This window comes from Nicotiana tabacum, chromosome 22 (assembly GCF_000715075.1).
Source record: "Nicotiana tabacum cultivar K326 chromosome 22, ASM71507v2, whole genome shotgun sequence".
In the NCBI taxonomy this organism is placed as follows: Eukaryota; Viridiplantae; Streptophyta; class Magnoliopsida; order Solanales; family Solanaceae; genus Nicotiana; species Nicotiana tabacum.
Genome location: NC_134101.1, coordinates 195,851,474 through 195,912,421, shown reverse-complemented (window position 1 = coordinate 195,912,421; position 60,948 = coordinate 195,851,474). Strand labels below are relative to the sequence as shown.

At 38.9% G+C, this 60,948-nt stretch overlaps 2 protein-coding genes across 5 annotated transcripts; one reads left to right on the top strand and one right to left on the bottom strand.

The window, feature by feature from the left end:
• Positions 1–580: 580 nt before the first annotated feature.
• Positions 581–10,480, bottom strand: LOC107760414 (uncharacterized). Of its 4 annotated transcripts, none has more exons than XM_075245152.1 (4): positions 10,231–10,480; positions 9,874–9,956; positions 9,459–9,577; positions 581–849 (listed from the first exon to the last, which is right to left on the bottom strand). In XM_075245152.1, exons 1-4 carry the CDS (start codon positions 10,400–10,402, stop codon positions 744–746), a joined length of 480 nt encoding a protein of 159 aa, XP_075101253.1. In that variant the 5' UTR covers positions 10,403–10,480; the 3' UTR covers positions 581–743. The 4 variants fall into 4 exon arrangements, with proteins under 4 accessions (XP_075101253.1, XP_075101252.1, XP_075101254.1 ...); XM_075245151.1 differs by having other exon boundaries at positions 10,222–10,476; XM_075245153.1 differs by lacking the exon at positions 581–849 and adding an exon at positions 6,072–6,415 and having other exon boundaries at positions 10,222–10,477.
• Positions 10,481–30,563: 20,083 nt separating this feature from the next.
• LOC107760405 (uncharacterized) lies at positions 30,564–39,833 on the top strand. Its single transcript, XM_016578452.2, has 4 exons — positions 30,564–30,972; positions 38,000–38,103; positions 39,056–39,174; positions 39,620–39,833. The coding sequence occupies exons 1-4, from the start codon at positions 30,717–30,719 to the stop codon at positions 39,708–39,710; spliced, it is 570 nt and encodes a 189-aa protein (XP_016433938.1). The 5' UTR covers positions 30,564–30,716; the 3' UTR covers positions 39,711–39,833.
• The last annotated feature ends 21,115 nt before the right edge of the window (positions 39,834–60,948 follow it).

Below are 60,948 nucleotides of genomic sequence, written 5' to 3'. Positions count from 1 at the left end.
ATTGTATGTGGTACAAGTTTTTGCCTCTTACAACTCGAACGAAAACCGGGGAACCGAAGAGATGGAAAAACTAACAGACCGGTAGCGGTTGTCGAGAAAATGGAATGCAGCATATGCCTATGCATATAATGGTAACTTTCCGGTAAAAGTCTTTCTAAATTACTTCGTCGTGGGGGAGAGTGATCGCTTTTAAAATTCAGACAAACTCTAGTGAATTGCCGGAGATAAAAGCATCACACATCAAGTACATTAACTAAATTGATAATACTTTCGTTTATGAGATATTTAGTAGTAAACGATATGGCGCCTGGAGGTGTCAGTGGTTAGTGAAGCAACTTTCCCTCTATTCTTTAATATGCATAGCAGTTCTTCCACAGAGAGTCCAAAATGTTGTTAATATGGTCTGCAATCCGCTAACGAAAATTAAACCCTACGGACACGAATACGGAAAGAACTTGTGTACCAAATATACTGGTGTATGACAGCCTGAGAGTGGAGTTAATGTGTTGTACACCTCACTTCATTGTATTTTACGTCAAAAGACACTATCTATAATCATCAACAATCTAAAGGACAATAGGAACAAAAAAATGATTCTTTAAAAGCTTTTATGACATGAACTATCTACATATTCTACAACAGCCAGATCATATTCTACAACAGAGAGAAGGGGGAGAAAACGTTTCCTTTACTTTTACCTTATTGCACTATGCGCATCCTATACTTACAGCAACTTCTTATACTTAAACTTGAACAACTTCTTGAACCAAATTCTTAGTTGGCTTCACAATAAGCAAAGGGCATTTCGCATGGTGGGCACAGTAGTCGCTTACGCTTCCCAGAAACGCCCTGCAACATAGAAAAAATTTCTTTATCATGAGCTCTCGAAATGGATAGTTGGTTGTAAGAGAGTGAAATTTGTCAAAAGTTTTATTTTTCTTATTCTTTAACCAGAGGAAGTTTGCTTCTTGAATGTAATAACGACCCAAGTCGTTTTATGTAATATTTGTGTATTATGACCCTGTTCCCCTATTTTATGCTTGCCGTATGTTTTTTTTGATGTTTGATGACTTGCGGGGATGATTTGTTTAGTTTAGGGAAGGCTCATAGGTGAATTGGAACACTTTCTCTCATTTTGGAAGCTTAAGTCGTAAGAGTTGACCTAGGTTTGACTTTTGAGCAGACGACCTCATATTGGTGATTTGATGGTTTCAATAGGTTCATATAGTGATTTTAGATTTGGACATATGTTTGGATTCGAATTTGGAGGTTCCTAGAAGGTTTTGGCTCTATTTGCCGAAAGTTGACAATTTGAAGGATTGAAAGTTCATATGTTTGACCGGAAATTGACTTTGGTGTCATCAAATTTCGCCTATTGTTTCGGGACCTTGGATTGGTTCATTTAGTCGATTGGAACATGTGTGCAAAGTTCTATTGAAATCCGAAATGTTTAGGCATGGTTCGGATGAATTTGGCGAAGTTGGAATGTTTGAAAGTTAAAAGATGAATTTTTATCTTCGATTCTTGGATTTTTTGTTATTTGTAGTGTTTTGAGTTTTTGGATAAGTTTGAATTGGATATGGGGACATGTTGGTATGATTGGACGAGATCGCGAAAGGCCTCGCATGTGTCTCGTGCATAAGTATGCAGGTGCGAAGTCGGACGTGCGATGGATTTGCGCGCACATGCGCTTGGGCTTAATCCAGTGGGTGGCCGCATTTGAGAGGCGATTGCGCTGATGTGGTGTCGCAAAAGCAGAGTTGGTCGCGCACCTGCGATGGGGGAACTGGCTAGTGGAATGTGCACCTACAATGCCGTGGAAGCAGATGGTGAGTCGCGGGTGCGAGGGTAGGCTGACAGGAAACAGAGCCACAAATGCGACCTTACAGATGCAAGATTGCCTGTCACACTACATATTTTGGGAATTCGCTCATTTTTCATTATTTTGAGTTTTGGAGCACAGAAAGAGGCGATTTGAAGGAGATTTTTACTACTACTTTGAGGTTAATTTGTTTATATATCTTGATTCTCATAGATTTATAAACTTAAAACATGAAATTTTAAAAAGAAATTTGAAATTTTGTCTGCTCTTTAAAAGAATGTACTTTAGGGATATGAGGGTCAATTTGGAGTCAATTTTGGAATCTAATCATATATTTGGACTCGTGGGCGCAAGTTGAATTTTATTTGAGTTTTGGAGGATTTGATAAAGGATTGAAGCTTTGTTGTTTGGAAATGATTTCTACTGCATTATTTGACATTATTGAGTTACATTTGACTAGACTTGAGTCGTTTAGAGTTAAATTTGGACGGAAGGCGGCTGTTGATTGTGTAAAGCTCACCGGACGAAGATAAGTCTCTTGCCTATCCTTATATGGGGGAATTCTCCCCATAGGTGATCTATTTGCTACTTTAATGGATTTAGGAACTACGTATATGCGAGTTGACGAGCACATATGCCTAGCTAGGTTATGATCGTATCAAGTAGAGTTTGAATGCCTTGTTTGGATTGTGTAAATTACTTATCCATATTTTATTGAATCTATGACTATGTGATAACTCATAATTTTGACTTAAAAACATGCTTAAGGTTATAACTTATTGAATTTCGTGTAGAGAATTATTTTGCTATATTGAGCTTTATTATTAATATGTAGCTATACACTTGCCTTAATTGCTTCATGATTTGGTGGTTATATGACTTAATTTGCTCATGTTAAATAATAAAATTAAGACTTATGCTCGTTGAACTAGCTCATTGAGCCGTCGTGATAAATTGAATCACGTGATTAGCCATAGCCATATGAACTTTTAGCTGCATCCTTATTGTTATGTCCGATGCTCTTTTATTATCTTATTTCACACAAATATGCATGAGTTGGAGAGTTGATTATTGTAAAAAGTTAAAAAATTTGGCACTATGGACTATGAATGGATATTGATTTTGACTATTGATCATTGATTGTAAAATTGATCAACGCTTGGATATGGATCTGTTCCCTGGAAGTCCGGAGATTACTCATGTTACTTTGAGCTCTGTGAGCGTAGGCACCCGAATTTTTGGTGCTTGGTTTTAGACACGTGGCATGTATGAGGCACATGAATTTTGTGTTGTGACGTGTTGAGAAGGGATCTTGAGCATGATATGACTGATGTCGTAACTTTTATATAGCTATTGGTTGACGTACATCATGTTTCTGCGCGAGAATTGAAGTATTTTATATCTGTTTCGATCTCTTTATCTCCAAAGTATGTCTAATTCTACATATATGGTATTCCTAGTTTTTGTGCCTATTTGGTGATATCATGCTTTATTCCGTATCTTATTTATGTTTTCGCCTGATTATTATACTTTTAGTAAGTGTCTATGTCGACTGCTCAACTAATTCTTCGAGATTAGACTTGATACTTACTGAGTACTTTAATTTTGTGCTCCTACTATACTTCTGCACATTTTATGCAGGATCTGAGGCACGTATTAGAGGTACCCACTTGGCTGATAGGAGTTTAGTGTGGAGACTTCGCGGTGAGCTATTTTACTTGATCCGTTTGGTGTCCTCTTCCCCATATTTTCTCTCCTTATCTATGTACTCAGACAAATCTTGTTATTCGATTGACACCGTTTACTCTTATTAGATGTTCGTCGTGATGTGACACCAAACTTCGGGTGTTGTTAGACAGATATGACCTTGTCTCGACTTTTGTATTTATGATATTGAGCTTTGAGGCATACTCCGAATTGTTATTTATATCATGAATCTATTTAAGACTTAATAATTTGTTTATGTTATTATTGTTGTATATTAGCTTGCCTAGCAAGCAAGTAGGCACCATCACGACCTTTGGTTGGATTTTGGGTTGTGACATTGAATTTGGGATATCCAGCCAAAATCACTCAAGTATTTGTGTACTCTATGAAAAGGGTCGCAGTACCAATCGTGATCGAGAAAACAATTCTTATCATAATGGTAAGTACCAAAGGATACCTTTAACACCAGCAGTGAAGAAGGGCGAAAGCATAAAACGATGCAAACAAAAATTAAAAAATAGTATATAATATCGATATGAAGGAAAAGGACACTGATCACATACATTTTTGTACGTCAAAGCATGTGATTGAGGTTTATGAAGAATGTTAAAGAAATAATGGTAAGTACCAAAGGATACCTTTAACATCAGCAGTGAAGAAGGGCGAAAGCATAAAACGATGCAAACAAAAATTAAAAAATAGTATATATTTTCGATATGAAGGAAAAGGACACTGATCACATACATTTTTGTACGTCAAAGCATGTGATTGAGTTTTACGAAGAATGTTAAAGAAGAGAAAATAATGTTGAAACACTATTTCTGAAGATTATATTGACTTTATGCACTTAGTCGTAGTAGATTTCCTTGAACACTCTAAAAAGGAATAGATCATATATATGATGGATCTGTAGCTGGAAACTTAAATATATTGATGTTAATTTCTGTTATTTGTTCTAACTAATATGATCATGACTCCTGTAAATAAAGTACAAGTCATGTTTTATTTTGGTAATGACATTTACTATAATATTCACTTATCTATGTCGTTTCATTTTGAAGAATATATGGATCTTTCTCAAGTTTTGTTTAGTCAAACACGAAGACATTTATTTAATTGACAATGGAACAACACATGTTATATGAAAATGTCAGAAATACTTTTCTTATTTGCTAATAGGACAGACAAACGTCACTATAATTTCTGTAATGCAAATTTTATTGAAGATTCCAAAGAGCCAATATATTTCTGCCTTATAGAACCAAACTTATTATCAGCAGCGGTCCGATGAATTTTGTGGCCTAAAGTCAAACTTTATGATGGACCTTAACTTTTAAATTTTTTATTTATTTATTTAAGTCTATTTTTTTAGTTTTTTTTCGATACAAGGTTATTAATAGTTTTCTTATAATCAAAAACTCCTAATAAGTATTTCTCAATTGACAATATAGCTAATACATTAAGCCTTTCTTGTGACATTGTTGTTCTTAGGTAAGATTTTATCAATTTTAATTTTGAAAACTTCTTTCCGCTGAAGCAACAGTAACATTATTCCACAAGCAATTTAGGCATTTAGAAAAGAATTAAATTTTTTTATTTGATTAAGTGTATCAATTAAACTGTTATCTTCTAATTGTACTATTTTCCTTAATACTTTTAATTCAGGAAATAAATTCAAACCATCAATATCGAATTGATTATTGTGTTTTAAGGAACATTCAAGAATAATGCAATATTTTTTCAAATTTCCAACAACTAATGATCTTAGTTTTACTGCCAAATAGAAAACCAAAAATATTTTCATATGCTTGGAATTGTTCAAATCTATTTTGAAGTGAAAAATAACGTTGTCTATTATGCATAAAAGTAATCAACTCTAAAGGACTCTTTGAAAGTTTTTGAAATTTCATTATCAACATTCGCATCAAATTGTTACTTCCCATATATCATACGTTTCTTACGAAATTCGGATTTGATATTCATTTCAAGTGCAATTTTCTTGGTAGAAATCATAGCAGTTCCAAATCCTTCTTCTCTATATTTGTTAAAGAAAGAAATCAAACTTTTTCACTTTACAGAACTCTTTTAAAATTATACATAGTTTATTAGGTGTAACAAAAAATAGACCTCCATAAATATGGGGCATAAAGCGGTTGCTTTACTTGCTTTATGGATGGACCGCCCCTGCTTATTATAGACGGTGCATTATTCTTCTCTGTCTAAAAAAACTTATTAGATATTAAATATAACCGCCAAAATAGTTATCAAGTTTAGAGAATAAATGAAGTAAATGTTGAATATCGCTATATTACTAAGAATACCTTCGGTGAGAAATATGTTTCAGAAAAAGTCAATTTTGTCTTCTGACTTAAATTTTACATAAATTAGCACAATGAGGAATACTTTGTCATAACCTAGATATTAATCAATTTAAATACATTTGTACATTGAAATTAAAATGGACAACCATTAAAGAACTTGAAGATTCTTACAAGTTATTAATTTTATTGTGAGATGCATCTTTTAGACCAGATTAAAACTTCAGTGGAGGCAAAAAAAAAATTAGATAACATATTTTCATCTGTCAAAATCTTGTCGGGTAGAAACACTCGGTAATTATGTTGGTCGGAGGCAGCACCTACCATTTAAAATTACTCAAAGTTTAGGCAAGTCGACACGAGCACCACCATCATATAACATAAGAAAATTCAATGCATCTTCAAGATGATCTCATGTGTGCCATCATCGCAACTCACATATAGTTCGATCAGGAGCCCAATTTTTGAGTTATCCCATTAAGGGTATTCCCCTTGATAACGTTGGAGATTCTCATCTCAAACTTTTGATGATTATTTTCTATTAGTTGGAATAAAAGTTTTGCGGTCCCTGTTCATAGTAAAAAATACCTTATAGAGCCATTTATCAAACACTTTACAACTAATATTAAGGGCACTACTTATAATCATGCTATTTATATGCAGCAACACTTGTTGATTGCATACCAACAAATTATCATAAATGATTCTGACACAATTTATTTTTCGTCATAAACCAAATATTTTTCATCCATGAATTCTTGAATATGCTTTATATGCGCAAGAAATACCATCACAAAACATTAAGACGTGCTCCACATTGATTTTGTTTTTGAAATTTTATTTGCATTGCTTCATGATTTTGTCATTTTTCACTATCGGTGGTGAAAGGTATTCTTCGGCGCTTAATGACCATCTTGATAAGAATTTCTTCCTCGATCACAAATAGTACATACCACCCTTTTTCATGCTTAGATTAACGTAGTATCATCTCATTTACTTTAAGGAATGAAATAGAATCAGTAAATCAACTTTCATGATTTTCATAAATATTTCATTATGTAGTTTCGCCATGAATAATGTGAAATTAGTTTATAATATTTCCTGAATCTCAACTCTCGATATTGCCGTTGCATGCGCATTATCGAGACATGAAAAGTGGAGAATATTTTCTCCAACGTATCATATCAATGACATTTTGTCCATATAATTTCAATTCTGAAATAATTCTGAATATATTAGAATTATAGTCACTAATTGATATAAAATCTTGTTGGCTTAGATGGACCAATCACAACATATTTATGAAAGCATGACTATCTTCCCGGGGTCATATCTTTCTTTCAGGTATTCCACAATATAAGTGGTTCCTTCGGATCACAATAATATATCCTATTTTTAAACCTCCATCAAGGTGGGGACTAGGAATATCATTGCTTTGGCACATTTTTAATTTGATACATGATTTTTATCTTTGATGAGGTCTCCAAAACACATCTCATTAGGATGAATTTCAAAATATAATACCATGACAAATAACTTTTGCCTGAAATATCCAGAGTTACGCATTCAAATTTAGCCAGATTTGTCATGATGCACAAAGAAGAAAATTCATGTCTTAAATTTTTTCGAAGTATTTTGTGCAAGATGACATAGTGTCGTGTTCATAACGTGTTTAAAATAACATTATAAAGCAAGTAAAACAGAGAAAAGTATAAGGAAAGACTGATATATTATTTCACTTTAAACTTATGCACAAAATAAATTAAATTTAACTCCCTGTTTACACCACAACAAAAACTTATTTGTAAGCTACTTCAAACTTATTGCAAGCTACTTCACGAAGCTACTTGCAAGCCATTTGAAACTTCTTGCTTGCAAGAATTTATAAGATACTTCAGTAAGTTACTTACAAAATTCCTTGAAGCTATTTGTAAGCTTTTCCTAGAAGTTGCTAGCTACTTGCTGGTTTGTAAGTCTCTTTAGGAAAATGGAGTACTAAATGGATATCCACAACAGTAGTGAATTCTAAGTCTGTGGATGTTCAATTGATGAACACATTTTTGTGAACTTCAAAAATGTAAAGCAAATTATTCTAAACGTGTTTAGCAACAAAACCTTAGTGATAAAATCGAATTAGTGGCTTTACAGGAAAAGAAAATTATCCATACGAGTGAAAAGAATTTCGGTACAAAATTTATTTATTTATAGACTAAGACACATCATAATATTTCTCGGTGTACTACACGTTGGAAGCATTAGGTCTAAATGCCATCCCATCTAACAAGTAGTAGGAATTTACAAAACCCATATGCAGGTTTGTAGACGTATGAAAAGAGGTAAAAAAAAGACTTCTCAAGTCTGGTGTAAGAATACAGGACACAAGAAGTTCGAGGGTCAAATTAAAAATAACAAAAGTTGGGGGTAATTTTGAATATCTCCCGTGATGTTTGAAATATCTCCCATGATGTTTGAAACATCTCAAAGTTGTTTGAAATATCTCCCGTGATGTTTTCAAACATCTCCCGGAATGTTTGAAACATCCCTGGGATGTTTGAGACATCTCTCAGGATAGTTGAAACATCCATCGGGATAGTTTCAAACGTCCGGGAGATGTTTCAAACGTAACGGGAGATGTTTCAAATATCCATCGGCGTGGAGGAGAAATAAGACGTTTTTGTAAATAAGAAAACTTTGGGGTTTTAAAGTGTCCCTTCTATCCCATTCTTAACACTCTTGTCTTAAAAATTTATATAAGTTTTGAAGGGTCCTAAAAATTTTAATCCCCGAAAAACACTAAGCTATAAAATACAAAATATTTAACAACCCATTTAATCTTATTTAAAATAAAAGGCCTTATTCATTATAAACATTCGGGCTGGGTAAAAATTGACAACTTTTTGGCAGCCTCTACCTATCTCTTTTTCTCTTTTCACGTCTCTGTATGAGAGTGTCTTCATATATATACTTTTTCGGCTTCTCTTTAGCTTTTATCTCTTTGTATTCTACTTTTCTCTCTTCTCCTTTTGTTCTCTCCATTTGGATTCTATTTTTTGTGGGGTTCTTATTCTGTTAACTTTTTAAGGAAAATTTTCTCTTTCTTTTCTTTGGAGTGGTTGCTTTGGTACTTATCTACTACTGTCTTTGGACAATTGAAATGATACTTTCCTTCTATTTTGCTGGGTTTGACACAAACTCTGCTTCTCTTCTTCTGGAAAAAGCAGTGGTGGTAGGGTAAAGAGAAGGATTAATGGTGATGGAGGATAAAAGGTGGGTGTTTCCATGGGATTAATTAGAGTTTTTAGAATTGTTGTTGAGCTGAAGGTTTGCGTAAAAGAAATAGCTGCTGGCTTTCGAATCTACATTGAGTTGACATTGAAATTAATGATGTGATTAAAAGTTACTAACTGCTAAAATCCAATTGAAGTTTGAAAGTTCCGGACCGGGAACTCAATTGCTAAGATTCTGTTGTTCGGCTGAAAACGCGAGTATTTTGAGTTAATAAATACTTACGGCCAGGTAGCATTAATAAATATAAACCAACTAGCTAATTCTGTTTTGTTTTTCAACAAAAAAGCATTATCGGAAAATATATTAGGAAAGTTTGAAATCACCTTTTTATTTGGCCCAGTCCACGGCTACCAACTGCAAGAAGATCGATGTTCATTTTTTCTGTCGCTTCACACAGTATGTTCTTTGGATCACCTTCAAGAATTAGAGTTTCTGCTTTGATCTAAACATGAAACATAAATTTACTAAACAAAATGAGTCAAAATTGAGAAAAAGGAACAAAAGGGAACATTCCCTTAAATTGTGCATGCATGTCGACTTGTGGTAGCATAATATGTAGAGCACAATGTATCATCGAAATTGACGAACACTTTTCGCCTGAAATGTCAAATATATATATATACACACACTCTTTTTCACCCGTGTTTGTCAAATTTTATTGAATAAAACTTTTTCTAAATGAAAAAATGCCATAATAACTTATGAAAGTTTAAAGGATAGATTAGAGAAATAACCAACCATTTTGTCTTTGCACATTTCAGAGGCACGCGCCAGTATTCGTGCCGCCTCTTGCGCTTGCGCCCGAGTTGCTGATTCTATCACTATTGCCCAAACACAAAAATACATCAACAAGTTAGGAAGCCTAAAATCGTCGTTTTATTCATGGCATGAAGCAACTTGCAGTATGGCTCCAGCTTATCAAATACGTTCGGAAAAAAAACTATTTCACTTGAATTCATTTATTTTTCTTCAATCGACAAGCCTATGGTCGAAAATCAAAATATTATTTGTTAACGAGTCTGTCTCTTTGTTATTTTCTCGAAATGAAAATAGCCAACCGTTAGTTTGGAGAAAGGGAGTACAGACCATGAGTACCAGGATAGGCGTATTGAGGGAATGGCTCCATCACATGTACAAGACTGAGCTTTATACAAGGCTCCTTCACCTCCTCCGTTGTATGATATGGCTGCCTGAGGAGATAATCAAGGATCCATTTTAGAGCGTTGAAGCTCTCTTCACTATTGTCAATCGCCACTAGCACTCTCATCTTCTTCTTTTCTTATTTCTTAATTTTGGTTTGAGTGCATCAGTTTCTTTGGATATACAAGCCCGTTTGGACATAAGAATTTTTTATTCTTTTCCGATCTTTTTTTCTTTAAATTAGTTTGTCCATACAACTTTCAATTTTTATGAATTTTAAAATTGTTTGAAACTTTAAAATATTTTTAAAAATTATTTTTAAATTTTTTTACTTAGATCATTCGTAAAACTTCAAAAACAATTATATTTATATTTAAATACAATTTTATTTTTTAAATATTATTTTTATTTAATTTTTTTAATTTTTTTAGAATTTTATAATTCTTATGTCCAAACGCCCATATAGATTGACAACCTCTTGACGTTTCTGGTAAGCTATTTTGGAATTTACCTTTGGATTTTGCACTAGAGTGTTCTACGACTTCAAGGCAACGACTCCTGTTCACTCAGTTCGTTCCGAAAATATTACGCCGCCTTCCCTTCCGTTTATATGATTCAGGACCGATACTATTGTTGATAGTAAAGACGAAAATAAATTTTTATTTTATATCAGGTAACGTGATATATTTTTAAGCTTATAAATTTCATATTTTTTTAGAGGCTTGCATGTAGATATTTGATGGTAATTTAATATTCTTTTTATTTTAATTTATACGAATTTATTTCTTTTTTGGTCCGTACAAAAAGAATGATTCTTTTCTTTATTTGAAAATAATTTAATGATTCTTTTCCTTATTTGAAAATAATTTACCTTAATGCAATTATTTATAGCCACACAAAATATATGCACCTCATTTTATACCACAAATTCAAAAGTCTTCTCTCTTTTTATAAACTCTTTGACCAGTCAGAAACGGATGGAATAATATTTTTTATATTGCCATATATAAAACTTAATAAATTCAAATTTAATTTATGTATCAAGAGTCTTTTTTATTTATTAAATTATGCACCAATCAGTTACAGATTCGATTTGTAGAATCAGCTATTGATGTTTGTATGAGTGCGAGGTGTTTGCGTGAACACATGAATTAACCTACACTATATTTTTTGGAATGTAATTTTTTTTCGTATTCTACATGAACGCAAGATGATTTGTGGAGCAAGCTGCCCCTTTTGTTATGCATCAATCACTATTGCCACATAAAATAAAAAGGAAAAAATACTACTTTTCTTATAGCAACCTAAATTGTGTAATATTTGCAGACGTATTTTTCTTTCTTTTTTTTTTTTCATAGGACAAAGGGATTTCATTCCAAATGAAACAATGTAATAGTTAAATGTTTGGATTATTTTATGTATTGTTACTGAATTTTCCTCCTAAAAAATAAAAATATAAAATTATTTTTTCATATTAAAGTAATTACATTTTACCTCTATAACCGTTAAACTACAATAATTTTTGCACAAATTAATTTTTTTTAGAATCTATTATTATTATATATATATTTTTAGTGTATAAGCAGGCAGTTGATGGTCAACATGCCTGCTTGGGATATTAAGGGTAATTTAGTCATTGCAGTGAAAATGGAGCAATATAATTGGTCAAAAGGAATTCTATTGTAGTCCCTCACGAGGACAGCACGTCCTGGCCCCACCCAAACTTTCTGACCTCTGCTTTACACATTTGTCAAGGCAATTGCACCCCTTAACATACTAGGAGTACTATTATTTATGGGTCCCACTTGCTCATGCCCATTGTTTGCTACTTAGAGCATCGGCTCATCATTTTACAACCACGACTTTTGAATGGGAGAATTAGTGGGCGTTTGGACATAAGAAATGTAAAATTAAAAAAAAATCAATTTTTTTTTAAGTGAAAACGATATTTGAAAATTAGAATTGTATTTGGACATAAATATATTTTGAGTTGCTTTTGAAGTTTCGTGAGTGATATGAGCGAAAATTTTAAAAAATGATTTTTTGAAATTTTTCAAATTTTCGAAAATTTTTAAAATTCAACTTTAAGTGAAAATTAAAAAATTTATGGTCAAACACTGATTTCGAAAAAAAGTGAAAAAAATTCATTTTTTTTATGTCGAGACGGGCTCTTAATTCCTCGACATTAAATTAGATGATTACATTAAATTAATTTTGTTTGTCATGCTCAGGTGATTCAATGAATAAAATATAAGATATTAATTATAAATAAGTGGTAGTTATGTATTCAAATATATCTATTATAATAACAAATAAATAAAGAGCTCAATAAAAACAAAAACTTTGAATATAAAAAAATAAAATAAAAAATTCCCAATATTCCAATACTAAAGAAAGATAATAATTGTATTAAGAGAAAATAAGGAAATCCCAACGACAGCAATGTTAAACATGTTCTTCTTTAAATATCTCATTTAGCTAATGTTTATAGGATTTATGGTCAAAATTTATGTATCAAGTAGATTTAATTTTTAAAGGTAAAATTGGTCATTTCGAAAGCTAATTTGAATTCAAGTTTAGAATTTTTTCTTGACAATACAATAAATTAAAAATGACAAATTACATAATAAGGAGTATATATTATCACGTAATGCTTAAGTTTTCTAAATGTATTTTAATTTTTTTTGTTGCTGATAAAGGCTTACAACATATATTAAAGCATACAAGTACAAGTAGGGGTAATATCGATCGGTTTAGCTCTACTATGATATTATCGGTTCAACGTACCATTTATCGGTTTATAAATATGTTAAACTGATAATCGACTCGATAACCGAATCTATAAGATATCAGTTATCAAGTGTCAATTTGCCTAATAAAAATTGAAAATTCCAAAAATATTTTATTTTTATTATAGATATTGTGATCATACTATAACCTAAATTTTTATTCTTAAAAAAAGAAAGATTAAATTTCAATTTTAGAAAATAAAACTTTCTTTGCAGGTGAAAATCCAAAAAAAATGATCTCGTTTCTCATAGTCATAAAACGTATTCTCTCTTTTTCATTTAGTTAGACGCTACTTTCTTGCTAATTATTTTTAAAAACATTTTACATCTAAAGGAAATTTAACCTTGTAATATAACTTAAAAATTTAAAAAGACGTAATTTAAAATCTTTTTTAGACCTGGAAGTATATTGGGTATTTGTTTAACCAAAAACACTTCTTTGGTCAAAGCTAGAAAGAAATTCGGGTTACTGATAATCAGGAGATGAAAATAAAATATTTTTGAGAATGATGGTAAAACAGTAAATAGTTTTGTATTTCAGTAAGATCTCAATAGTATTTCGTGTCCTTACAGATGTTGAGTCTTTCCCCTTTTATAGTTGATTCTAGGAGAAGATATAATGCCTTTGTCTTAATGAGACAATTATGAGCAATAAATGATATTTATAAGAAATGTTACACAATCATTTCTATTTAATTCAGATTCTCTAACGTATTTGACATTTAATGTTGTATTTAGACTCTTTTACGTCATCAGATTCGTGTCTTCAACTTCTTCTGATCTTTGATCTTTAAACGACTCGAATAGGTACGAGACTCGTACCTATTTTAGTAACGGTCCACACCTATGTTGCTTTCTTTCCCCCCTATCTGTTGTCGCCCGTGCTTCTTGGCTATTTATTGCTTTTTGACCTTTTGACCAGTCCACGTGTCATGATACGTCATCTTCAATATTCAGACTCAGTTTTTTCTCAATACAGATAGTCCCCCCACTTTCCATTTATTTATCCATTAAATATTTGGGAAGTGGACCTTCATAAAAAAGGATTTTTTTGTTGTAATCAATGCTATAACAGTACTGACGCCCCAGTTGTCTTTTCTATTTAATGCTCTGCACACGTGTCACCTTCCGATTGGTTTTGTAATTCTGCAGCCTTTTTCCAAGGTTTATTCATCCCTTATATTCACGAAGCGATAGTTGCCTTTATTATAGGCTTTCCATCATTACACTTCTTTGCTTGACGGTTGCTATTATATACATATATATCCTTTTTCCCTTTGTCCTTTTCTTCATAAACCCTTAACAGATCCTTTACTACTCCTTTCTCCTTGAGTTCATCCTTTTCTCTACAATGGCATCTCTGAATCCTAACCCTAAAAGAATTCCAATTCTTGATAGCTTCCCCAATGCCCCTGTGAGACATAGAAGAGAAAGAGGGGGCAGACTTCGTAGCCTAGGATCCGTTCGTGGTGGTGCCTCTGGTTCTGTCATGCCTTCTTCTAGCTCCGGTACTATTTCCAGAGGTTCTATCTCTAAGAAATCTTCCTCTAAAGGTAAAGAACTTCCTGAGCCTCTTCAAGAGCCTTTAGTTGAGGAAATAGTACCCAACGACCTATCTTTTGAGAATGATAGGAAATCTCTTCGTGAGCAAGTTGTCAATTTAGAGAAAGCTGACACTTTTCCTTCTTTAATCACTGAACCTTTGGTTTCTATTGTTCGAAAAGATTGCAACTGGAGAAGTGATTTTCGTATAGTAATCCCTAATCCAAATCAAAGAATATCTTCTTTTAGGATTGAATTTTCTTTTGTTTATACTTACCCCTTCACTTTGGGATTTATTCCTGCTATTGACCCAGTCATACTTGATTTCTGTCGTTTTTCCAAAATTTGTTTGGGACAAATTGGTCCCCTTGTATGGAGAACAGTGGCTTGTTTGAGGTATTTATCTGTTAAAGCCGGTGTTGATTTTTCCTTTCCCCATCTTATTCATCTTTACCACCCCAAGTTATTTCGCAATGGAGTTTTTACTCTAACTGCAAGAAGTAAAAGGGTCTTAGTAAGCCCTGAAGATGACAAGGACCGCGGGTGGTACACTCGTTATGTTGCGGTACACACAATTGATTTGGTGGGTGAAACAAATATCCCCTTCTCTAAGAAGTGGAACTTTGCTCGTAAGTTTTTTTTTACTTACCGTTCTTACCTCTTAAGAATTTAAACTTCTTTTCTAATTTCATCCTTTTTTGCTTTTCTATAGCAACCATGGGAGATGTGGAACCCGTTCCTAATTTCCGTGGTTGGGTAGATTTAATCATGAAAGTCGTGCCTATGGAGGCGAGAACGTGGAAATCCATTTCCAATTTACATGGTTGGAAAGTGAAGACTCACGGTATGCATCTCTTTATCATTTTTCGTATGACAAGTTCTTTATCTTTTCTAACTTTTTTTTTAAAATCCTTGTTTTTGTCAGGATTTGCTATTCGAGGAATGACAACCGAAGTGGCTACTGCCCTTTGAGCCTCTTCTGGTACTTCTCTTTTTGTGGAGAGAACACAAGCTAGGCTGTCAAAGAGGAAAGTTGTAGAAGAAGATTCTGAGGACGATGAAGACGAAAACACCTCTTTGATAGCTAGACCAAGAGCCAGGAGACACATAGTTTCCGAGAATGAAGTTGAAGTTACCCCTGTCTGTGCCTCTCTTACTGAACCTGTTCACATTCCCTCTGAAGATGAAACCACTCCGAGGGACACCAACGAATCTATTCATCGTCTCTTCGTTGGTGGTTTTGAAAGTGGAGAACTAGGTCCAGTTTTAGATGAAGTTCCTCTTTCTTTCTCTGTTCCTATTCCTTCTTTTCCTGCTCTTTACTTACTTCTACTCCCTTACCTGCTTCGAGTCCTATGACTCCTGTTATTTTCACTTCTTCTACCACTCTTCCTTCTATAGCTCCCCCTTCCTTTGTTCAATATGCAGAGGAGGGTTCTAGTAGCAGAAGCTTGGCTATGAGGAGCGTTACGCTTGAAGTTCCTGCTAACAACAGCCTTTTAAGGAAGTCTGGTGGAGCAGATGACTGGCTTAGGCCTTTGATTGGAGATATTGAGAAGAAGAAGATGGACAGCCATAGCTGCTTAACTTTGATGAATGACATTGTTCATTCTACTTTGAAGGTATTCTTCCTTTACTTACTAACACGTTTTTTTTTTAAAAAAAAATTCTTATTTCTATGAATTGTCACTGCAGGCTAACCTCATTGGTACAGAATTGATGGGAAGAATTTCCCTTTTGGAAAAGAAAGCCCGTGAGTCTGAAAAGTCTATCCACGAGGCTGAGGAAATAGCCAGGGGAGCACAGCTAGAAGCAGCCAATTGGAAAGAGCAGTTTGAGAATGCTCAGGGAACTATAGAAGAATTGCTAGAGAGTAGAAATCTCCTGGAGCAACAAAAGCGAGGTCTGACTTCTGAGCTAGCAGTTGCCAAGGCTTCTTCAAGCCAATTTGAGAAAGATAAGGAGCGCCTTGAGTGTTCATTTTCAGAACAACTATCAAATTGTAGTGAAGAGATCAGAGAACTTAAGGTACTCTTGGCCAAGAAAGAAGAGTATGCAGGGGAGTTAGTGCAAAGCTTGACTCAAGCTCAAGCTGATTTAAAAATCTCTTCTGATAAGGTACGTACCTTAGAGAGTTCTCATGCCTCCCTTGAAGCATCCTTTGAATCCTCTTTAGCTGAAAATCAAGTGTTAAAGAATGATCTTGCTATGTGGGAAAGGGAGTATGAACTTCTTGAGGAGAATTTTAACATAGAGGTGAGTTGGGCTTTTCTAAACTCTCGTCGTGATGGTTTAATGGAGGTCAGTCAAGAAAACTTTGATTTAAACTCAGAGTTGGCCAAAGTTTTAGAGACCATTGAGAGAACCCAACAACCACTTGACTTTCCTTCTCCGTCAATTGAAGCTCCCGTGGCTGAAGAACCTTTAAATGAAGAAGCCGTTGCTATGGCAGTTGAAGTTGAAAATGTTGCAATTCCAGCTTCAGAGGGTGAAACTTCTATGACTCAGTCTGTGGAAGTTGAAGCTTCCGTGACTCTTGCTTCCCTCGTCGATCCTAACATTTCAAGCTCAGCGGAAACCGTTCCTGTTGCTGCTTCTTCAGAAGTTGCCACCGTGCCTGTGGCTGAAAGTGAAATTAATATTGCAACTTCTGATGTGCTAACCCCTTCAATTGGATGATGGTTTTATCCCTTAGTTTTTAAGGTATTTTTTGGTGAAAGTCCTCAGTTATCATAATGGGGCACTTGTATAAACTTTTATTGACTAAGTTTCTACTTAGTCTTTTTAATTATATTAAGAAGTTTTGTTAGTACTTCAATGTGTTCTATCCTTGCCTTTTCCTTACTTATTTAGGACTTATAGAATAGTTTAGCATTTTTATCCTTTGAAAATGCTTTATGATTCTTCTTATGACATATTAACATGAGGTTTATAAAAGAGGGCCCTTTTATTTTATCGACACTTAATGAAGAGGACGTCTCAACTTCACAATGGTGTTATAATACGATGAAAGAAATAGGAATACACATGTTTTGTATGAAACAACTTTGACAAGATTTATTCATGAACTTTAACAAGTTTTTTTTTTGACTATTACATGTATTAAAATCCATCTATGACTTTCTCATAACTGTTTTTCTTGTAACAGATTTTTACATAATATAAAATAAACAAGGTTTTTCTTCATAACCTGTTTTAGTACATAGTGTCACACCTCCTTTTTCCGCCCCCACGAGGGGCGAAGGAGTTTTTTCAATTAAAGGACAATCGAAACGGGATTTGTTTGTTTATTTCAGAGTCGCCACATGGGAGATTTAGGGTGTCCCAAGTCACCAATTTAATCCCGAATCGAGGAAAAGAATGACTCTGTATTATAGTCTGCGAACCAGAAATCCGGATAAGGAATTCTGTTAACCCGGGAGAAGGTGTTAGGCATTCCCGAGTTCCGTGGTTCTAGCACGGTCGCTCAACTATCATATTCGGCTTAATTATCTGATTTTATACATGTTGAACCTATGTGCGAATTATAACTTTTAACCGCTTTTATCATTTACTGTTATTTTTTATCAAGAATTGCAACATCGTGGAAACACATCTCGAATCACGTCACATTCAATGCACCCGTGGTTGTTGGCATATTTCAACTCTGTTGAGATTGGGATTTGGGTCACATAAATGTGCACCCGAGTTTAAGAAGATAACATTATTAAATACGCGCCTAAAGCGACTAACGTGTCATTATTTTGGGTAGGGCCGTGAAATTTTCTAAACGCCCCGTCCCGGAATCTAAGTACCCGAAACAACTATCCGTTGAGGGACCCGCACTTTGGGTATTCTCGTTTATCAAAGCTCGTCTCATTCGTTATTATTATTTATTATTATTATTATTATTGGGCGAATTTGCAACGTTGTGAAAATACATCTTAAGTCACGTTATAGTCAATGTACCCGTGATTAAAGACGCATTTCGACTCCGCTGAGATTTGGATTTGGGTCACATAAATGTGCACCCGAGTTTAAGAATGTAATTTATTAAATACGCGCCTAAAGCGACTAACGTATCATTATTTTGGGTAGGGCCGTGAAATTTGCTAAACGGCCCGTCCCGGAATCTAAGCAATTTTAAAGCAAATATTTACTGAGGGCCCCGCAATTTTTGCATTTTTATTCAGTGAGGCTCATCTCATTCTTATTATTAAAAGGGCAATCCTAGAAGTGGCTAAGGTTTTCTATTAAATTTGTCTCTAAATATGAAAAAAATAAAGTCCTAATTAGTTCAACATGCTTGAAAAGTCCGGGCCCTTTAATAACTTCTGCAAATTCGATTAGTTCTGAAATGTCGTTACAGAGTAAAACGTACCGGAATCCTGGCATGATTCGAGCCACCGGAAATTGCTAACTCACCACATCACGCGAGCCTACTCTTGCTCGTTACCTTAGCTAACAATCTTAGACTTACAACTATGCTTCTTTTTCCTTAAAGTGTTGCAATACCTTATGAGTAACAATCGAGGGTAAGATTAATGCTAAGATCTAGTTGACCGAGAACTCAAACAATCATGCTACAATCCGAGATTAGTTAACAACCTACTAGCCATTTCCGGGATCAAACCGCAAGTGCTATTTTGCAAATTATCGGAAGTTATATCCAACATTCATTACATGGCCAAGTTCTGATTGAATACGAGCTAAACTACATTACTCCAATGCACGATCTAACGCCTAGCAGTTTTATGCAGTCCCTTACAAATAACTAGAATGATGAAATTATATTTTACAAATTACAGATTCAGCAATGCCTTAAGGAACTAAATAAAACAGTAACAACAGGTTTTAAACAAAACAGATTTGCTTTTTCTGGTTTCCATTTCAACTTCAACTTTCACATGAATTCATGCTTCACATTTTTTCGGCTTTCAACAAACAGGATAAAGTCGTGTACCTGATAGAGGAACAGAAACAGAGTAGAAAAAGAAGTCAGCTGCAGTTGCAATAGCACAATAGCAGATTCAGCAAACAGCAGTAACCAAAAACAGCCCAGCAAATAGATCAAGACCCAACAACAGCTTCAGAAAATACCATGCAACAACACCAAATGACCCAAAAAAAACTTGAGTTCGCAACAGAAGATAGACCCACAGATTTCAAGAAAAATTCCCACATCTCTCAATGCCACAGTAACCGAGGTAGATACTGATTTTTTAACCGTAAAATGAAGCAGATTTTTCCTTCTTAAATATCAAAACCACTGAACTTTAGTGTAGGAAACTCTAGCCTACTCCTTCTATTAAAGTTAAATTTCCAGTTTTTATCCTCTTCTTTTCTCTCTGGTCTCTTAAGATTTTAGCCAAAAGAAAAAACCAGCCCCCTTTTCTCTAAAAATCAGCCTATTAATAGGCCAGAAATGGCAAGCCCCTAGGCTGCCTCGATCCCTTCAGCTTTTCTTGCCCATACCTCTTTGATTCCCATGACTAAGTGTCCTTTATTGATCCCTACTATGTTGTCCCCCATGCTTGTCCTATTTGTTTTAATCAAGAGTCATGGGTGTATTATAATACTCACTTAATTCCCATGTCTTGTTGTTTTGTTCCCCATTGTCATTAAAATAAGCTTAATGAATGACCCCTAAGCAGACCCCATCCTTAACAGCCTGTTAGTATGTTACTAAATCCCCAGAATTACCCCTTAACCCTTGCATATTACTGTACTATCCTAAGCCTTACTTGTCTGAACTTACCAACTAAAGCTTAACACTGATTTCTGATTGATCTCCTAGATTTCTACAGCTATATCCAATACTCAGCCTAAGTTCAACTTAAAATCAGATTACAAAGGGGTGTCAATCAGGTGAAATAAGTTGATCAAATTGGGGAACCAATCCTGATCAACTTAAATCAAACAAACGACAGGGAGCAAAAATGATGAAATAGTGGCAATCAGGTTCCATGGTCAACTATGAAGAACAGGGGATTACTGAATGAACGAGCAATCTAGTTCAAAGACAAAAACTGAACATATTCAACGGGTTCATTGCAAGTTAGCATAGCAGATGCTGAACTGGTGTATACATGGAGAACATCAATGAACTATTATCATGTATCCTCTGATTTTAAACAAATTAATTGACGACACTTATTTAAACGACTACACAAGCTATGATATACAACAGGCAATCAAATAAAACATTAAAACAAACTAAACACTATCTCAGGGTTCACAGATTTGACAGAAAAATCAGAAACAAACCACCAAACATGAAAGACAGATAGAATCCACAAGAGAACAAAAGAAAAGGGAAAATCACCTCAGGGATTTGAAATTAAAACTGCCTCAGGCTCGAACTCGGACTCGACCATTTTTGGGGTCAAATGGACTTTAATCGCAGTGTTCTCAACTTAGAACACCTCGGTTAAAGTCTATTAGACCCTTATCTTTTGTTGATTTGGACAGACCCCCATAAATCTGAGTTCTAGGGTTATTGGGGGTCTGATTTGGGATTCGTTCAGTTCTGGTCAGATTCGAATGGAACCAAGGTCATTTAGGGGGCGAGGAAGGTCAAGAGGTGTTGTGGTGTGAGTTTGGGGTCGGTGGGTGTAGATCTGTTTGTTGCTCGAATCTTCGATTGAAGATTCGAGGAGTTGCAGGGTGATTCGAGGTAAACGGTTGGTGGATTCGTGTTCAGGGTGGTTGGGTGCATCAGGGGTGTTGTTTTGGTGGCCATCGGAGTCCGGGTGGCCAGGTTTATGGTGGGGGAAACCTAAGACGGCTAGGGTTTGAGGGGGGGTTCTAGGGACGAAGGTAAATAGTGTGTGAGGGGGGGGGGGGGGGTCTAGTTTGGGGCGTGGGGTGGTAGGTTAGGTTTATATATGGGGTGGATGGTGTAATCCTGGCCGCTGGATCAATCAAGATCGATGGCCAGGATTAGGGGAGCTTATCCATACGGTGTCGTTTGGTTAAGTGGGGGTTCGGTTTAAGAAGGGAGTGGGTCGGGTCACGAGGGAAGCCAGGGACTGTTGGATCCATGTAGGTGAACGGCTCAGATCAACTTGCCTAAAACAGCGTCGTTTCGACTTAGCAGGGGCTGCATTGGACCGTTTGATTACAACAGATCAACGACTCTGATTTGAGGAGCCAAAACGGCACCGTTTGGTGCATCTGAAGGGTCAGGTGATCGGACTGGGTCAGTGCAGCGGATTGGGCCTGCTTTTCGTTTGAATTTTTGGCCCAAATCTGATACTTTCCCTCTTATAATTAAACAAAATTTTCTAAAAACCAACAATTAAACTACACCAACATTAATTAACACCTAACAATAGTTATCACACGAATTAAAACATTTAATAAAATTACCATGACAACAAAATAAAATAAAATGCCTATTTTTGTGATTTTCGCTTTTACACACCAGATAATGGTTAATTAATTCCCAAATGTACCATTTTTCCTAGATGTATGCAACATGTATATTTTTTTTTGTATTTTCTAACTATAGCAGGGCGAGCATTTACGGACAGAACAATTATCAAAATGTCACATAAATCCTCAAAATTGTACCCAAGGTAACTTGTTTTATTTCTTTTCCGATTTCTTTTGGAGTAGTTTCCGTGAAGCAAAAATCATGTGCTCACACATAGCCAAGACCCTATCTTTATATATTAATAAGGATTTGAGAGGTGACTTCGTTTATGAGTTTGAGAGATGACTCTGTTGTTCTCATGGGAAAAACATTATGATGAATGTCTTGTGTTTGTTGAGCACGATGATGAATGCTGAAGACTTCGTAATTTTTTCTCAACACTTGTCTCTTTGTGGCCGACTTTTGTTCGATATTCGTATCTGTTTATCTACACATATCTGTGTATAATATATAGTCCCCCAAGTGTTTGAGCGTTGAAGTATGAAGCCTCGAGCACTTGTTTATTTCTTTCTATTTGGTCCTTTTCCTGAAACAGAAAAAGATACGGGACTCAGATGTGTGATTATAGATGAAGACTGCCTAACTCGTGTGTATTTCCATCAGATTAATTGTAACCCTGGGCTAGAAATTTTAGAACACTCCATTTTGCCTTGCAGGTCGTGACTCATCATTTGGCACGAGTTAGGGTTTTTGCCTAGCATCTAAAATCGTTAGTAAAACCTTAATAATTCAAAGGAAAATTTTTTAACATGGCGATACCTGACCGTGGGTACTTTCTCAGAAGTAATACCTCTTTAAATGGACGACATTCCAATGTGAGGGTAAAACTTTTCCGTCCATTGTCTCCAACTCGTATGCTCCTTTTCCCGCAATGTCACGAACTTTGTATGGTCCTTCCCACGTTGGACTTAGCTTTCCTGAATTAGCAGCCTTTGCAGATTGGAACACCTTTTTAAGCACGAAGTCCCCAATTTTGAAAAATCTGAGGCGTGCTTTCCTATTGTAATATCGTTCAATTACTTGCTTTTGTGCTGTCATTCTTATCAATGCAGCTTCTCTTCTTCCTTCAAGCAAATCAAGGTTGACCCGCATCTCTTCATCATTAGATTCCTCCGTTGCCCGAACGTACCGTGTGCTTGGTTCACCTATTTCAACTGGAATTAAGGCTTCCGCACCATAAACCATTGAAAATGGTGTTTCTCCAGTGCTTGTTTTTGTCGTTGTACGATAAGCCCATAATACTCCAGGTAATACCTCAGGCCAATTACCTTTTGAATCCTGTAACCTCTTCTTCAAGTTGTTGATAATGACTTTGTTAGTGGATTCCGCTTGTCCATTACCCACTGGATGGTATGGCGTAGACGTTATCCTTTTAATCTGCCAACTTTGAAGAAATTCTGTGATTTGAGCTCCTATGAATTGTGGTCCATTGTCACACACGATCTCCTTTGGTGCTCCAAAACGGCATATTATATTTCGCCATATGAAGTCTTTAACTTCCTTCTCTCGTACCTGTTTAAATGCTCCTGCTTCTACCCATTTAGTGAAATAATCTGTGAGTACAAGTAGAAACTTTACCTGACCTTTTGCTTGTGGAAGTGGACCTACGATATCTATTCCCCATTTCGTAAAGGGTCACGGGGCTATAACAGGGTGTAGTAACTCAGCTGGTCTGTGCATATTATTGCCGTATCTTTGACATTTATCACATTTGGACACGAAACTATTTGCCTCTTCTTCCATCTTAGGCCAATAATATCCTGCTCGAATCAATGTTCTTACCAGCGACCTTCCTCCTGCGTGATTTCCACAATGTCCTTCGTGCACTTCCCTCATCACATATTCTGTTTGAGAGGGTCCGAGACACCGTGCTAGTGGTCCATCCAACATCTTTTGATAAAGATTTCCTTGATAAAAACAATATCGAGCGGCTTTTTTGCGAAGCGCATGAGCCTTCCCTTTGTCAATAGGCACGGTTCCGTGCTGTAGAAAAGCAATAATTTAGTTTCTCCAATCCCATGTTAGATGATTAAAATTTATCTCATTCTTATCAGGTTCGAGAACAGAATGAAATATATGTATGACTAGAGCATTTGCGTCGTTTGCTACGTCAGCTGCAAATGCGAGATTAGCTAAAGCATCTGCCTCCACATTCTCATCTCTTGGGATCTGCATTACCCTCCAAGTTTGGAATTGCTTAATTAGTTCCCATACCTTTTCGAGATATTCTTGCATTCGAGTTTCCCTGGCTGTATAAGTCCCCAACATTTGATTGACCACGAGTTGAGAATCACTCTTGATTATAATTTGTGTTATGCCGAGTTCTCTTGCCAATTCCAAACCTGCAATTACAACTTCGTACTCTGCTTCATTGTTAGTTATAGAATGACATTTTATAGCTTGCCTAATAATTTCACCCGTAGGTGGTATGAGAACTATACCCAGACCTGCTCTTTTTATATTAGATGAACCATCAGTGAGTAAAACCTAAGTCCCCGGGTTTGCACCATTAAAAACTTGTAATTCTTTTTCTGCTTCTAAATGCATCCCCTGACTAAAATCAGCCACGAAATCAGCTAGTACTTGAGATTTTAAAGCGGACCTGGGTTGATAAATGATTTCGTATTCACTTAGTTCTATAGCCCATTTTGCTAATCTTCCTGACAGTTCGTGTTTATGCAAAATATTTCGAAGCGGAAAAGCAGTAACTACAATAATGGGATGACATTGAAAATAAGGTCTTAATTTTCTAGATGTCATGATAAAAGCTAATGCTAACTTTTCTAGCTGTGGATATCGTGTCTCAGCATCTAATAAGGACTTACTTACATAATAAATAAGAGATTGTTTACCTTGGTCCTCACGGACTAAAACAGCACTTACCGCAATTTCAGATACAACCAAATAGATGAGAAGCTTTTCTCTCACCTTTGGTTTTGCCAATAACGGTGGTTTTGACAAATAAGCTTTCGAATTTCTAAGGGCTTGTTGACAATCTTCATTCCAATCAAAATGATCTTGCTTTTTGAGTGCAGAGAAAAACTTAAAACACTTTTCTGAGGATTTGGAAATAAATCTCCCCAAAGCTGCAATTCTTCCCGTAATCTTTGAACTTCCTTTTTATTAGTAAGGATATCAGGGATTTCTTCTATTTCTTTGATCTGAGAAGGATTTACCTCAATACCACGGTTAGAAACAAGAAAATCCAAAAACTTACCTGACGCAACTCCAAATACACATTTTTGTGGGTTGAGTTTCATATTAAATTTTCGCAAAATTTCAAATGTAACAGATAGATGAGAAATATGATCATGAGATTGTTGGGTTTTGACGAGCATATCGTCTATTTATACCTCCATTGTCTTTCCTAAATATTCTTGAAACATTTTGGTGACCAACCTTTGATAGGTTGCCCCAGAATTTTTGAGACCAAGGGCATTACTTTATAACAGTAAGTCCCTCTGTCTGTAATGAAAGAAGTTTTTTCTTCATCACTAGGGTCCATTTTAATTTGGTTGTACCCTGGATATGCATCTAAAAAACTTAGAAGTTCATGTCCTGCAGTTGCATCAATTACTGATCTATATGTGGTAAAGGAAAAGAATCTTTTGGACAAGCCTTATTAAGATCTGTATAATCTACACAGACTCGCCACTTACCATTTTTCTTAGGTACAACAACTGTGTTGGCTAACCAATTGGGGTACTTTACCTCGCGGATTGACCCAATTTTTAATAGCTTCTAGACCTCATCTTGAATCACCTGGTTTTTGAAAGCCCCTTGCTTTCTTTTATTTTGCTTTATTGGTGTAAAGGATGGATCTTCGTTTAATTTGTGAGTCATCACATCCGGTGGTATCCCTGTCATGTCAGCATGGGACCAAGCAAAACAGTCCACGTTAGCTTTTGAAAATTTAATCAACATACCTCGCATATCTGAGCTTAAATTGGCTCCAATGTAAACCTTCCGTTCAGGCCACTGTTCGAATAATATCACAGCTTCGAGTTCTTCAATTGTTGTTTTGATATTTTCATTCTCTTCAGGTTCTTGAATTATATCAGGTCTCGAGTGTAAATCCGTCTTTTCTTGTTCAACTGAGGTTTGATCCTTGAGTCCTTCAACTGTTTCATGTAATTGCTATTTTTCTTTATTTACAGTGCTCGTACCTGTTACAGCGTTGATACTCCTAGCTGTCAGCTGATCCCCACGAATTTGGCAAATTCCCCATGGTGATGGGAATTTAATAACTTGATGTATAGTTGATGGGACAACATCCATATCATGTATCCACGGTCTCCCCATGATCATATTGTAAGCCATTTCCATATCTACCACCTGAAATTTAGTTTCTTTAACAACACCTGCAACAAAGGTTGTTAGAATTACCTCTCCTTTTGTTACCACACTTGAATTGTCGAAGCCTGACAAGGTATGCGCCTTGGGTATCATTTTGTCTTTAGCTTGCATTTCACGCAATACCCTTAGTAGTATAATATTTACGGAACTCTCTGGATCAATCAATACTCGTTTTACATTAGTATCATGTACAAATAAAGATATTACTAGTGCGTCATTATGTGGAGTTTTCACTCCTTCGGTATCTGCATCATCGAATGAAATACTTTCATTTTCTAAAACCTGCCGTACCCATTTCCCGTGTGTAATTGTTACTTTAGAAACCTTGTTGGAGGCCGTGTAGGTTATGCCGTGAATATCTTCTCCCTCACTTATCACATTCACTGTTCTCTTGGGTGAAGGAGGCTTTGGTGGCTCTTGCCTATTTTTCATATAGGCTTGTTTACCTTTTTCACTAAATAACTTAGTGAGGCACCCTTGCTTCAATAGATGGTCCACTCCACTCTGCAAGAATCTACATTCTGAAGTTTTGTGCCCGTGATCATTTTGGAATTTGCACCAATGATCTGGATTGCGTCTATTTGGATTTGACCGCATCTCTTTTTGCCACCGCACCTTATCTCCCATACTTCTCAAAACATCCACGAGCTCGGAGATAGTGACATTAAAGTTATATTTGCCGAACCGTGCCTTTAAACTTCTGTCATCATCTCGTGACTCTTGTCTGTTCCGATCATTTCTGAATTTCGATGAAGAACCAGAGTCCCTATTCCTCGATTTTTGATCATATTACTGGCTATCTTGTTTTGACCGTGGGTCTTTTCCTACAGGTCCCATATATGGATCGTACCTGTTTTTACCTGATCTTTTTTCGATTTCTGATCTTTTGGAACCACCCCTTTCTTCATGATGAAATTTAGGTACGGTATCTTCTTTAATTCGCAGCTTCGTACTATACCTGTTGTAAACATCATTCCACGTGGTTGCAGGGAATTCTCGAAGGCTTTCTTTGAGTCTTCTCGTGGCTTCAGAACTTTTGTCATTTAAATTACTTGCAAAAGCTATTGCAGCCCAGTTGTCAGGCACACGGGGTAGAGTCATTCTTTCATGCTGGAATCTATCAACAAAGTCTCTGAGCAACTCTGAATCTCCTTGTTTGATTTTGAAAATATCTTCCATTCTTTTCTCAACCTTTTGTGCTCCCGAATGTGCTTTAATAAAAGAATCTGTAAGCTCAGCAAAAGAATTTATTGAATTTTCAGATAAAAGAGAATACCAGGTTAATGCACCCTTGGTGAGTGTTTCTCCAAATTTCTTGACTAGTACTGATTCAATTTCTTGTTTGGTCAAGTCGTTGCCTTTTACGCCTGTTGTAAATGCAGTCACGTGATCACGTGGGTCTGTAGTACCATCATATTTCGGGATGTCAGACATTTTGAACTTTTTCGGAATTGGAAGGGGAGCAACACTTGGCTTCCAAGGTTGTTGTGAGTATTTGTCCATGTCAACTCCTTTTATTACAGGCGGAACTCCAGGGATTTGCTCAATACGTTCATTTTGTTCCTTAATCTGTTTCTTCAAGGTTAGTACTAAATTTTGCAAATAGGAATTATTTGAATTACCTGGTTCCCCTTCCTGTGGTTCACTGGTGGTTCCTCCATTTCCAGAATTAACAAGACCAGAACGGGGATTCTCCAATGTATTATTATTAGGAGTTGGTGTGGGTGGTGCAGCAGGCAATCGACTAACTAGAGCCTGAAGAGCTTTGCCGACCTGTGCATCAATTAGCTTTTGTAAAGCTTCCTTTGTACCACCTTCAAAGTGTTCAGATTGTTCATGTTGATCAGCACGAGATTCAGGAGTGCCTTCACGAGATTGACGTGGTGAATTTTGAGGGGAAGGAACCACTTCAATGTTATGTAAATCTCCTTGATTTTGATGGATTTGATTTTCAGGGTTTCCCAAAGTGTTTTCATTGTTATTGTTGGTGTTGTTGTTTGACATGGTGATAATAATGGACAAGATGTAGCTTAAAAGAAAAGATTATCAGATTTCCGGTAACGGAACCAATTTGTTTAACCAAAAATCTGAGTCTTTGGTCAAAGCTAGAAAGAAATTCGGGTTACTGATAATCAGGAGACGAAAATAAAATATTTTTGAGAATGATGGTAAAGCAGTAAATAGTTTTGTATTTCAGTAAGATTTCAATAGTATTTCGTGTCCTTACAGATGTTGAGTCTTTCCCCTTTTATAGTTGATTCTAGGAGAAGATATAATGCCTTTGTCTTAATGAGGCAATTATGGGCAATAAATGATATTTAAAAGAAATGTTACACAATCATTTCTATTTAATTCAGATTCTCTAACGTATTTGACATTTAATGCTGTATTTAGACTTTTTTAAGTCATCAGATTCGTGTCTTCAACTTCTTCTGATCTTTGATCTTTAAACGACTCGAATAGGTATGAAACTCGTACCTATTTTAGTAACGGTCCACACCTATGTTGCTTTCTTTTCCCCCTATCTGTTGTCGCCCGTACCTCTTGGCTATTTATTGCGTTTTGACCTTTTGACCAGTCCACGTGTCATGACACGTCATCTTCAATATTCAGACTCAATTTTTCCCCAATACAGTATTGTTGTTATATATAAAAGACGTAATTTAAAACCAGAAATTAATTTTTTTTCCCACCGAAATGGAGGGAGCAATATAATACGGTACTCGACAAAACCGAAAAAGACAAAAAGATGTACAAGGGGTATGACGACAAGTTGGGTTTATCGCAAGTGAGGATAAGAGTTAAGAAGTTAAGTCCACCAGAAAACAATGGTAGCATTTGACAGGTTTGAAGCTAACGTGGGGAGTTTTTGCTTCCTCACTACTGCATGTCGACTTGGCGTTTTGCATCCTTTTTGCATGTCTGCCCGAATGGCTACTACTTGCGTGCATGGCAGCCACGTCTCTTCCTCAAAGTTATTGCTCTCCCCACCCTTTTCCTTTGTTAAATCAATCCATATCTTATGTTCTTAAAAATTTGAGCCTGTGTATGGACTGTTAACTCGATCAACCGAAGATGTTTTGAAAATTGAACTGGATGAAAACACTGGAAGGTCCACACAAAATAACGAGTAAAAGTACCCTCTAAAGTACTTATATGTTTAATTTAATTAATGTGTCTTATTTTTTAAAAGTTTATTTTAAAAGAATATTTTTTTTATATATTTAATAGCTCTTTAACTCTAAATTCTTCGTGACATATTTAAGATTAACAAAATTCAAGAATAATTTGGTATATTAAACATATTTTTAGTTTAAGACACTTGAACAAAGATAAAAGCAGTATTAGTGCAGAATGGATTTCTTCCCATATTACTAAATATAATTAAAAAAAAATCTTTACTTTTTTTAAATTCGTGCATAACGTAAAATAAAGATACATCAATTAAAACAGAAAAAATATTATTTATTGATAAAACATCTATTTTCGAATTTAATAAACAAGACATCTTATTTTAACGCTCAATTTGGAAGGCATCTTAATTAAACCACTGGATCGATCGAGCACATATTTGGTACAGTGATCCCACTTAAAAGTTGCCGATGAGCAAGTCGACGTAAATTGGATTTAGTTTCTTTGACAACGTCTTTACTTAACCAAGTACGTGAATAACTTTTTTATTAATTTTTTGTCACAAAATTAATTACTTAAAAAGGAGTGATAAGATAAAAAAACAATAATTTTATTATGTCTTCAAACAATACTTTTAATATTGTAACCATATACTCCCTTAAACCTAAATCTTACGAAAATATGCACCAAAGGTTTCTTTTAAATGTAAAAATATGAGAGGTGTCCATATGCATAACTTTATTTCTTTTAGTATTCCCTTTCAGTAATCCGAATCTTTTCAGAGTGTCACAGTTAAACTAATTAATTTTTTATACAAATTCAAACAGAATTTTTTTTAAAAAAAATTAAAAATTATATAAAAATACTATAAGTCAGTTAATAACTTAAAACATTAAAAAATATTTTTATAAAATTAATAAAAAATAGTTTTATTTGAATCTCTAAACAATAATACGGTAAAAATGCTTTATTAATACTATTGCATTATTCGTCGAGTCATTTAATTACTGGACCCTGGTATATATTGAGTGGTTTTGTGTTTTTCCATTCAAGCCAACCAAACATTTTACGCCAGAACTCGGGACAAAATTGTGTCAAAAGAGAAAGCAGGATATATAAAAGCTACCAAAAAGAAAGATATATAAAAAGCTACCAAAGAGAAAGAAAAGACCAACCGAGAGAGAGAGAGACAGACAGACTGTAAAATGGACGCAACAGCGGCGGAGACAAGCGCAGCTCCGGCAAGTGTGACGGTGGATCAGCCACCGCACATGGCAGCAGCAGCGGGGGAGACGAAGAGGAAGATGATAATGGTTGCTATGGACGAGAGCGAAGAGAGTTTCTATGCTCTCAAGTGGGCATTGGATCACTTGCTCAACAATTCTGAAGAAGAAACCACTATTATCACTTTGATCAATGTCCAACCTCCTTTTAGCCCCATGGTTTATCCTGCTGGACCAGGTATTCTCTATCTAATTTGTCTCGTAATTCTATATTTATACATGTCCCAAAATGGTGGCTTATTTAGACAGTAAAACACCACACTTCTCTAACAATAATTAGTACGTACTTGTAAAAGGATACTTACTGCTAAAGAGAAAATATTCCTCTTTCCTTAAATGAAAAAATACATATGAAAGTGGGACGGAGACGGTACTTGCACTCGCACGTTATTCATATGCTCTAAGAGGGCGCTTGGGTAAAAGCAGGTAAGATTATCTTTTAAATTTTTTTAATTTTTAATAAGCACCAAAGCTGCTTTTCAGCTAATTAAAATGTGGCACTCCAACCTCTCCTTTTATTTGACCATGCATGAGACATGCCATAGAGTTGATATAAGTGTCTATGATGTGATGAAAGTTGAGTTTTGGGGATCGAGGTCCGGACGTATTTTGAAAATTCCGTGTAACACAATAGTTCTGGGATCTGCTAAAGAAAGACATAAAAAGGGTATATATCCGTGAATCCTAGTCAACCCAAGCATTCTCTGCCTCTATCAATAACTAGAGCCAAAGAGTCCTAATGTAAGGAGGGGGAGCCACTTTGCGATGGTCTTATTGTCACTTTTTATATATTCTGCTTGTTGCAAGGTTTGTTTAGATGAGGATGGGCTTTTGGCCATTGCAAAAACATCGAATTGTAGGAGTGTAATAAAGAACTTGTGATCTCAGCATGAAGGATTTTGGAAAAACAAATGGTTGTGATAAGAGAAGTATCACGGCAGTGCAGTAGTGTAATCGCGACTGCATGAAGCCTTACGTACGACTTCAGTACAAGGGGGCTAGGCCAGGTTCAATTTTTCCGCTACCTAACACTAGTGCGTGAGTCCCAACTCAGCGATATGTCCATTTGTGTTGCCTAGATCACATCAAAGTTTTGTGCATGGGCGGATTGTAAAGATCAGGAAGATGTGGATTCATTCAAATTAGTAACTTTAATATAATTGGCTCCTTGTATATATATGTGGTAAAATTGATTTCGAGACTAATAAGTTAAATGAGTTGTGGTAGAATCATCGATGTGAACCCATAAAGTTATCAAGTCTTTTGCTCTAGCTGAATGTTACCCGTGAAATTCACACCAGTCTCTAATTTCTCTGCGTAGATTTTTGTTCGAATCGATTCAGGATCAGAAATATATTCAACAGATGAACGAAGAAGAGATAAGAATGTTCTGGAGAAAAATGTGGAAATGAACGACTAAGGCTCCAAAGTAGAGCCAATTCTCATTATATACAAAGTCACAAGAGTGCTGGGTTAAAACCCGTACATAAATGGGTACCCAATTACAATAATTAATCACATGTATAATACAAAAATGAAACTAGCTAAAGTAAGCCCAAATACAGGAAAGAATATATCTCAACATCCCCCCTCAAGTTGGAGGGTGGTTAGCCACACCGAACTTGCTTAAAATGAACTGATAAGTCACACCAGATAAGGGCTTTGTTAGCATATCAGCCAGTTGCAGCTTGCTGGGAACAAACGAAAGAGAAATCAAGCCATCATGAAGCTTCTCACGAACAAAATGGCAATCCAGGTCAATATGTTTAGTCCGTTCGTGAAAAACAGGATTTTTTGCTATATAGATGGCAGATTGGCTGTCGCAATGAAGAGGCACAGGTACCACAGAAACAAAAGACAACTCATGGAAGTAAATGAGTGAGCCAAGCTAACTCTGCAATCACCCGCCGTATGGAGCGATATTCTGCCTTAACAAAAGATAAGGCCATTGTGTGCTCCTTCTTAGATTTCCAAGTGAGAAGAGAACCACCAAAGAGGACCAAGTACCCACTAACAGACCTTTGAGAAGTAGGGCAAGAAGCCCAATCAGAATCACAGTAGGCTTGAAGAGTGGAATCAGGATCTGTTGCCATAAAAAGACCTTGCCCCAAAGTGCCCTTAACATAGTGAAGAACATGAAACCCAGCAGAAAGATGAGCAGAAATAGGGGCATGCATGAACTGGCTAAGATATTGGACAAGAAAGGCAAGATCATGTCTGGTATTAGTAAGGAAGTTTACCTTCCCTATCAATTTTCTGTATAATGTTGGATCAGATAGAGGCTCTCCTTCACCAACTCGAAGCTTGAAAGTAACATCCAGAGGACTGCTAACGGGTTACAGTCCAAATAACCAAATTCAGACAGAAGGTCAGTAGCAAACTTTCTCTGACAAATAATCACACCTCCAGGTTCAGCTAGGATCTCCAGTCTCAAAAAATAGTGAAGAAGTCCCAAATCCTTTATCTTGAATTTGGTATCCAAGAACAATTTTAGGGAGGCTATTTCCTTATCATCATTTCCACTCAAAAGAATATCATCAACATACATAGCCACAACAGTAAAAGAAGCACCAACAGACTTTAAAAACAAGGAGTAGTCATTTTTGGAAATCTCATAACCCATAGACATAAGAGAATCACTTAATTTTGATACCACTGCCTAGAAGCTTGTTTCAAACCGTATAAGGATTTATTTAACTTGCAGACAATGTTGGGACCAGGGGCAACCATGCCTTGATGTATTCTCATATATACCTCTTCGTCTAAATCCCCATGCAAAAAGCATTATTAACATCAAGTTGGTACATTTTCCACCCTTTCTTTATAGCTACAACAATTACAGTTCTAATAGTTATCATTTTAACAACTGGTGAAAAGGTTTCAGTGTAGTCAATTCCTTCTTGTTGTGTATCCCCCCTCACTACTAATCTAGCCTTGAACCCTTCAATACTCCCATCTGCCCTATGTTTAATCTTATATACCCATTTATTACTGATTGGTTTCTTGTAATGAGGCAGTGGCACAAGGTCCCAAGTGTGATTAGCCTCAAGTGCAACAAACTCATGCAACATAGCTTCTGCCAAGCAGGGTGCACTGCTGCCTGTTGATAAGTTGAAGGTTCATTTACAGTATCTAAGATTTTGACTAAATTCTGATTAATGGAACTCATACTACTGAAACATACTGACCGAGGGATGGTGGAAAGGGAGGTTAAGGTTGGAGAAGGTATAGATTGAACAGAACTACAATGGTAGTCTTTCAGATAGGAAGGAGGTTGATGAATCCTTGTAGGATATCTAGGCATAGAGGGTGGAATAACTGTGTGAACAGGGGAAGAAGATGGAAGAGGTGAAACTGTATTAGCAGGGGAAGAGGAAATGTCATGATTAACAGGAGGAGAAGAAAGAGATGGTGAAGATGAAGAAATATCAAGAGAGCTAGGGAAAAGAATCCCATTATCTGGAGAATGAGGAAAGATGTGAGAACAAGGTGGTGAAATAGGCCATTTAGGAAAAATAGTGCTTTGAGAAGATGATTCGGAATATGGGAAGATGTTCTCATGGAAGAAAACATCTCTAGAAACAATAATTTTCTTATCAGAAAGTTGCGTTAACTTTTAAGCCTTCTTTCCGGGGGGATAACCAAGGAAAAAATACAAGGGGTGGATCTGGGAGAGAACTTTTTTCTGAGAGGCTTAGGAATCACGGCATAGCACAAACATCCAAAACTTCTGAGATGATTATAAGTAGGCTTATGTCCAAAAAGAATTTCAAAAGGGGTTTTACCATCAAACACAGTGCTTGGAAATCTATTTATTAGATATGTAGCAGTAAGGATACAATCCCCCCAAAAATGAAGTGGTAGTTTTGATTGGTATCGTAAAGCCCTTGCCGTTTCAAGTAAATGTTTATGTTTTCTTTCAACAATCCCATTTTGTTGGGGTGTGTAGGGCAAGAAGTTTGGTGCAAGACACCTTTGGACTGAAAAAATTGTGTGGCTTCAAGACTGGTTCCAAGCTCTAAAGCATTGTCAGATCTAATAGCTTTAATTTTGAGATTAAATTGGGTTTCAACCATAGAAAAGAATGATTTGAGAATGGATAAGGCATTTCCCTTATTGTTGAGTAAGTATGTCCAGGTAGTCCTGCTACAGTCATCTACTAGAGTTAGAAAATATTTGTAGCATCTTTGTGTGACAGTGTTATAAGGTCCCCACACATCCACATGAACAAGATCGAAAATATGAGGAGAATGAGATTGACTAGTAGAGAAGGGAATTCCTTGCTGTCTGGCAAGGGGACAAACATGACAGAGAAAAGGTTGTTTATCACAAGAAGGCACATTTAAAGCATCTATCTTTTGCAATTTTGAGAAAGGAAGATGGCCTAGTCTGTGATGCCACAAAACATGAGTTTTCTTCACACTTATTGTATTTACATGAGCAGAAAAAGGAAGAGACACAACAGAAGACATAGGAGATGGATCAAAAAAGCTGGGTTCAAAAAATGAGTCTTCATTGAGATGGAGGAGATAAATCCCTTCAGCCACCTTACCAAGTACCAATGGCTTCTTCAGTGAAGGGCCCCGGAGGAAACAATAATATCGTGAGAAGGATAGAAGCATATCAATATAAAAAATATCGAAAAGAAATTTGTTCACAGAAATCAAGTTATAGCTGAAAGTGGGCACAAGCAGGACTTTGGTCGAAGTGATAGACGAGGTTAAATGAACAGATCCAATAGTAGAAACCTTTACTTTGTATCCATTAGGTAAAGAGAAAAGATGTGGTGTTGGTAAAGTGATTAAGTTTGAAAGCAATGATTTGTTGGAGGTCATGTGGTTAGTCGCACCAGAGTCAAATATCCAGACATCGGAACTTAGCATACTACTTAGACAAGTGCAAGTACCACAACTCATAAAACAGGAAGCAAATATACCTGCAAAAGTAGCATTAGCAGTAGCAGAGGATGCTCTTGTATTTTGAACTCCATCAGTGACTTGCACATTCTGAAGAATGTTCATCAAATGCTTATACTGCTCTGCGGTTATGGTGGTTGAAGTAGCCATGTTATGTGGATTCTCTTCTCCTTTAGGCTCTGGGGTAGTAATGAAATTAGCAGCAACTCTCATATTCTTGTTGTTGAGCTTGAAATTCTGTGGAAATCCATGCAGTTTGAAACATTTATCTATAGTATGTCCATTGTTCTTGCAGTATCTGCAGAATAGCTTTTTGGGATCAAAATTTCTTTTATGAGTTTGATTGTTGAAAGTATACTTCTGATGTTGGTTTGCATTGTTGTAGGCTGGTTTGGGTATGGAACTTGAACCGACAGAGAAAGAGGAAGTCTCAGCAGAGAAAGCAGCAGAGTCAGGCTGAAAATTTGGTGCATTATGAATGTCTCTTTGTTCTTCATCTTGGATGACCAATGAATAAGCTTTGCCCACATTAGGAAGAGGTTGCATCATCAAAATATTTCCTCTGGCATTATTGAAAATCTCATTCAGTCCCATGAGGAATTGCATTAGCTTCTGATTCTCCATCCTTTTCATCATTTTGTGTTTACCCTCGCAATTACAGTTGCAAATACAGTAGGACTCTGCATCCAGTGACTCCATCTCATCCCAAAGTCTTTTCACTTTGTCAAAGTAACCACTTACATCAGATGAACTCTGGGAGGCTGAAACCAAGTCCTTCTGAACTTCATACATCCTAGCACCATTTGACTGCCCGTACCTCTTATTTAGTTCATCCCAAATTCCTTTTGCAGTCTTTGTGAATATCACACTTTGTGCAATCTCAGGATCTAGAGAATTGAGGATCCAACTGATGACCATGTGGTTAACTTGTTCCCACTGATCAAGGAGAGGAGAGGTTGGCGCAGGTTGAGGGAAGCTACCATTTATGAATCCTATTTTCTTCTTTGCGGACAGAGCAATTATAATCCCTCTCCTCCAGGCCCCAAAACATGTACCATTAAATTGCTTAGCACCTAACATAAGTCCTAGATTATCAGAGGAACTGAGATATTCGGATGCGAAGGATGGAAAGTAATTTCATTACTGTGGTCTATGAATTCATTATCACTGCTAGCAGAGTCATTATCCCCCATTGTAAGGTCAATTTATCACACACTTACAAACCTCACAAAAGCAGCACTAATTGAAGAGATGAAAAGGGTAATCTTATGAAACTTTGTCACAAATCCAGTAGCAAAAGGCCAGAAAGACGAAAATTTCAGCAAATCGCCGGATCGAATTCAGCAAAAAATACCAAATCTAGAGCAAACTGTAGCAATCAGTAGAACAAAAAAGGAATTCGCCAAAAAACTGATTATCGGAGACAAATCCTCCAAGCAAAAACTCCGATATGTGATCGACGAAAAGAAAAAAACTCGATCAAAATATTAGGGGTTTTCTTTTTTTCTTTTTTTTGAGCAAAAATTCTTCGTGAAAATTAGCGTATGAACTTCACCACGAAAGTCACTACATGAACTAAGCTACGTGATTTCCATGGCTCTGATACCATGTTCGAATCGATTCAGGATCAAAAATTTGTGCAACAGATGAATGAAGAAGAGATAAGAATGTTCTAGAGAAAAGTGTGGAAATGAACAACTAAGGCTCCAAAGTAGAGCCAATTCTCATTATATACAAAGTCACAAGAGTGTTGGGTTAAAACCCGTACATAAATGGGTTTTCAATTACAATAATTAATCACATGTCTAATATAAAAATGAAACTAGCTAAAGTAAGCCCAAATACAGAAAAGCATATATCTCAATAAGTTTTGTCATCCTTCTTTTTCCCCTTCTTTTGCCTCTAGCATCTAGCACATTAGCTCTACGTGTGCTAACATAAGATATAATTGGCCATGATCTTTAATTACAAAAAGGATAAAAAGTTAATTGAATTAAATATCTGTATCAATCAGCTAAAATCAAAGAATCCAATTTGAAATTACATATGACGAAGAATATTTAAAGTATTTATTAAATAAGCGCATATATAACTTCATTTATTAAAGCAACAGATTGGAGACATATATGTCATTAATCTCGCTCCCCTTCCTTTAATTGAATTAAATTGAAAATGAGTTTCATGTTTTGATAATTTTCTGCATGATCCGATCCATGCTTCATTTAATGGGAATTTGGGTACCTAAATTTGATCGTTGCCCGATGATACTAACTCTGTTTATGTTTATAGTTGTCTTTGCAGCACCTACTATGGTAGAAGCCGTGAAAAAAGCACAACAAGAGAATGCAACTACAATACTGTCTCGGGCATTCCGTATGTGCACACAAAAGAGGGTATCTTTAACCATTTCCTTGTCATTCTTAATTTCTTAATTTTTTATACGTTATTTATGCACATAAAAAAAATGAATTAGTCTCAACCAATATTTTGTAGAAAGCAAAATAAGTTGGCGGATGAGTCCAGTCTTTCAACTAAAATTGTTTGAGGATGGGTCTAGCTAACTCATATTTTTGGAGCTCGTTTGCTTTGCAGTATAAGAAAATATAACTCCTCAAAAAAAGAAAAAAATTATACAACATTTGGTTTCAAGTGTGGAACTCTTCATTATTATCACACTGTATTATTACCATTTATTAGCTTTCGTTTTAAGCTTGTATACTTACATTTTCCTAACTTATACGAGAATTCATGTATGTTTTATACCAGTTAGATCGTAGAATTGGAATATACATGTTAATATATCATGACGAAGCTAGGTCTTCATGTTTGTAACTTGGTATCACAATCTCGATATTATAAGGCATGACTTATTATTATATTATAACAATTTGCTATATTGCTATTACCGTGTGGAAGATATATAAATATCTAATTTGTACACGTAGTTTGTCAATCATCACCTAATATGCATGTATTGTACACTTATTGAGGAAATGTAATGTATTTCAAATGCAACCCTGGTGACCACAAAACACAATTGATTTGATAAGATAATAAACATACCAAATGTAATAGATCAAGCAATATCTCCTTATTCCTTATAGTTTTTCTTTAAATGATGTCCTTGTACAACTCATGTAATAACAGAAAACACAAGCTACATATCAGGTAAAAATATGGACAAGTATTTCGCATTAGTTTTTCCCCGTACTTGTTGTTGGATAAGGATTTGGAAATATTTTACGCCATATAAATTGGTTTGAAATTTCAGTTCTAGTTGGTGATTATGTAACTCGTTTTTAAATTAACCTTGATTAATTAAGTAAATATGTATGATTGTTTCAGGTGAAGGCGGAGACTCTGATCCTTGAAGGGGACCCAAAAGATAAGATATGTCAAGCCGCTGATGAGTTGCACGTTGACCTTCTAGTGATGGGTAGCCGAGGGCTTGGCAAAATCAAAAGGTAATTTTTCATTTTCCAAATAAATTGTGAGACAAACAGCAGTGGAAGCACATAATTGAATAACTTTATTAGATATGGAACACTGAATTTTATACTATCTGAAAGTCCTTGTCCAGTACGAAAAACAAATAAGGAAGAGACAGAAAACGCAGGGTATGTAAAATAACTCTTACTATTATTTACGAGATGATTCTAAAGAAACTTATATTATATAGGAGGATTATATAGTTTGACAAAATAAACGTCAATCAAAATGTTAAAAGTAGTTTTAGATTTTAAGTGAGGTAGACCCTGATACTAATGAAACATTCTTATTTTGTGATGTTTAAGTAGAAGTGTTGTATACTTTTGGAAATGACGAGGTTAGTCAGCTTGTAATAACAGTTTGCGACTTATAAATCTTTGAAGTAAAAACCTTTTTACACTGCTTAAACTTGGCTTGCAGGGCTTTTCTAGGAAGTGTTAGTGACTATTGCGCTCATCATGTGCATTGCCCCATTCTCATTGTGAAGCCACCCAAGGCACCGCACAAGTAGCTAAGGATATATGATTGTATATAATGCATCAAGTCTTTTATTAGTTGAGAATTGTAAGACGTATGTAATGGATATAAAAAAGCTTTATTACTCAATAAAGGGGGACCTGGCAGTATTTCCTTATTTTTTGATAGCTTTCAATCATTGAGACGATTACAAATCGTCTCCACATTTTGCCCCAAGTTCTGCAGTTCTGAAAATTATTGTTTTTAGCTGAAAACTTGATCCTCTTCAATCTTTTTGGCCCCTCTTGCTCACTTCAAGCTTTATACCTAAATCAATCAAATTAAGATGGTTTATGCTGTTGTATTGCACGTAAGGTAGTTTTTGACCATACATTCACGCAATGCAACGCTATACTCTGAATCTTGCGCATTGGCGTGTACGTTGTATGTGTCCAAATTTGAACAACCACGACCATCGACGAGTACGATGAAACGGCGAGTTTCCCATAACCTGATGCCTTGCAGAGGACGATCTTGAGACAAACAAGAGATTGTACGACCCTTGTAATAATATAGGCCCGTTAGGGGATACTAAGAATATTCCTTAGAATCTGTCTTTTACAGCTTAGAGGAGACCGACTCCCTATATATACAGTGAACCATAACTTTGTAAGGGGGAATGAAGAATATTGGCTATAATTCTACTTATGAATGAGAAGTGTACTTGAAAGGATTTTACTGATTCAGATCGATAAAGAAATCTTATTATCCATCTTCTCCTTACCTATCTTCCAATCTAGAGATTATTATACTTAGCTAAGATTTAACCCTTCAATTGTGATTGATTTGTTCAAAAAGGTTTCGATATCTTTTGAGTCAAACAATTTGGCGCCGTCTGTGGGGATTTCTATAGCTGAAATCGTAGTTTTCATCTAGATTCTTGAAAGAAATAATTACTATTCTTTAGCCTCATAAAGGCCAACAATGGCGGGAAAGGGAGAATTAAGCAAGGCTAAAGGCAATAGTGGGTGTCACAAACAACCTCTTGAATTCCTTCAATGAAACCAGTAGAGAAGACAATGAAAATGCAACACCAAGTATTACACCTGAGGGAGAGATCTCACCTCCCCCGCATGAGGATCTTACGATCTTGCGCTAGAGGGAAACATCAACATCTGCAGCAGGAGAAGCGCCACCGGCCGTGAAAAGGCTATTAGAAGAATGGTTGACAAACACCTTGAACAACATGCTCGAGAAATCCGTTCATAGAGATATTGAAGACATATTACTCGAAAAAACCGCAGCTGTTGCCGATGAGCCAGACACTACACGAACATGTAACACCCGTACTTTTGCTGATGCAGGAAACAATGCACTTGCGGTCATCTGAAAGAAAATGGAAGAGATGGAAAATGAGAACAAAACACTCCACAACCAGATGAATGAACATCAAAAAAGGGTTGATAAAATATCAGGCGCTCCGAAGTTGTTACCAAAATGCGATGTAGGCCGATTCGTCGAACATCCATATAGCAAAGGGGCATCTCCCCATTCTATTCCAAAGAACTTCAAAATGCCGCCATATTTAAAAATATATGATGGCACGACGGACCCGGAGGATCACTTTTATGTTACTGCAGTAAAAGGTAACGATTTATCAAAGGGCCAGGTGCCGTCTGTACTGCTGAAAAAGTTCGGCGAAACTCTGACAGGGGGAGAATTGACATGGTATTCCCAACTACCAGCGCAATCGATAGCTACGTTCGAAGAGATGGAAGATAAGTTCGCCACCGCTCACGTGGGGGCGAAAACGGCAGAGGCCAGGGTCAACGATATCTTCGCCGTTAGGCAAACGACGGGCGAGGGACTTTGGGATTTCCTAGCCCGATTCAATAGGGTAAGGATGAGCCTACCGAACGTGTCATAAGGGATGACAGTAGCAGCCTTTCAAAATGGGCTGAATAGAAACAGGTCAAAAGCAACCAAAAAACTACTAAGTAGACTCATGAAGTACCACATAGGAAGAGATCCATAATGCCTATTGCGCCGAAGTGAGGGCAGACGAGGATGACCTAAACGGTCTACTCCAGCGATTAACATCAGTCCAAACCAAGACAAGGAGAGATCGCCGTAATGATGGTCGAAGGGATCAACTACCATATTTCAACCGAGAAAGGCACCAGCCCTATATCTGAACACCTAATCCACCTCCTCCACGACATGCAGACGCCACGCCTCGACATACCGCACCCCCCCGAAATGAAAGAGGTATGCCTCCACTATTATCTGCTCATAATTTTTGTGTTTCTCCTTCAGAAATAGTGTACGCACTGGAAAAGCTCAGCACGAAGGTGCAGTGGCCGCAAAAGATAAAGTCGGATCCGAGCACCAGGAGGTCGAACGTTCTGTTTGAATTCCACCAGGAAAGAGGACATAAGACCGAAGACTGCATAGGTCTACGACAAGAAGTGGTAAGAATGTTAAACTAGGGAAACCTGAAAGAACTGTTGAGCGACCGAGAAAGGGCCAACTTCGCTCGTGGACGCGATCAACCTCAAGGACCTCTTAAACCACCATCACCAGCTCGTACCATACAAATGAGCATTGGTGGCGGCAACGACACAATAATCAACCATGTGAAATTCACCACCATACATAAACTCAAACGGACAGTTGCCCACAAATGGTATGACGACTTTGAAGACAGTATCATCTTCGATAAGTCGGATACCGACGGTGTATCTTTCCCTCACTATGATGTTTGGTTATAACATTAAGCATCGCAGATACCGATGTAAAAAGAATAATGATGGATGACGGAAGCGGCGCGTGTATTGTTCACCCACAAGTTCTCATGCAGATGAGGCTCGAGGATAAAATAATACCGCGTTGCATAATACTAACGGGTTTTAATAATGCAATGGAATGAACCTCTGGGGAAATAGTGCTTCCCATCCTTGCAGGAGGAGTCACCCTGGAAACGACATTCCATGTCATGAACCAAGAAACAGCCTACAATGCCATCATAGGACGACCATGGATAAACGCCATGCGCGCCGTCCCGTCAAGTTTCTATCAAGTAATCAAATTTCCCACCCCATGGGGGATATTCAGCATCCGAGGCGAGCCATGCACCACCCAAGAATTCTACCGGATAGCCCAAGATTACACACACACCAAACAACTAAAAGGGGAAAGTGCGGAGGCATAGCAATCAGCCATGTCAGGAACCAAACCCGACGCACAAGTAGAAGCCATCAAAGACCCGGGCGTCATAGAAGCTTGCAAAACAACCGTAGAAGATCTTGATCCTATTCAACTGGACAATACCGATAACACAAAAAAGGCTTATGTCGGACATAACCTCTCAGAACCAGGTAAATATCATGAGTTCTTAGCTAACAACGCCAATTTATTTGCCTTTTCCCACTCAGATATGCCAGGAATCCCAAGGGATATCGCCACACACAGGTTGAACGTTGATCTTCTTTACCCGTAGGTACGACAAATGAGGAGAAAGTTCAATGCCACCATCAATGAGGCGATTAGCGAGGAGGTTGATAAATTACTCGCCAATGGTTCCATCAGAGAGTTAAAATACCCCCAATGTGGTCATGGTAAAAAAGAAGAATGAGAAATGGTGGATGTGTGTTGACTTCACCGACCTGAACAAAGCATGCCCGAAAGATTCCTTTCTGTTACCACACATCGATCAGCTCATCGACGCAACAACGGGGCATGAACTACTGAGCTTTTTGGACACCGATTCCGGTTACAACTAAATTCTAATGGCTGAAGAAGATCAAGACAAGACCACTTTCATCAGTCACCGAGGAACGTACTGCTACAAGGTAATGCCATTCGGACTCAAGAATGTGGGGGAGACATATCAAAGGTTAGTCACCAAGATGTTCAAAGAACAAATCGGTAAGACCATGGAGGTTTGCATCGACGACATGCTAGTAAAATCGACAAAGAAAGAGGATCACATTGGCCATCTGAAGGAGGCCTTCGAGATATTAAGGCAATACGGGATGAAGCTGAATCCCAAAAAATGAGCCTTTGACGTAACTTTAGGAAAGTTTTTTGGTTTTCTAGTGTCACAAAAGGGTATCGAGGTCAACCCGGAACAGATTAGAGCCATCGAAGGAATACTGGATGTATTGACAAGCAAAAAGCAGGTGCAGAAATTAATAGGATGAATAGCCGCCTTGTCGAGGTTCATTTCACGATCATCGGATAGATGCCATAAATTCTTCAATGTGCTAAGGAAAGACCACGAACTGCAATAGAATGCAGAATGCGTCGACGCCCTGAGAAAACTGAAAGCGTATCTATCTTCGCCACCCCTACTCGTCAAGGCATACCCAGGTGAATGTCTACTTGTGTATCTAGCGGTCTCTGAAGTTGCGGTAAGCGCAGTCTTGGTCCGCAAAAATGAAGGTATGCAATCTCCGATTTACTATATCAGCAAAACCTCAATCGATGCTGAAATAAGGTACCCTCACCTTGAAAAACTAGCTTTGGCATTAGTCGTAGCTTCACGAAAGCTTAGACCATATTTTCAATGTCACCCCATAAAAGTGGTGACAACCTCCCCCCTAAGGGGTATCCTACACAAGCCTGAGTTATCGGGTAGATTGGCCAAATGGGCCATAGAACTAAGCGAACACGATATAATATACCAACCGCGAACTGCTATTAAGTCACAGGTGTTGACTGATTTCGTCGTTGATTTCAGCACAAAAATATTGCCTGAAGTAGAGCCGGAAGCGCTCTGTGCTTCCGCACACACCGACCTCTGGGTCCTCTACACCGACGGTGCTTCTAATGCCTCGGGATCGGGATTGAGACTCGTCCTCAAAGTTCCTACGGGAGAAGTAATTTTCCAGTCCATACGATGCCCTGAGATGACTAACAACGAGGCCGAGTATGAAGTTGTGATTGCAAGATTTGAATTAGCCCTCAAATACGGTGCCCGATGACTCGTCCTCCATTGCGACTCTCAACTCGTGGTGAACCAAGTCACTGGGACTTTCCAAATCAAAGAACAGAGAATACAAAAATACCAGTCGAAAATTCACAAATTGCTGCCAGAATTCGATGAATGCCGTCTCGACCAAATACCTAGGGCGTAGAATATCGATGCAGACGACCTCGCCAAGCTAGCGACAGCCACCAAAAATATCAACAAGGAAAACGTGGTCACCCTTCTCCATTCCGCAATAGACCACGTCGAGGTACATACTGTAAGCCTGACTTGGGATTGGTGCAACCGCCTCGTAGCATATTTGTAGGACGGAACGCTCCCGTAAGATAAGAAAGAAGCCAAAACGCTTCGGATATAGGCAACTAGATATAACCTTGTAAACGGTGCTCTTCTAAAGAATGTTTGGTGGACCCTTGTCCAAATGCCTTGGGCCAAATCAAACAAGACGAGTACTGGAAGAAGTACATGAAGGGCACTGCGGTGCCCACACGGGAAACCGCTCCCTCGTCCGCTGCCTCATCTGCGCCGGATACTACTGGCCCACCATGAAAAAGAAGCCGCGGACTATGTCAGGAGATGTGAACAGTGTTAGAAGTACGCCCCTATGATACATCAAGTAGGGGAACTCCTTCATTCCGTCACTTCACCATGGCCATTCATAAAGTGGGGGATGGATATAGTCGGACCCCTCCCAGCCGAATGAGGTAAGGTATGTTTCCTTTTGGTTTTAACTGATTACTTTTCTAAATGGGTGGAAACATGTGCATACACGCAGATATGTGAGCAAGAGGTCATCGCGTTCATATGGAAAAACATAATATGCCGTTTCGGCATCCCCAAAGATATCAGTTGCGACAATGGACCTCAATTTGTCGGAAAGAAAATGACTGAGTTTTTCGAGAAATGGCACATCAAACGAATACTCTCCACGCCATATCATCCCGCGAGTAATGGTCAAGCCGAATCATTCAATAAAGTAATACTGAATATATTGAAAAAGAAGCTTGAGGACTCCAAAGGGCTATGGCCTGAACTACTATCAGAAGTATTATGGGCATATCGCACAACACCAAAAACCAGTACAGGTGAGACACCATATTCACGAGTCTACGGGACTGACACAGTTATACCCGTCGAGGTCGGAGAGCCTAGTTTGAGATTCTGATGACCCAAAAGGTCATCACTTGTTTTAAAATAAAATTCTACGTTCTGAGGCCTTAAAAACCTCTTTTAGCATCACCTCGATTTGCGTACACAGTCCGGGCGCGTAGTCAAAAAGCCTAAATGTGAAAATGATAATTTTGACTATAAATTGAATTAATTTGACTTCGGTCAACGTTTTGGGTAAATGGACCCGGACCCGTGATTTGACGGTCCCGAAGGGTCCGTAGGAAAATAGGGGACTTGGGCGTATGCCCGAAATCTAATTTTGAGGTCCCAAGCTCGAGAAATGAATTTTTAAAAGAAATTATTTTCTGAAAAATATAAAGGTTTTTAAAAGTGAAATATGATGTGAAACCTATGGTATCGGGCCCGTATTATGGTTCCGGAGCCCGGTACAGGTTCGATATGATATATATACGTTGTCTGTAAAGTTTGGTGAACAACGGAGCTTATTTGACGTGAGTTGGACTTCCGGTTGGAGAGTTATGAACTTTGAGAGTTCTTGATGAAAATGTTGAGTTTTGAGGTTTAATTCATGATTTTACATGTTATTTTGATGATGTGATCTCATGAGTAGGTCCATACAATATTTTTGAGGTTGTGTGTATATTTGGTTTGGAGCCCCGAGGGTTCGGGTGAGTTTCGGGTAGGTTCCGGGTTGTCTTCGGCTTAAACATGGCTATTGGAGGTTCAGAAAAATTGCAGCTCTCTGAACCTGCTAGTGCGGTCCGCACTGGTTTTGTGCTATCCGCATTGGTGGTTGTGCGGCCGCAATGGATCTTGTGCGGTCCGCACAGGTTCACTGGTGACTGTGTGGCCCTAGTTGATTTTGTGCGGTCCGCGCAAGGGAGTCTGAGAGGAGTATATTAAGACGGGATTTTCAGTTATTTTTCATTTTTCAAAACCCTAAAAAAACATAAGAGGCATTTTTCAAATAACCTTTCTTCTGCAAAACCTTAGTAAGTGATTTCTAACTTATTTTCTTCAATCATTAACATCTTTTCACATGATTTCAACTCAAAATCAATGATTTTCATGAGGGAAATTGAGTGTTTTGGGTAGAACCTAGGTTTTTCAAAAATTGGGAATTTGGACCTCGATTTGAGGACCGATTTCAAAACAAATCATATAATTGGGTTCGTGGGGGAATGAGTAATCGGGTTTTGGTTCGAACCTCGAGTTTGGACCATGTGGGCCTGGGGGCAATTTTTGACTTCTTGGGTAAAACTTTAGAAAACTCATTTTCATGCATTCCAATTGATTCATTTAGTGTTTATTGATGTAATTAAGTAACTTATAACTAGATACGAGCGAATTGGTGGTGGAATCAAGGGGTAAAGCTATAATTGAATCGTGAATTGTGTTCGTGGCATCGATGTAAGTGTTCGGTCTAACCTTAGCTTGAGGGATTAGGAGTTGTGTCCTATTTGCTATTTGATTCTTTTTGAGTACAACGTATAGGCATTTTGACGAGTATCTATACGTTGGTGTCGAGCATGACCGTGAGTCTTAAATTGATATTTGTTGTGTTCTTAAATGATTCTACGGATGCTTAATGGGTGATTCCCAATATTGAGCAAATATTTAGTTTGTTTTCGTGGAAATTACTGATGATTTAGTATTGGCTTTAACTGAGATGAGTAGGAGTTGAGTTAATATTGGTTATAGATAATTCTCCCTTGCGGGGGGATAGTGTAGTTTATTGTTGATCCCTTGCCGGGACTTGTGGTACAGTTGAGTTTAAGGTATATATATATATATATTGGATCGGGTTGCACGCCGCAACAATGTTATACATATTGGATCGGGTTGCACGCCGCAACAGTGTTATTATTACTTGTTGTAGATTTTGAGTTGTTTCTCTCATATTTCTCTTTATTTCAGCTGGATTCGATGTGTCCCCCCGAAGCATGCACCCCCTCCCATTTAAACTGCTTTTACCTATATATTTTCCGTTGTATATTATATAATTGCACAGGTTTTTTGTGGAGTCTGGTCCTAGCCTCGTCACAACCTCGCTGGGTTAGGCCAGACACTTACCAGCACATGGGGTCGGTTGTACTGATGCTACACTCTGCACTCTGTGCAAATATCGGAGCAGCACCAGGACAGTAGCACTTGGGGAGCCAACCTTCAGTCCACAAAGATCCCGAGGTAGTCCTAAAGGCGTCCGTAGGCCCGGCGTCTCTTCTATCTACTTATCTGTTCTATTTTCATTTGTATCCGAGGCAGACTGTATTTCTTTTCTTCAGACATCTGTATGTAGTATTCATAGATAGTCCGTGAATATTGTGACATCAGTTTCTGGGTAGAGACGCATGTTGGCATTTCCATATTTATTTTGGGTATTATATTAGTCTAAGTCTTCTGCTTGATTTTATCTTCCGCTATTATTTAAATGTTGATCACCTGTTATTACAAGTTGTTAAAAAGGACAAAAAGAGTTAAATTTTCTAAATTTCGTGGCTTGCCTAGCTTCTACGAGTAGGCTCCATCACGACTCCCGAGGGTGGGAAATCCGGGTCATGATAAGTTGGTATCAGAGCTCTAGGTTACATAGGTCTCACAATTCAAGGACAATCTTAGTAGAGTCTGAGGGATCGGTACGGAGGCTACAGAGTTAGGAAAACTTCACATTTGTTCTTTCTTGTCGTGTGCGGTGTTGTTTCTCAATGCTAACTGAGTTTCTACTCTATTCTTTCGCAGATGTCAAGAACACGAGCTTCCTCATCCTCTAATTAGCATCCCGAGCCCCCAACAGCAGCTCCCACGAGTGGCAGAGGGCGAGGCTGTGCTAGAGGCCGAGGTAGGGGCAGAGCTCAACCCCGAGTAGCAACACTAGTGGCGGAGCCTCAGGTTGATTTTGATGAGGAGGTTCCGGCCCCAGCAGTTCTGGTGGGACAAACTCAAGTCCCAGAGGGGTTTATTGCTACCCCAGTTCTTCAGGATGCTCTGGTCCGACTAGTGGGCCTCATGGAGAGTGTCACCCGGTCAGGTTTGCTTCCCGTAGCACCAGCTGTCTCTCAGGATGGAGGAGAAGCCCAAACTCCTGCTACTTGCACTCCGGAGCAAGTAGCTCCTCAGATTCAGACCCTAGCGGTTCAACCAGTTGGAGTAGCTCATCCGGGTGTGGTAGCTCACATCGGTGATGGAGCGGCTATGTTTGCCGATGCTTTGTGGAGGCTTGACAGGTTCACCAAGCTCTTCACTACTACTTTCAGCGGTGTATCTACTGAGGATCCCCAGGATTATCTAGACAGCTGTTATGAGGTTCTTAAGAACATGGGGATTGTTGATACCAATGGGGTTGATTTTGCTATATTTTGCTTGTCTGGATCCGCCAAGACTTGGTGGAGAGATTATTGCTTGGCTAGACCAGCCAGATCGCCATCCTTGACTTGGGAGTAGTTTGCGTAGCTATTTCTGGAGAAGTTTCTCCCCATTACTTAGAGAGAGGCCTATCGGAGGTAGTTTGAGCGTCTCCAGTAGGGTTCCATGACTGTTATCCAGTATGAGACCAGATTCATCGACTTGGCTCGCCATGCTATTGTCATACTTCCTACCGAGAGAGAGAGGGTGAGGAGGTTTATTGACGGTCTTATTCAGCCGATTCATCTTCATATGGCTAGGGAGGCTGGGAGTGAGATTACTTTTCAGGAGGTGGCCCATGTGGCCCGTAGAATTGAGATGGTCCTATCATAGGGAGGTGGTCATGGGTCGGACAAGAGGCCCCATCATTTAGGTAGATTCAGTGGTGCCTCGTCTGGAGGCAGAGATTCTTATGGTAGAGGCCATCCAACTAGGCCCTTTCAGTCAGCCCTTCAGGTTTCTCACGGTGCTTCAGGTAGCTGTGGTCTGCAGATGCAATATTCTGATCAGCAGTCCTACAGTGCACCACCAACTCTTATCAGTGCACTACCGCTTTAGAGTTTTCGGGGTGGTCATTCAGGTCGCCAAGGTCAGTCTCAGTTTCCTCACCGCAACACTCAGGTAGATGCTATGAGTGTGGTGCGTATGGTCATATCAGGAGGGCTTGTCTGAGATTGGTGGGTACTTAATCGTAGCAGCAGGGTCCATGTACTATGGTTCAGGCACCAGGTGTTCCACATCCCACCCAACTAGCTAGAGGTGGGGGTAGAGGTGCTAGAGGTGGAGGTAGAGGATTTAGAGGTGGAGCTCAGACCGCTAGAGGTGGAGGCCAGCCAGCTGCAGGCCATCCCAGAGATATAGTCCAGGGTGGTGGGGCCCAGACCCGATGTTATGCTCTTCCAGCCAGGCTCGAGACTGAGGCTTCAGATGCGGTTATCACAGGTACTGTTCTGGTTTGTGATAGAGATGCTTCAGTGCTATTTGATCCAGGGTCTATATACTCGTATGTGTCATCTTATTTTACACCATATCTGGTCATGCATAGCGATTCGTTGTGTGCTCCTGTTCATGTGTCTACACCGCTGGGTGATTATATTGTGGTAGATCGAGTCCATCGCTCTTGTATAGTTGTGATTGGGGGTCTTGAGACTCGTGTAGATTTGTTGCTCTAGACATGGTCGATTTCGATGTTATATTGGGGATGGATTGATTATCACCTTACCACGCTATCTTGGACTGTCATGCCAAGACTGTGACCTTAGCCTTGCCGGATTTACCCCGTTTAGAGTAGAGAGGGACTCCTGGTCATTCTACCCGTAGTGTTATCTCTTATGTGAAGGCTCGGCGTATGGTCGAGAAAGGTTGTTTGGCCTATTTGGCATATGTTCATGATTATAGCGCTGAGGTTCCTTCTATTTATTCTGTTCCCGTTGTTCGCGAGTTTCTTGAGGTATTCCCTTCAGACCTGCTGGGTATGCCACCCGACAAGGATATTGACTTTTGCATTGATTTGGCTCCAGGCACGTAACCCATTTCTATCTTGCCGTATCGTATAGCCCCACCTGAGTTGAAAGAGTTGAAGGAGCAGTTGCAAGGCTTGCTTGAAAAAGGTTTTATTAGGCCTAGTGTTTTGCCTTGGGGTGCGCCGATGTTGTTTGTTAAGAAGAAGGATGGGTTGATGAGGATGTGTATTGATTACCGGTAGTTGAACAAGGTTACAATCAAGAATAAGTATCTGTTGCCGAGAATTGATGATTTGTTTCATCAGCTTCAGGGGGCCAAGGTATTTTCGAAGATTGACTTGAGATCTGGCTACCATTAGTTGAGGGTTAGGGCATCCGATGTCCCTAAGACAGCTTTCCACACTCGGTACGAGCATTATGAGTTCTTGGTTATATCATTTGGGTTGACAAATGCCCCAACAACTTTTATTGATTTGATGAACCGAGTGTTTCGGCCTTATTTGGACTCGTTCGTGATAGTCTTCATTGATGATATTTTGATTTATTCCCGTAGTTGGGAGGAGAACGAGCAGCATCTCAGAGTGGTTCTTCAGACCTTGAGGATAGTCAGTTATATGCTAAGTTCTCAAAGTGTGAGTTCTGGATGAGTTCAGTTGCATTCTTGGGTCACATTATATCCAGAGGGGATTCAGGATGATCTGAAGAAGATTGAGGCAATTAAGAATTGGCCTAGACCAGCATCAGCTATAGAGATTCCGAGTTTCTTGGGGCTGGCAAGCTACTATCGTCGGTTCGTGGAGGGGTTTTCATCCATCGCAGCCCCGATGACCAGGTTGACCCAGAAGGGTACCCAGTTTAGATGGTCGGATAAGTGTGAGGCGATCTTTCAGAAGCTGAAGATAGCTCTGACTACGGCACCAGTGTTGGTGTTGCCCACAGGTTCAGGGCCTTATACAGTTTATTGCGACACATCTCGCATTGGACTTGGTGCGGTGTTGATACATGATGGCAAGGTCATTGCTTATGCTTCACGACAGTTGAAAATTCATGAGAAGAATTATCCGATTCATGATTTGGAGTTGGCAGCCATTGTTCACGCGTTGAAGATTTGGAGGCATTATCTCTATGGCGTGGCATGTGTGGTGTTCACGGATCACAAGAGCCTTCAGTATTTGTTCAAGCAAAAGGAGTTGAATTTGAGGCAGAGGAGGTGGTTGGAGTTGTTGAAAGATTATGATATCACTATCTTATATCATCAGGGAAAGGCCAATGTGGTGGTCGATGCTTTGAGTAGGAAGTGAGCCAGTATGGCAGTCTAGCTTATATTCCGGTCGGTGAGAGACTTCTTGTGTTGGATGTTCAGGCTTTGGCCAATCAGTTCGTGAGGTTGGATGTTTCAGAGCCCAGTCGTGTGTTGGCTTGCACATTCGCTCGTTCTTCTTTATTGGAGCGTATCCGTGATCTGCAGTATGATGATCTCCATTTGTGTGTCCTTAGAGACACGGTGCAACACGGATGTGCCAAGCAGGTTACCTTAGGTAATGATGGAGTTTTGAGATTGCAGGGTCGAGTTTGTGTGCCTAATGTGGATGGGCTCTGAGAGTTGATTTTTGAGGAAGCCCACAGCTCCCGGTACTCTATTCATCCGAGCTCCGCGAAGATGTATCAGGATTTGTGGCAGCATTATTGGTGGTGGAGAATGAAGAAGGATATCATGGCATATATGGCTCAATGTTTGAATTGTCAACAGGTTAAGTATGAGCATCAGGGCCTGGTGGTTCATTTCAAAGGATTGAGATTCCTGAGTGGAAATGGGAGCGTGTCACTATGGACTTTGTTGTTGGTCTCCCATGGACTCAGAGGAAGTTCGACGCAGTATGGGTTATTGTTGATAGGCTAACCAAGTCAGCGTATTTCATTCCTATGGTGGTCTCCTACTCTTCCGAGAGGTTAGCTGAGATCTATATCCGGGAGATTGTTTGTCTTCATGGTGTGATCGAGTCTATCATCTCGGATCGAGGTACGTAGTTTACCTCCCATTTTTGGAGAGCAGTTCAGCGAGAGTTGGGCACGCAGGTTGAGTTGAGAACAACGTTTCATCCTTAGACGGACGGGTAGTTTGAGCAGACTATTCAGATTTTGGAGGATATGCTCCGAGCTTGTGTCATTGACTTTGGAGGCTCGTGGGATCAGTTTTTGCCTTTAGTAGAGTTTACTTACAACAACATCTACCAGTCGAGTATCCAAATGGCTCCTTATGAGGCCTTATATGGTAGGCGGTGTCGGTCTTCGGTTGGATGGTTTGAGCCGGGAGAGGCTCGGTTGTTGGGTACAGACCTAGTTCAGGAGGCCTTGGACAAGGTCAGGAGTATTCAGGATAGGCTTCGTACAGCTCAGTCCAGGCAAAAAAGTTATGCCGACCGCAAGGTTCGTGAATTGGCATTTATGGTCGGTGAGCGAGTATTGCTTCGAGTGTCGCCTATGAAGGGCGTGATGAGATTTGGGAAGAAGGGCAAGCTTAGCCCTAGGTTCATTGGCCCGTTTGAGATTCTTGATCGAGTGGGAGAGGTGACTTATAGACTTGCATTTCCGCCGAGCTTATTAGCCGTACATCCAGTGTTTCATGTGGCCATGCTTCGGAAATATCATGGCAATCCCTTCCACGTGTTAGATTTCAGCACTGTCCAGTTGGACAAGGACTTGTCTTATGAGGAGGAGCCGATAGCTATTCTAGACCGGCAGGTTCGTCAGTTGAGATCAAAGAGTTTTCCTTTTGTTCATGTTCAGTGGAGTGGTCAGCCTCCTAAGGCATTGACTTGGGAGTCTGAGCCCGATATGCGGAGCCGTTATCCCCATCTTTTCCCCGACTCAGGTACTTCCTTCTTCTGTCTGTTCGAGGATGAACGATTGTTTTAGAGGTGGATAATAGGTCATCACTTGTTTTAAAATGAAATTTTGCGTTCCGAGGCCTTAAAAACCTTTTTAGTATCACCTAGATTTGCGTGCGTAGTCCGAGTGCGTAGTCAAAAAGCCTAAATGTGAAAATCTGTGAAAATGATAAATTTTGACTATAAAATAAATTAATTTGACTTTGGTCAATGTTTTGGGTAAACGGACCCGGACCCATGATTTGACGGTCCTGGAGGATCCGTAGGAAAATAGGGGATTTGGGCGTATTCCCGAAATCAAATTCCGAGGTCTCATGCCCGAGAAATGAATTTTTGAAAGAAATTGAAAAATATAAAGGTTTTTGAAAGTAAAATATGATGCGAAACCTGCGGTATCAGGCTCGTATTAGGTTCCGGAGCCCGGTACAGGTTCGATATGATTTATATATGTTGTCTGTAAAGTTTGGTGAACAACGGAGTTTATTTGACGTGAGTTGGACTTCTGATTGGAGAGTTATGGACTTTGAGAGTTCTTGATGAAAATGTTGAGTTTTGAGGTTTAATTAATGATTTTACATGTTATTTTGATGATGTGATCGCACGAGTAGGTCCATACAATGTTTTTGAGGTTGTGTGTATTTTTGGTTTGTAATCACTTAAGCCATGTTAGGAATTTATAAAAAGAATTATATAAAGTTAAATTCACTTACTTGAAGGTTTGTATGAGATACTTGACTGTAAATGAGAAACTTGTATTTTCTTGAAAATAACTGTTATTTGTGGATCGGGTCGAGCACTTCGGTAGTAAATAGATGCATCTATGGTTCGCGCCGTTCAACCCTCCGACAATGTACAATTTAATATTATGTTGGATCGGGCTGTACGACCTTGACATAATTGCGCATGTTAATTATTTGGAATTCTCCGTGTTATATACTGCTTAAATGCCTTGAAATGTAAGTTGTTAAATGATATGACTGAAATTGAAATTATATTTGTGAAAGAAGAACTTATCACTTCCTATTATTGGACTGTCAGTTTTATTTATAATATCCATGCTTAGCATAACATTTTAATATATTATTGTTAGCCATAGTAAGTGTCAAGTCGACCCCTCGTCTTTATTTCTTCGAGGTTAGATTGGATACTTACTGGATACATATTGTTTATGTACTCATACTAGGCTTCTGTACTTAATTGTACAGGATCTGAGGCTGGTGCATCTAGTTATCCGCCCGGCGCGCATACTTGATCTTGGACTGAGACTTCACGGTGAGCTTCCCCCTTCCGAGCTGTTCAGTAGCATACCGGAGTTTCTCTTTTGCTTGTATCTGTCTATTCTATTTCAGAGAGTAGGATAGTCATCTTTTGTATATTCTACTTGTTGCCCACACACTTGTGACACTAAATCTTGGTACATATTAGTAGACTTTGATTTTTGGATTGTATTTCTATAGTTATGATTTCTCTTAGTTGTTTCCGTTTTGTTTGCCTTAAAAATCCGTTATTTATCAAATGCTTTAAATATAAGTAAAGTTAGATGTTGAGATTGCTTAATAAAAATGAGAAATCACTAAGTTGTTCACTGTTGGCTTGTCTAGCAATAGTGTTGGATGCCATGACGACCTGACATGGAGTTGGGTCGTGACAACATGGTATTGGAGCACTAGGTTCACGTAGGTCTCACAAGTGATGGGCAGGCCTAATAGATTCTTGCGGATCGGTGTGGAGATGTTCGTAGTTATCTTCGAGAGGCTATAGGGTGTTAGGAAAGTACTCTTTATTCGTCTTATGTCATGCAGTTGATGGTATACTAAGTTTCTTTCTTCTATTCTCATACAGATGGTAAGGACGCGTGCGGCGGACATTTTAGACCTGGGAGGAGCTGCTCCCCCCATTGTTGGAGAACGAGGCAGAGGCCGGGGGAGGGCACCGATCCGAGGTAGGGGATGGGGGTGCCCCAGAGTTGCCCCAGTAGCACCACCAGCAGATCCAGTGGAGGATCCCATCATCGAGGATCAGGGTGAGGTGCCCGCAGCAAAGCCAGTCCCGATAGATTTCATGATAGCACCGGGCTTTTAGGAGGTCATGGGCCGTATGCTGTGTTCATGGATTCTATGACCCAGGCTGGTTTATTTCCAGAAGACCCATCCACATCTCAAGCGGAAGGGGGAGCATAGACACCCTCCGAGAGGGAAGAGTGCGGTATCAATTTGAGCAGCTCGAGCAGGGTCAGATGTCAGTGACCGACTATGAGGTAAGGTTTTCTGAGTTGTCTCCCCATGCACTTATGATACTTCCCACTGATGCAGAGAGAGTGCGGAGGTTTGTTGCGGGACTGCACTCCTGTATTAGGGCCAATATGGCCCGAAGGATTGAGATGGGGACTTCTTATCAGTTGGTAGTGGAGATTGCTCGGAGGATTGAGGGCTACCGTCAGAGAGGAAGAGAGCAGATGCAGCAGGACAAGAGGACCCGTTTCTCTAGAGAGTTTAGAGGTGACCCAACTAGGGGCAGAGGTCAGTTTGGGAGGGGTCAGCCTAGCAGCCCCCCATATTCAGCACCACCACCTCATTGAGGTGCTCCGGCGTGACCCTATTTCAGTGCCATACTAGAGAGTTCTTATCGTCCACCAGCCATCCAGGGTTCTTCCAGTGGGTACTCAAGCCACCAGGGTTCTTCTAGCTCCTATTTTTATGCCATGCCGGAGAGTTCATACCGCACACCGGCTATTCATGCTTCCTCCAGTGGGTCTACAAGCCATCAGGGTCAGATATCAGGGCAGCAGATCACCGCACCGAGGGGCTATTTCGAGTGCGGAGATCTCAGTTACATGAGGAGATTCTGCCCTAGGCTTCGGGGCAAGGCTGTGTAGCAGGGTCGACAACCCATGATTACAGCATCGACTGTCCAGTCACCTAAAGGTGGAGGGCAGGCTAGTAGGGGCCATCCTAGAGGTGGAGGCCAGGTAGAGGGAGGTCAGCAAGCTACTGTTCAGTCAGGCGAGGGCTAGCTAGCCGGTGCTCCAACCAGATTCTACACTTTTTAGGCCAGACCAGATGCATTGGCCTCAGATGTCATGATCACAGGTACTATTTTAGTCTACGGTGGGGATGCTTCAGTATTATTTGATCCAAGTCTACCTATTCATATGTATCATCTATGTTTGCTCATTTCCTGGATATTCCTCGTGAGTCTTTGAGTACTCCTATTTATGTATCCCTTCCTGTAGGCGATTCTGTGGTTGTGGATTGGATCTATCGGTCCTATGTGGTCACATTCTGTGGTTACGAGACTAGAGCAGACCTTCTGTTACTTGATATGACCGACTTTGAGGTCATCTTGGGCATGGACTGGTTATCCCCATATCACGCCATCCTTGATTGCCATGCCAAGACTATTACTTTAGCGATGCTAGAGTTGCTGAGGTTGGGGTGGAAGGGTTTCTCTGTTAGTACATCTAGTCAGGTTATCTCTTTTCTGAAGGCTCGACATATGGCCGAGAAGGGTTGTTTGGCTTATCTAGCTTATGTTCGGGATGCCACCACAGAGTCTCTGATAATTGATTCAGTGCCAGTAGTCCGGGAATTTGCCGATTTGTTCCCTTCTGAACTTTAAGGCATGCCACTGGATTGTGATATTGATTTTTGTATTGATTTGGCTCTAGGTACCTAGCCTATATCTATCCCACTGTATCGTATGGCTCCGAAAGAGTTGAAGGAGTTGAAAGAGCAGCTTGAAGAGTTGTTAGCAAAGGGTTTTGTGAGACCAAGTGTATCACCTTGGGGTGCACCAGTGTTATTTGTGAAGAAGAAAGATGGGACTATGCGGATGTGAATTAATTACCGCTAGTTGAACAAAGTCACTATTAAGAACAAGTACCAGTTGTCGCGCATTGATGATTTGTTTGATCAGTTGCAGGGTGCCAGGGTGTTCTTTAAAATCTACTTGAGATCGGGGTATCATCAGTTGAAGATTCGGGACTTGGATGTCTCAAAGACTGCATTTCGTACCAGATATAGCCATTATGAGTTTCTGGTGATGTTTTTCAGCTTCACTAACGCCCCGATGGTATTTATGGATTTGATGAATAGGGTGTTCAAGCCTTATATTGATTCGTTCGTCATTGTATTCATTAATGACATATTGATCTACTTACGTAACCTGGGGGAGCACGAGCAGCATTTGAGAGTGGTGCTTCAGACATTGCGGGAACAAAAGCTATATGCTAAGTTCTCTACGTGTGAGTTTTGGCTAGAATCATTGGCATTCTTGGGACATGTTGTATCAGGGGAGGGTATTAAGATGGATCCCAAGAAGATTGAGGCAGTTTAAAGTTGGCCACGTCCCACTTCGGTGACTGAGATCAGGAGTTTCCTGGGGTTAGCAGGTTATTATTGCCAGTTTGGGCAGGGTTTTTCATCCATTGCAGCACCTGACTAGATTGACCTAGAAGGGTGCTCCATTACTTTGGTCTGATGATTGTGATGCGAGCTTTCAGAAGCTCAAGACAGCTTTGATTACAACATCGGTTCTAGTATTGCCTTCCAGTTCAGGGATGTATATGGTGTATTGTGATGCTTCACACGTTGGCTTGGGTTGTGTATTGATGCAGGAGGGGCGAGTTATTGCATATGCTTCACGTCAACTGAATATTCATGAGAAGAATTACCCTGTGCACGACCTAGAGTTAGCCGTGATTGTTCATGCTCTTAAGATATGGAGGCATTATCTGTATGGGGTGTCATGTGAGGTTTACACTGATCATCGCAGCTTACAGCATTTGTTCAAGCAAAGAGATCTCAATTTGAGGTAGCGTAGATGGCTTGAGTTACTGAAGGATTATGACATCACCATTCTTTATCATCCGAGCAAGGCAAATGTGGTTGCGGATGCCTTAAGCAAGAAGGTAGAGAGTATGGGTAGCTTGACATTCATTTCAGTAGAGGAGAGGCTACTAGCTTTGGACATTCAGTCCTTGGCTAACAGACTTGTGAGGTTAGATATTTCAGAGCCTAGTCGAGTTCTTGCATATGTTGTTGCCCAGTCTTCACTATTGAGGCAGATCAAGGCTCTGCAGTTTGATGATCCGCATTTGTCAGTTCTCAGAGAGACGGTACTACAGGGTAGTGCCAAGTAGGTTTTTATTGTCGAGGATGGTGTTCTGCGACTCCAGGATCGTCTATGTGTTCCTAATGTCGATGGCTTGAGGGAGAAGGTTCTAGAGGAGGCACACAGTTCTCGGTATTCTATTCATCCAAGTGCTATGAAGATGTATCGTGACCTGAGACAACATTATTGGTGGCGGCGGATGAAGAAAGACATAGTGGAGTATGTAGCTAGGTGTCTAAATTGCCAGCAGGTCAAGTATGAGCACCAGAGGACAGGTGGCCAACTTCAGCAGATGACTATACCTGAGTGGAAATAGGAGCGCATCACTATGTACTTCGTAGTTGGATTGCCGCGGACCTTGCTGAAGTTTGGTGCAGTTTGGGTCATTGTCGATAGGTTGACCAAGTCGCCATACTTCATTCCGGTTGTGACTACCTATACTTCAGAGAAGTTGGCCCAGATTTATATTCGGGAGATAGTTTGGTTGCACGGTGTGCGTGTTTCCATCATATCGGATAGAAGCCCTCAGTTCATTTCCCATTTTTAGAGAGCCGAGCAGAGTGAGTTGGGAGCCATGTAGAGCTCAGCACAACATTTCATACACAGACCGACAGGCAGACGGAGCAGATAGTTCAGATATTGGAGGACATGCTTAGAGCATGTGTGATTGACTTTGGGGGATAGTTGGATCGGTTCTTGCCTTTGGCCGAGCTTTCTTACAAAGACAGTATCAGTCCAACATCGAGATGGCTTCATTTGAGGCTTTATATGGTCGGGGATGTCATTCTCCCATCGGGTGGTTTGAGTCGGGTGAGGCTAAGTTATATGGTACTGATTTGGTAAAGGATGCCTTGGAAAAGGTAAAGTTGATCCAGGAGCGACTTCGCACAACACAGTCAAGACAGAAGAGTTACACGGATCAGAAGGCGCGTGATGTATCATTTATGGTCTGTGAGAAGGTCCTCTTGAAAGTCTCGCCAATGAAGGGTATTATGAGATTCAGGAAGAAGGGCAAGCTAAGCCCCAGATTTATAGGCTCATTCGAGGTGTTAAGGCAAGTTGGGGAGGTTGCTTATGATCTTGCTTTACCTCCCAGCCTATCAGGGCTTCATCCGGTATTTCACGTGTCTATGCTTCAGAGGTATCATGCCGACCTGTCGCATGTGTTAGATTTCAAAACTATCCAGTTAGATGAGAGATTGGGTTATGAGGAGGAGCCAGTTACCATCATTGCTAGACAGGATCGCCAGTTGAGATCTAAGAGGATTTCCACAGTAAAAGTTCAGTACAGGGGACAACCAGTCAAGGAGGTGACCTGGGAGTCCGAGGAGGACATGAGGAACAAATATCCTCACTTATTCAGCACTTCAAGTACGAATCTAAACCTGTTTGAGGATGAATGTTTGTTTAAGAGGTGGAAAATATAATGACCCGACTAGTAGTTTTGCTTTCTAGAACCCCATTACCCTAAATAAGAGTTCTCGTACTTGCTTTTACTAATTTATGACTTGCGGGGGTGGTTAGTTTGAGATTTAGAAGAGTTTGGGTTGAAATTAGAACACTTAGTTCCTTAAGGTTGACTTAAAAGGCCAAGTTTGACTTCAGTCAACATTTTGAGTAAACGACCTCGGAATCGGGATTTGACAGTTCCAATAGGTTCGCATGGTGATTACGGGATTGGGCGTATGTTCGGATCGGGTTTTAGATGACCCGGGAGCGTTTTGGCGCCTAATAGTGAAAGTTGGTTCTTGAAGGTTTTGAAAGTTCATTAAATGTAGTTTGGAGCGGGTTTTGGTTATATAGAGGTCCAAATGGGATCCCAAGACTGGAAATAGTTCCTTAATCTAATTTAAAACTTGCATGCAAAATTTGGTGTCATTCCGAGTAGTATAAGTACGTTTCGGCGCATTGGAAGTAAATTGAAGAACTTGAAGTTCATAAGTTTGATTCAATTGGTTTGGGATGTGATTCTTAGTTTTAATGTTGTTTTGGACGTTGCGAGAGTTCGAGAGAGTCCGTTTTACGATTCCAGGCTTGTGGGTATGTTCGGGCGGGGCCCCGAGTGTCGTTCGGACGAGGGTCGGACCAAGTCGCGAGCTTGAAGCAACAACTGAAGCTCTCCAGATCTATCATAATCATACTTGAGCTTGGCCAGCCGTAGGTGCGAGCTCGTAGGTGCGAGCCACGAGCCACAGAAGCGAGAAATCAAGGGCAGCCCAGGAACCGCAAATGCAGAAGATTGGGCGCATCTGCGTGATTGCAGGTGCGGCTGGGCTCGCAGAAGCGGCCCTTTCTGTCTGCAGATGC

What these genes read in the sequence shown, in the direction of transcription:
- LOC107760414 (XM_075245151.1), bottom strand. Translation starts at nt 10,402, where the DNA reads ATGAGAGTGCTAGTGGCGATTGACAATAGTGAAGAGAGCTTCAACGCT. An exon ending in AAATGTGCAAAGACAAAATG is followed by an intron (nt 9,578 to 9,873) that starts GTTGGTTATTTC and finishes TTTCATGTTTAG; the next exon opens with ATCAAAGCAGAAACTCTAAT. An exon ending in GGACTGGGCCAAATAAAAAG is followed by an intron (nt 850 to 9,458) that starts GTGATTTCAAAC and finishes TCTATGTTGCAG; the next exon opens with GGCGTTTCTGGGAAGCGTAA.
- LOC107760405 (XM_016578452.2), top strand. Translation starts at nt 30,717, where the DNA reads ATGGACGCAACAGCGGCGGAGACAAGCGCAGCTCCGGCAAGTGTGACG. An exon ending in GTATGTGCACACAAAAGAGG is followed by an intron (nt 38,104 to 39,055) that starts GTATCTTTAACC and finishes TGATTGTTTCAG; the next exon opens with GTGAAGGCGGAGACTCTGAT. An exon ending in GGGCTTGGCAAAATCAAAAG is followed by an intron (nt 39,175 to 39,619) that starts GTAATTTTTCAT and finishes CTTGGCTTGCAG; the next exon opens with GGCTTTTCTAGGAAGTGTTA.